Here is a 52395-nt window from a genome sequence, read left to right as displayed (position 1 = left end):
AAAAATATTATACTTGGTTATTTATTTATTGAAGAAAATGATCCAATATTACATATCTGTAAGTGGCAAAAGTATGTGAACCTTTGCTTTCAGTATCTGGTGTGACCCCCTTGTGCAGCAATAACTGCAACTAAATGTTTGCGGTAACTGTTGATCAGTCCTGCACACCGGCTTGGAGGAATTTTAGCCCGTTCCTCCGTACAGAACAGCTTCAACTCTGGGGTGTTGGTGGGTTTCCTCACATGAACTGCTCGCTTCGGGTCCTTCCACAACATTTCCATTGGATTAAGGTCAGGACTTTGACTTGGCCATTCCAAAACATTAACTTTATTCTTCTTTAACCATTCTCTGGTAGAACAACTTGTGTGCTTAGGGTCGTTGTCTTGCTGCATGACCTACCTTCTCTTGAGATTCAGTTCATGGACAGATGTCCTGACATTTTCCTTTAGAATTCGCTGGTATAATTCAGAATTCATGGTTCCATCAATGATGGCAAGCTGTCCTGGCCCAGATGCAGCAAAACAGGCCCAAACCATGATACTACCACCACCATGTTTCACAGATGGGATAAGGTTCTTATGCTGGAATGCAGTGTTTTCCTTTCTCCAAATATAATGCTTCTCATTTAAATCAAAAAGTTCTATTTTGGTCTCATCCGTCCACAAAATATTTTTCCGATAGCCTTCTGGCTTTTCCATGTGATCTTTAGCAAACTGCAGACAAACAGCAATGTTCTTTTTGGAGAGCAGTGGATTTCTCCTTGCAACCCTGCCATGTACACCATTGTTGTTCAGTGTTCTCCTGATGGTGGACTCATGAACATTCACATTAGCCAATGTGAGAGAGGCCTTCAGTTGCTTAAAATTTACCCTGGGGTCCTTTGTGACCTCACCGACTATTACACGCCTTGCTCTTGAAGTGATCTTTTTTGGTCGACCACTCCTGGGGAGGGTAACAATGGTCTCGAAGTTCCTCCATTTGTATACAGTCTGCCTGACTGCCCTGGATTGGTGGAGTCCAAACTCTTTAGATATGGTTTTGTAACCTTTTCCAGCCTGATGAGCATCAACAACGCTTTTTCTGAGGTCCTCAGAAATCTCCTTTGTTCGTGCCATGATACACTTCCACAAACATGTGCTGTGAAGATCAGACTTTGATAAATCCCTGTTCTTTCAATAAAACAGGGTGCCTACTCACACCTGATTGTCATCCCATTGATTAAAAACACCTAAGTCTAATTTCACCTTCTAATTTTAACTGCTAATCCTAGAGGTTCACATACTTTTGCCACTCACAAATATGTAATATTGGATCATTTTCCTCAATAAATAAATGACCAATTATAATATTTTTGTCTCATTTGTTTAACTGGGTTCTCTTTATCTACTTTTAGGACTTGTGTGAAAATCTGATGATGTTTTAGGTTATATTTATGCAGAAATATAGCAAATTCTAAAGGGTTCACAAACTTTCAAGCACCACTGTAGCATATATATTTTTGTAATTATATATTTATATAGATATTTATGAAGTGTATATATGGTATATAGTATATGTACATTTTTGTAATTATATATTTATATAGATATTTATGAAGTGTATATACGGAATGTAGTATATATTTAATTTTGTAAATAAATATTTATATGGATATTTATGAAGTGTATGTATATGTATGTATAAATGTGTATATGTATCTACAGTGGAGCAAAAAAGTATTTAGTCAGCCACCAATTGTGCAAGTTCTCCCACTTAAAAAGATGAGAGTGGCCTGTAATTTTCATCATAGGCACACTTCAACTATGAGAGACAGAATGGGGGGGAAAGAATCCAGGAAATCACATTGTAGGATTTTTAATGAATTAATTGGTAAATTCCTCGGTAAAATAAGTATTTGGTCACCTACAAACAAGCAAGATTTCTGGCTCTCACAGACCTGTAACTTCTTCTTTAAGAGGCTCCTCTGTCCTCCACTCGTTACCTGTATTAATGGCACCTGTTTGAACTTGTTATCGGTATAAAAGACACCTGTCCACAACCTCAAACAGTCACACTCCAAACTCCACTATGGCCAAGACCAAAGAGCTGTCAAAGGACACCAGAAACAAAATTGTAGACCTGCACCAGGCTGGGAAGACTGAATCTGCAATAGGTAACCCCGATAGCAGAGGGTCGTTGAAACGACGTAGAGTTTTGGTCAGAATGGTCGGTTTCCGTCGTACGTCAGAAAATCAACGTTGAAACGGCGCCGTGAAACGTCGATTTCTCCGCCGTCTGAGAGGGTCGATTTATCACCGTTGAATCAACGTGGGTAAAGGTTGATCTGTCGACCGTCAGAGAAGGTTGAATATATGACGTTGAACCATCGTCACTTTTGCCGGCCAGTTTTCAACATTGGTAGGATGAGCAAATTCTGGCCCGTAGCCAGGGGGGATCGGAGGGTTCGTTCGATCCCCCCCCCCCCCCCGCGACACCGCGCCCCGGACACACACGCCTCAAGATTACTCAAGATTTATTCATTTGTTCATGTCCGATGAATATACATTGATTCACATTTAAATTTACAATATCAAATCCAGACTAATCAAAAAAGAAATGTAGACTAAGTGAGGACGAGTTAGAAAAACGGGTTCATTTCTCCTATGTTTATGTTTACACGTTTTGTTCAGACTGCTTTACACCCCAATCCAGTGGGTGGCGGTAATGCCCCCATTAGACCCCTTTCACTGACGTCACCCGAAACCGGAAGTAAACAAACCCTGCGCCATATTGGAAGACCAACAAACTCGTGATTAGGGGGAAATAACGGCAGCGTGCGGTATGTGAACCCACGAGGCACTTGGTTCATCAAAAACCTACAATGGTAAACTTTTGTGCTGTGTTAGGGTTCTAACAAAGCTGATGGGAAAGGTGAAAAGAAGTCTTTCTACAGAATACCAGCTGTGATTGAGACAACAAGCAAACCAAGGAGCTTTCTGCCGGGAGACAGAGAGAGGATTTAGCTGCTTTATGCAGAGCGGATCTGAATACTTCAAGTCTATTTTGTTACTGGTAAGTCACTAGGCTAGAGTGTTGTAGAACATTTTTTTAAATGTTTACTGAATAAAAACATCCTTAATTTTATCAAATATTCTCTACTCTATATTTCATTTCTTTCTTTTGTTTTAATTTTCCTCCCTCCATCCCTCTTTGGATTTTAAATATAGTTTTTCCCCCATGTCCAAATAATGAGGTAGGGTGGCATTTAGAAACCCATAGCCTACTGCTGACTTTCTTTATCAATGCTGCATCAAATTAATTTTGGTTATGTTTTTCTGTTTCCATGTACAGGTCTGCGCCGCAGGAGGAATAGGCCACAATTATAAATAAATCATAAAATGTTTCTAAGAACTTGTTCAAGTGTGTTCTGTTCCTTATAAATGTTAAAAGTTATGCCTCATTAGATAGCTTGACAAACATTAGGAGAGGTGCATTGTTGCATGCATTTTTATATCCTGTTGTACATTAAACAGGACGTAGCCTACGCACATTGATATAAATTAAGTTTCACTTTCATGGTTGAAGTATGCATGTGTGTGTTCATCCTAGGCAAGAGCCCCGATGCTTTATTGTTAGCTAGTTTAATTTAGCCTGTTTTGCTTAATTTGTAGCCTTCCTGTTGTACATAAAACAGGAAGTAAAGTTCGATGAATCATCGCCGAAAATTCAACTATAAATCGACCGAAATCCGTAGTTGAATAAAGGGTGAAAGGGGGTCTATTCTCTGTCGACCACCAGCCACTTTTCAACGTCGTTTCAACGGAAACTCGTATGAGCAAAGCGGTGTTGAATCAACGTCGGTGATCGACGGTGATTCGACGGCGTACAGGTCGAAGAACATGCCGATGATTCCACGTCGAATCAACGACCCTCTGCTATCTGGGTAAGCAGCTTGGTGTGAAGAAATCAAGTGTGGGAGCAATTATTAGAAAATGGAAGACATACAAGACCACTGATAATCTCCCTCGATCTGGGGCTCCACGCAAGATCTCACCCCGTGGGGTCAAAATGATCACAAGAACGGTGAACAAAAATCCCAGAACCACACGGGGGGACCTAGTGAATGACCTGCAGAGAGCTGGGACCAAAGTAACAAAGGCTACCATCAGTAACACACTACGCCACCAGGGACTCAAATCCTGCAGTGCCAGACGTGTCCCCCTGCTTAAGCCAGTACATGTCCAGGCCCGTCTGAAGTTTGCTAGAGAGCATTTGGATGATCCAGAAGAGGATTGGGAGAATGTCATATGGTCAGATGAAACCAAAATAGAAATTTTTGGTAAAAACTCAACTTGTCGTGTTTGGAGGAGAAAGAACGCTGAGTTGCATCCAAAGAACACCATACCTACTGTGAAGCATGGGGGTGGAAACATCATGCTTTGGGGCTGTTTTTCTGCAAAGGGACCAGGACGACTGATCCGTGTAAAGGAAAGAATGAATGGGGCCATGTATCGTGAGATTTTGAGTGAAAACCTTCCATCAGCAAGGGCATTGAAGATGAAACGTGGCTGGGTCTTTCAGCATGACAATGATCCCAAACACACCGCCCGGGCAACGAAGGAGTGGCTTCGTAAGAAGCATTTCAAGGTCCTGGAGTGGCCTAGCCAGTCTCCAGATCTCAACCCCATAGAAAATCTCTGGAGGGAGTTGAAAGTCCGTGTTGCCCAGCGACAGCCCCAAAACATCACTGCTCTAGAGGAGATCTGCATGGAGGAATGGGCCAAAATACCAGCAACAGTGTGTGAAAACCTTGTGAAGACTTACAGAAAACGTTTGACCTCTGTCATTGCCAACAAAGGGTATATAACAAAGTATTGAGATGAACTTTTGTTATTGACCAAATACTTATTTTCCACCATAATTTGCAAATAAATTCTTTAAAAATCAGACAATGTGATTTTCTGGATTTTTTTTCTCATTTTGTCTCTCATAGTTGAGGTATACCTATGATGAAAATTACAGGCCTCTCTCATCTTTTTAAGTGGGAGAACTTGCACAATTGGTGACTGACTAAATACTTTTTTTCCCCACTGTATATATATATATATATATATATATCATCTCATTATCTCTAGCCGCTTTATCCTTCTACAGGGTCGCAGGCAAGCTGGATCCTATCCCAGCTGACTACGGGCGAAAGGCGGGGTTCACCCTGGACAAGTCGCCAGGTCATCACAGGGCTGACACATAGACACAGACAACCATTCACACTCACATTCACACCTACGCTCAATTTAGAGTCACCAGTTAACCTAACCTGCATGTCTTTGGACTGTGGGGGAAACCGGAGCACCCGGAGGAAACCCACGTGGACACGGGGAGAACATGCAAACTCCACACAGAAAGGCCCTCGCCGGCCCCGGGGCTCGAACCCGGACCTTCTTGCTGTGAGGCGACAGTGCTAACCACTACACTACTGTGCCGCCCTATATGGTATGTTATATATTTTTGTAATTATATATTTATATAGATATTCATGAAGTGTATATATGGTATATATTTTTATAGGTGTATTGATGTAGTTTGGATTTCAGGGTAGTTAAAAAGGGGTGGGAAATTAAAAAAAGTGTTGTACTTCTTCCCACTCCTTTTTCGAACAATGTGTGGTGTATTGTAATGTCTTAGCTCATTGTTATTTTATTTATTCTTTTTTTGTCACTTTTTCATTTTCTTTCTTTTGTATGTACAAATAGTTACATACATTTTTATACATGTTCGAAATGTTCGAAATAAATAAATAAATTCAAATTAAAAAAAAAATAAATTCAAATAAATTCATTCATAAATAAATTCATAAAATTCAAATTCACATCACCAGAACACAAGCGTTGAACATAAATCCTCTCTCCATCAGGGTTTGTACCTGTGCACATCTCATTTTCATTAGTTTTTTATTCATGGTGTGTGTTTGTGTTGCATGTGTGTTGTATCAGTGTATTACTTGATGTGTGGGAGTGAGTGAAACTACAACCCCGATTCCAAAAAAGTTGGGACAAAGTACAAATTGTAAATAAAAACGGAATGCAATGATGTGGAAGTTTCAAAATTCCATATTTTATTCAGAATAGAACATAGATGACATATCAAATGTTTAAACTGATAAAATGTATCATTTAAAGAGAAAAATTAGGTGATTTTAAATTTCATGACAACAACACATCTCAAAAAAGTTGGGACAAGGCCATGTTTCCCACTGTGAGACATCCCCTTTTCTCTTTACAACAGTCTGTAAACGTCTGGGGACTGAGGAGACAAGTTGCTCAAGTTTAGGGATAGGAATGTTAACCCATTCTTGTCTAATGTAGGATTCTAGTTGCTCAACTGTCTTAGGTCTTTTTTGTCGTATCTTCCATTTTGTGACACGCCAAATGTTTTCTATGGGTGAAAGATCTGGACTACAGGCTGGCCAGTTCAGTACCCGGACCCTTCTTCTACACAGCCATGATGCTGTAATTGATGCAGTATGTGGTTTGGCATTGTCATGTTGGAAAATGCAAAGTCTTCCCTGAAAGAGACGTCGTCTGCAGGGGTTAAATTGGGATTGGTTATGTGGGGGGGCTCTGCCTCGTACCCGCCCCTGCCCCCGCCGCCCTGCCCCAATATACTTTTTGGAAAATAACCCTCTAATTTGATAACCATATCATATTGCACAGAGATATACACCTTATCTGTGTGTTGTAGGCCTATGTGTGTCTTGTAGTGCCCCCCTACACATTATGGCAGTTTGAATGTAGATTGGTTGGCCAATGTAACAGATTGTACATTGGTTTGAAGGAAATGATTAGTGGGGGGTCTGGGGGTCCTCCCCCAGAAGTTTTTTATTATCATACATGTTATTTGCTGAATTCTGGTGCATTTTAATAAGTTGTTAGCTGACTTTACAGAGGTAGGTTGAGCAATATCATGTTAAATCTTGTCACATGCCTACAGGTGAAAAATGTGAAGGAGAAATGTTCAGTGAGAAAATTTGAAGGCTTGCACAATCTTAAACCAAAACAGTTGATTTATTTTGGAGGATAAATGTTAAATATGCCAAAACACTGTCAGTCAAATTGTCAATCAAATATATTCATGCAGTGAATGCAACCAAATACAAACAACACTATAACATTGGAAGCATTTATTATTATTGTTATTATTATGTATTCAATTATTTATTTGGCATGTGGTGCTTTTTGTATTGTCTAGAACATACATAAGATGAGCATATTATAGCAGCAAAATAGAAGCACAATCATTTGAATGCAGCAAAAGTTTTGCTAAACACATACTGTCTAAAAATAAAAACACAACATATTTAGATCAGTATTATTTTTTCCCCTCTTCAGTATTATTTGATATTTTGTTTTTAATAATAAAAAATATGATAATGACCTCTGATGGATTAGGATCGTATGCAGGTAAAAGGGGAGACGGTGTACGGAGAAAATTATAAACAAGTCACAACGCTGAAACACAAGCCCAAAAACCCGCAAACCACGACTTCTGATTTTTTTTTAAAGCGAGCTCACAAAAAAAGAAACCCCAAAGTCGCTTATAAAAAGCGGAATTGGCAACCCACGCAGTGTTCCAGAAACCAGAATCTCTGATCTCAAGTTCTGTTCTAAATAGCTTTGACAGATCGTCTTGTTATCAGGAAAACTATGATCTATCTCATAAAAGTCATGGGTTTATTGATTAATAAAACGATATTTAATTATTCAGAACTGAATATCATGAAAAGGGTTTGTTGCTTTTGATGTGTGCGTGATCATATGCCATCCACTCCGAGCTTATGTGCCGGGGCTCAGCCCCGGACAGCCCCGGCCCAATTTAACCCCTGGTCATCTGGATGGGAGCATATGTTGCTCTAGAACCTGGATATACCTTTCAGCATTGATGGTGTCTTTCCAGATGTGTAAGCTGCCCATGCCACACGCACTAATGCAACCCCATACCATCAGAGATGCAGGCTTCTGAACTGAGCGCTGATAACAACTCGGGTCGTCCTTCTCCTCTTTAGTCCGAATGACACGGCGTCCCTGATTTCCATAAAGAACTTCAAATTTTGATTCGTCTGACCACAGAACAGTTTTCCACTTTGCCACAGTCCATTTTAAATGAGCCTTGGCCCAGAGAAGACGTCTGCGCTTCTGGATCATGTTTAGATACGGCTTCTTCTTTGAACTATAGAGTTTTAGCTGGCAACGGCGGATGGCACGGTGAATTGTGTTCACAGATAATGTTCTCTGGAAATATTCCTGAGCCCATTTTGTGATTTCCAATACAGAAGCATGCCTGTATGTGATGCAGTGCCGTCTAAGGGCCCGAAGATCACGGGCACCCAGTATGGTTTTCCGGCCTTGACCCTTACGCACAGAGATTCTTCCAGATTCTCTGAATCTTTTGATGATATTATGCACTGTAGATGATGATATGTTCAAACTCTTTGCAATTTTACACTGTCGAACTCCTTTCTGATATTGCTCAGTTCAGAAGCCTGCATCTCTGATGGTATGGGGTTGCATTAGTGTGTGTGGCATGGGCAGCTTACACATCTGGAAAGACACCATCAATGCTGAAAGGTATATCCAGGTTCTAGAGCAACATATGCTCCCATCCAGACGACGTCTCTTTCAGGGAAGACCTTGCATTTTCCAACATGACAATGCCAAACCACATACTGCATCAATTACAGCATCATGGCTGCGTAGAAGAAGGGTCCGGGTACTGAACTGGCCAGCCGGCAGTCCAGATCTTTCACCCATAGAAAACATTTGGCGCATCATAAAATGGAAGATACGACAAAATAGACCTAAGACAGTTGAACAACTAGAATCTTACATTAGACAAGAATGGGTTGGGGACGTTGTGGCTCAGGTGGATAAGGCACCATACCATAAATCCAGGGACCCGGGTTCGATTCCGGCCTGAGGTCATTTCCCAATCCCTTCCTGCTCATTTCCTGTCTCTACACTGTCCTATCCAATAATAAAGGTGAAAAAAGCCCAAAAAAAATCTTTAAAAAAAAAGAATGGGTTAACATTCCTATCCCTAAACTTGAGCAACTTGTCTCCTCAGTCCCCAGACGTTTACAGACTGTTGTAAAGAGAAAAGGGGATGTCTCACAGTGGGAAACATGGCCTTGTCCCAACTTTTTTGAGATGTGGTGTTGTCATGAAATTTAAAATCACCTAATTTTTCTCTTTAAATGATACATTTTATCAGTTTAAACATTTGATATGTCATCTATGTTCTATTCTGAATAAAATATGGAATTTTGAAACTTCCACATCATTGCATTCCGTTTTTATTTACAATTTGTACTTTGTCCCAACTTTTTTGGAATCGGGGTTGTAGCTGGAGGATGGACCTACACAGAGGTCTGAAAAGAGGAGAAGAGAAGCTGAGGTTAGCTGCTGAAAAGGAGTGAACTCGCTGGAGGAACAGCATTAGAGCAACATAGGAGGACCGCGCTTTCAAGTGTGGTCGCTGCGACAAGTGACTATTACTCCCACATAGGCCTCTTTATTCACAGGAGGGTCTGAAACATGACTCTCCAGGCGCAGGTCCATGGACTCACGAGACTAACAGATGCCACCACCGTTCAGTTGTAGAAGAGTAAAGACACACAGTACTGAGTGTGTTTACAGGATGTTCAGTGTGAGCAGATTGTGAATAAGAGTAATGTATTGAGAAGAATCCATTGACGGACAGGTGAGATTTGGACTGGCTTTGGGAAGTATAACTCTTCAGTGTGTCCGTATGAGAGACGAGTGCAGAACCTTGGGGCAGAAGAAAAAAGAGGATAAGTCAAGCAGGAACACAGGGTGAGGCACCGAAGACAAACAGTTCAACACTGACCCCAAACATACTGCCACAATAACTCAAGAAGGCCCCGCATTGCGGAGCCGATCTCCTGACCTGAGTGCCATTCCCAGTGGAGATCTATGGACACTGTTGAAATTGTGACTCCATCAAAGGAACCCTCATAATGTTGGGGAACTGAAGACAGTTTACTGAGATGAATGGATCAATATTTAACTACAGTGCTGTAGAAATTAGGTGAATTACTTCTCACTGTACACACCCCGAAGCTTTAATCGACAATGGCTCTGCAGCAGAAGATCGTTTTTGGTATCTGAATATCTTTTACATATCAAATTTTGTTCTTAAACATCCATGTTTATACATACGTTTATGTTCATATTCAGTATGAAGTACCAAGTCAAAACACATTATGTGTGTATATTTGGTGTGTATATGCACTGTAAGTATATTAAATAACAAAAACGGCAGTGTCTGAAGATGTATTTCCCTTCACTGTATTCTGGATATTAATGATAAGCCTGAACCTTCAGATGGAAGCAGGTGTGCAGGTGTGGTGGGTTTATAGAGTTCACTCAGGTAGTGCAGTGCGAGACCATTCAGCACTTTATAGGTCATTACTGGAATTTTATAATCAATGTGGAATTTTACTGGGAACCAATGCAGTGTGGGTAAGATGGGGTGCTGTGGTTGTATCTTCTGGTTCTGGTCAGGACTCTCACTGCTGCATTTGGGGCCAACTGGAGCTTGTTTATGCTCCTACTGGAACAACCAGACAGAACATAAACTAACAACAGGGCAAGTTAAAGAAGTGCAATTATAATTTAGATTTTTAAAATCACTGTAGCAATATACAGCAGATGTTCCAGATGTTATACAGTGTTAATGTTCCAGGTGTGAACACAACTGCAGAGTTCAGGAGTGATGAAGAAAAACATCTTCCACCAGCTGCCTGTATTATATTTCTGTTTCCCTGAGCTGGGGTAATGCTCTGTGTGTGTGTGTGTGTGTGTGTGTGTGTGTTAATAATTGACAGTGATGGTGATATGAGTGATGCACTCACTCACCCCTCTATCATAGCGCTGGATCAAACACTACTGTGTTACAGTGTGTGTGTGTGTGTGTGTGTGTGTGTGTGTGTGTATGTGTGTGTGGGCAGTAAGCATGGTTTATGGAGTGTGGTGTCATGGTTTATAGTGTGGTGATAACACAACAGTAGTTCATGCAGATCAAGACACACACCCCTACACACACACACACACACACACCCCAGCGTAAACCAATGTGTACAACATTCCTCAGTGTGTATGTGTGTAAGAAGACAAGATGAAAGACACGGTGCAGGTTTGTGGGCTGTGTGCAGGGTTTTTGGGGTGTGTGACTGCCGCCGCCTCGCTGCAGGTCCAAGCCTGGAAAGAGTCGAGCAATGATGGCAGCGCCATCATCACCTCTGATGTATACGAGAACCTGTGGATGTCCTGCGCTGGGGACTCGACTGGCATCTACAACTGCTGGTATTTTCCATCCTTATTCGCCTTACCAGGTGTGACACACACACACACGCACATAATGGTTGTAGAACAATTAGACAATCATGCGAATTTTTTTAAGAAAGCTTTATTATCTTTGAAATCCCAGAAGTTATCTGTTTATCCTAATGCTCAGGAGGTTGTGTGTTCGAATCCCAGCACTGCCTCTCAGCTTTTTCACTTTAAACATGATGTGATGAAGAGAGAAAATGCAGGTCAACAACAAACAAATAGACCCTGAAGCCCTGAGGTTAGGGGACAAGCTGAAGGAGACACTGACGTGTGTTTTAGAAAAGTGAAAGAATAAAGAGTGTTAAAGATCCTCAAAAAGTGAGAAAGGGAAAGTTCTCAAGTTGGGGAACTGACACACACACATTCCCCAAACTCCAGAACAGATTAATTCAAATAACTCACTGTGAGAATTAAAGGTACAGAAGAAATCTCCAGGTACAGCAGAGATCCTCGAGGTGTGATCATGGATTATGGAATTCTGTTCTAATAAAAATAAATACACCTATGATATAAATAATAAAATGCTTAATGCAGGAATAAATATATACTTGAGAGAATAAATAAATAATACTGATATATTATAAATTGTTATTGCGTCCTCATCTTTTTCACAATATCATGGTCATTTCAGGTTGTTTTATAATAACATGTTTGTATTTCAAAATGGCGGCACAGTAGTGTAGTAGTTATCACTGTCGCCTCACAGCAAGAAGGTTCGGGGTTCAAGCCCCGTGGCTGGCGAGGGCCTTTCTGTGTGGAGTTTGCATGTTCTCCGCGTGGGTTTCCTCCGGGTGCTCCGGTTTCCCCCACAGTCCAAAGACATGCAGGTTAGGTTAATTGGTGGCTCTAAATTGACTGTGAGTGTGAATGGTTGTTTGTGTCTCTATGTGTGTGTCAGCCCTGCGATGAGCTGGCAACTTGTCGAGGGTGCACCCTGCCTCTCGCCCATGGTCAGCTGGGATAGGCTCCAGCTTGCCCCCCGCGACCCCGCATGGGATAAGCAGTTACAGATACAGGGTGTCTGCAGGCTTGAACAAGTTCAATTTAAGACTTTTTAAGACCTTTTTAAGACCATAGCAGGTTAAAATTTAAGACTTATGCCGCACAAAAAAATAAAGAAAATTGGGAGAGCCTGAATTACTTTCGAAATAACAAAATTTATTATCATTCACCAATGAACTCATTACATCCCGAGGGTGCGCGCTTGCATTAATGAGGAACTAAGTTGCAGTGGAGCCAAAGACATCCCGCAAATCACTTGAGGATGAGGCATTCGATTCCATACGGTTTGCGTGTTGTAATGTTACAGTTTGCACGGAGTTAGCTGATACACCGTCTCGAGATGTGCTTGGAACTGACAATGGTGAACAAAATTGAGTGATGGCATGCGATTGTTGCAGACTTTTATGGGCAGCCTGGTGCTTCTCCGCTTTCGCGTGCGATTCCGGTGCCTTTACACCCAGGGTGCTGAGTTTGAGTGTTCTTTTGCACAATGTGCAGTACGCCTCAAACGGATTGTTTGGTACACGTTTTAACCAGTCTACGAAATCATTGCGTTCAAGCCAGCAGTCGTTAAACTTGCATTTGCCCATTTTGCTACAAACCATGACAATCGGGCTGTGCGATATGGGAAAAAATGAATATCCCGATACATTTTCTCCATTTCACGATATACGATATATATCTCGATATATTTAAATCTCCTCTAAAGGACCCCATGAAATCTAACTTTTACTCTTTACTGTTTTCACTACAATCCCTACAGATTAAATAACATTCTTGGTTAACTTTACAGGTGGTTTTCAACAAATTTTAAATTTTCATGTTAGTGATTAATCACAATTGAATTGAAATAAGACTATTTTTATTCAACAAAGATGTGGCACAAACTGCAAAAACAATCTTGAAAATTGCAACAAAAGGGGAATACAATACAGAGCTGCTCAGAGCTCAAACCAATAAAGTGCAGCTCGACACTGAGAAAGACATTTAGCCTAAATAAGAAAAGTGCTCTTTCATTAAATTATTTAAAAAATAGATCTCCAAGCTCTTAACCTGACTACTGAGAACCACTGGAACATTCACAAGAGAGAGAGAGAGATTGAGGGAGAGAAGAGAGAGATCTGCAAAACATCATTTCTCTCTTTGCACACTTTTGAACTGAATGTTTTCTGGCTCTGCCTCTCAGATGTGTAGAATTCCGGTATTGCCTTCTCTGTAAAATGTCTGCGACCAGGCAACTCATATTTGGGATCGAGTGTGTTTAGTAATTTTTGGAAGCCTGGTTTTTCCACTATACTAACTGGGATCATGTCTTCGGCAATGACGTTAGTGATTGCATCCGTTATAGCTCTCCATCTCTGACTCGGTTTCTCATATGGGGGGCTTTGGAGAACGAGGCCGCTGGGGTCATTTGTTTAGCTTGTGGGGGGTTTTAGCTCGTGGGCAAGTAGTTCGGAGTTTAAGAGACTCTTCATACTGTACCAGGTGAGTTTTCAGGTGATGGAACATATTTGTCGTGCTGCTGCCTTTTGTGATGACAGGATTTTTTTTGCACACTTTACAAACTGGCATTTGCTGTTCCACGTCCTCCTCGCAATATCCAAAAAAATGCCAGATGACTGACCCCTTACTAGTTCTTTTAGGAACCAATTCGTCCGCTTCCATTTTTAATTTGTCGCTGAAATTGACAGAGCTTACACGGTAGCCTACGCAACACCAGCAATTGCACGAACTGAGTCAGCACTGTAAACTGGAACTAGAAAATCTTCCCGCCGGCAGTGTTGCCAGATACTGCTGATGTTTTCCAGCCCAAAATATGTTCAAAACCCGCTAAAACGCACTTTAAACCGCCCAATCTGGCAACACAACCGAAACTAGAAAATCTTCCCGGAAGTTCCTTTCAGCACCGAGATGCTAACCAATCCCGGGTGACATCTAGGTGCTGAAAGGAACTTCCGGGAAGATTTTCTACGTGCAGAATAATTCTGCACGTAACCTAGGTCTTAAATTACCCAAATGAGATTTTAGACCAACAGTGCAAAATATCTCTGTATTTTAGACTTTTTTAGGCCTAAAATTGAAAATGTGTAATTTTAGACTTTTTTAGACTTTTTTAGACTCCGCGGACACCCTGCAGATAAAAGAACAACAACAACAACAACAACATTTATTTCATGACACATTCACTTCATTATTACACATATATTGTATTTCATAATGATGTATTTATTTCAAAACTACATTTATTTCATAATGACACATTTACTTCAGAAGGTTACATTTACTTAATTACTTTATATTTATTTCATAATGCCACATTCCTTGATTGATCTTTTGCTCTTGATCACTTTGCTGGTCACTCAGTGGGTTTCTACGACCTGCGAATAAATTGTGAGGTGAAGCTCTGCTTGCTTCCAGAGAGATGGAACAACATGGTGGACCTCAGTGAACTTTGAAATTTGATCCCTTCCTTCTTTAGTTGATCAAATAACTAGACAAAATTTATCAGCTGATGCTATTTTCAAGATTTGTAAAACTTGTAGTTTTGTGAGAACGCTCAGGTGCAGCAGCAGCTGGTATAAACTTCCTGCCTTGCAAAGAAAAAAAAAATCACAATTTCATTTTTATCTCCACATCAGATTATCTGTTGTAATAAAAATACACAGAATGTTGTGAAGTGTCAGTCAGCAGTCATGTTACACACTCTGCCTCAGTCTGAGGGACAACAAACACGGCGCGTTTCCCTAAAATGTGTTTGGAGGAGAAACTGAAGCTAATAGAGTTCACACATTTTATGTACTTTATTTGATCCCACATTACAAGTTAAATTTCATTTAGGAATCAAATTTTCTGAATGATCCGACAGATTAAGACAATACAGCACATTGCTATGGATTTTACAACTTCAAGGATATAGAAAACATCTTTTCCAAATAAACATACTCCCTATAATTGCTGAGATTGAACAGTACTTTGCCAACTGTTTGGCCCTTATTTTAGATAGCCCCCCAATACAGAGTCCACGGACCACCAGTCTATGTACATGACATAGACTACCAAACACTAGCACAATGATCTGGCATTTGTACCCAAGGTTCTCAATTGCAAATATCAATGACTGGTATTTTAGAATCTTAGAGCAGTAAGAATCCTCCATAAACAAGTCAAATGAACATGATACCTCAAATATTTTAACTAATTTGCTATTCTTAGAGATAATAACCATATCTGGTGTGTTAGCAATTCCTGAAAAAGTGTTTACAGGTGAGTTAAACCATTCAGACTGTACAGTAGTATGTTTAAAAATCTGCTCATCAGCCACACAGGGGATCTGAGCAGCAATGAGGTCCACAAGTCTGTCGTGTCTGGCAGTATATAATCCTTTAAATGATGGACAGCTGTTCATGATATGGGCTATTGACTCCAGGTGTTGAGGGGGGTCATGCAGCATGCAGAGGGGTGAATAGAAGGAGGGAAACCAGAGTGATAAGTTGTACTTTGTGGGGAGAACCTGCAGATGTGCTTTTACACAGAAAATAAGAATCTCCTCACTGATGGTGGCAGTACTATAGATGGTATGTGACACAGAGTGGTCCGCACAGGGCAGTTTCGCCAACTTTCCTTGGAGTTTTAAATTAGACCAATACTCCATATTTTGGGCTCTTTGAATAGTCTGGAGAGTCTGCCTTGATGTTGTAGGTTGGAGCAGGTGAACAATGTTGTTATGATACAGCTTCCACGGTAACAAGTGCGTCCTCCACCACTGCATCAGAGACCTCTACAGGTTGGAAGTGGGAGGTCCACTTTAGTTCAGTACCTGTCCTCCTGCATAGGTCATTTAAATCTGGCCAGTCTGATGACACACCAAATCCCTGTGCCCGTCCATCCAGCTTCTCGTTGGCTTTCCTTTTAAAGCCCAGGAAGCTGTCCTCCCCACCACATGTGTGTAGCACCCTCTGTTTTTTAAAGTCCAGCAATAAGGATGCTCTAGCCATCTGCCTCATGCTGGTATCATCACAATTCAACATGTTGGTGAGGTGAGACTGTCTTGTGGCTGTGTACTCCCACATGCAGTTTGGAACTCCAAGCCCCCCGTCCTGTCTTTTCTGAAAAATAAAACATCTTGTGGAGTGTGTATTGAGACAAAACCATTTCCTAATCACCTGGATGGTTTTATTGTCCATTTCACACAACACATTTTGTGGGATATGAACATTCGCAAAAAGATGTTGGATTTTAGAAAAAGCTGTCTCATATTGCTTGCAGTTTAAAAATCACATGAAGACATGCTGCATCAATGAGGTCCAGTCTGGTCATAAACTGATGTGCCATGTCATTCACTTGTTGATTCCATTCTCCAGCAATGTTAAATTTATGGCCCAGATAATTATAGGTCTCATGTCTGGCATACACTCTGAGTGGCTGGTCTAAGATGTTAAAAGAGGGGGGCTGGTCAGCCTTTGATCTATACCAGCGATTGCCACCACTCCTCCTCTCATAGAAAACTGCACATTTACTGTGCTTTACTTGTAGGCCAGACCATGCCAGGAATTTATCAGTGCATGACAACATGGAGGGGTGTGGTTGGGAGGAACGGCCTCCCCGATCTGAACCCAAGTGGTGTTTTGTTATTGGATGTCTGTGAAGATTCTCAGTCATCCAGGTCATAGTAAACTGTGGGTGGTAAAAGAGAGCAACTGGACTTGCTTGAAGATTCTTGAAGACGTTTCACCTCTCATCCGAAAGACTTCCTCAGTTCTGTCTGACTGGTAGGGAGCATCAGGTATTTATCCTCTCATGGATGAAAAGCTCATCTAAGGTGTCATTGAGTCATCCTGTTGGTGTGGGTCACTGGGGGCTGTTGTGAACAGCCTCGAGAGTCATTAGGATGATCAATGGATTGCCCGTTAGGGTGGTCAATGGAATGCTGATTCTCTCTGTCCTCCTGTGAGTCACTGAAAACAGCTGGGTTTTGGTGTGCATTCAGTTGTCTGGGAAGTGTGCCAAGGACTGCATTGTAGGTGGCTGATAAATCAAATCAAATCAAATCAAGTTTATTTGTACAGCGCTTTTAACAATAAACATTGTCGCAAAGCAGCTTTACAGAATTTGAACGACTTAAAACATGAGCTAATTTTATCCCTAATCTATCCCCAATGAGCAAGCCTGTGGCGACGGTGGCAAGGAAAAACTCCCTCAGACGACATGAGGAAGAAACCTCGAGAGGAACCAGACTCAAAAGGGAACCCATCCTCATTTGGGCAACAACAGACAGCCTGACTATAATATTAACAGTTTTAACAGGTATAACCCTCAACTGTCCTCATGGGGCCGTCCTTCACAGGAGCGGTGCGATAAAACTCCGACCAGACACAGGGCACCAGGATGGATCAAGCAGGTCCGAGGGGCAGAAGAGGCCAGCATCTCAATCCCAGGATCAACATGTAACTCAGAGGGACAGATGGGGGGGGGGGGGGAGAGAGAGAGAGAGAAAGAAAACACGTTGTTAGGTATGCCCTAAAAATGACAAGTATTAAATCTGTGTGGTAGGCTCGCAGAGACGAGAGTCTTTACATCAGGCATGACGCACAATGGCATGTTAATATGGTAAAAAATATATCATGACCTGCTCTGGCTGGATGCTTGATTGGGTGATGGGAGCACACTCCTCAGCAATGATGAGATGCAGATGGGACCCTTAGGCCTGGCCAAGACAATTCAGTTACATTTCACCGGGTCTGGGACATGCGACAGAATGTCTGACGGCCGATTCCCTGCAGGCTACGATAGCCAGTCGAGGTCCCCACTGTCTCCACCAAAAGATTTCCTGTTGACTCCATGTAACTCAGAGGGACAGATTTGGGGGGGGGGGGGGAGAGAAAGAAAACACAGGTGGTTAGGTATGCCCAATGTCACCTGAATAAGTAGGAACAGATAAATGATGATAAATGATGTCTTAGACCCCCACCTCTGTTCAGTGATGGCCATTCCAGGTTGACAAAAATGGCTTCTTTAACTCCTCGCTCATACCAACGATCCTCTCTGGCTAAAATGCATATGTTGCAATCCTGAAATGAGTGTCCTTTGTTGTTAAGATGAAGGTAGACAGCAGAGTCCTGGCCTGAGGAACTGGCTCTCCTGTGTTGAGCCATGCGCCTGTGAAGCGGTTGCTTTGTTTCACCAATATACGAGTCTGTACATTCCTCACTGCACTGAATTGCATACACTACGTTGTCCTGTTTGTGTCTGGGTATTCTGTCCTTAGGGTGGACCAGTTTCTGCTTCAAGGTGTTACTGGGTCTGAAATGTACCGGAATGTTGTGTTTGTAGAAGATCCTCCTGAGTTTCTCAGATAGACCAGAAATGTAGGGAATGACAATGTTCTTGCGTTTGTTCCTGTTATCCTCCTTGTCCGTTCTGTTCCTTTTTCTGCTCTTGAGGAAAGACCAGTTGGTATACCCGCAGGTCTGAAGTGCTTTCTTGATGTGATTCTGCTCCTTCTCTTTTCCCTCTATTGTTGTAGGGATGTTCTGATCCCTGTGTTGCAAGGTCCTAATGACCCCCAATTTGTGTTCGAGTGGGTGGTGAGAGTCAAAGAGTAGGTACTGGTCTGTGTGTGTGGGTTTCCGGTAGACCTCGATGCTCAGGCTTCTGTCTTGTCTAATGTGTACATCACAATCCAAGAAGGCTAGGTGTTTGGCAGTTGATGTTAATATCCACTGCATTGATGTGCTTAGAGAAGGCTTCCACCTCATGGGTTTTGATTTTAACCCAGGTGTCATCCACATATCTAAACCAGAGAAAGATGTTCTATCCAAGGGACTTAACTTTGCAATTTCACCAGAGCGGATACCAGTGGTAGACCTCATCACAGCCACAGAGTCAGCCATCAGAAACAACAATCTGACCAACACAGAGGCAGAACAATTTAGGCTGAAGATATCAGCTGCTCTGTCCAGTGCGAAAGCACCCCCCTCCAACCTCACCATCCAAGAAAGGAGGGCTCTTATGGCCCTTTTCCACTACCCTTTTTCAGCTCACTTCAGCTTGCTTCAGCTCACTTCAGCCCAACACGGCTCGCATTTCTACTACCTTAGAGCAGCACGACTCAGCTCGCTTCAGCCCTGCTTAGCACCCAAAACTCGCATGGTTTTGGAGTAGGGCTGAAGCAAGCCAAACCGAGCCGAGTGGGGCTAGGGGCATGAGCAGACACTCCCCTGTGCACTGATTGGTGAGGATGAGTGTCCTCACATGCCCACACATGCCCCGCGAGCACGCTGGGATCTGTAAACACCATAAACCCAGAAGAAGAAGAATTACGAATTACGAGAATTTCTGAAGCCTTATGTGCCTCACCTCATCTATACGCTCTTGCCAGTATCTGTTGGCGTTGTCGGTGACAACAAGCCACAGCACCAAGACCAGCAACACTAACGACTCCATGTTTATTGTTTACTATCCAGGTCGTGAGACTACCGCTTAAAAGATCACTGATGTCACTGTTTGCGCCGCCTAATGACATAACGTGATGTCCACCCACTTTCGCTAACTCCACCCAATGTGTCCACCCACTTCCAGCCAGCACGGTTCAGCGCGGTTGTAGTCAAAATGCAACTCCAACAGCCCCACTCAGCTTGACTCAGCCCAACTCAGCACGGCACGGCTCAGCCCAACTCAGCCGCATTGGTAGTGGAAAAGCAGCATTACATTGCTTCAAAGAGACCGGAACATCACCTTCCTTCCTGCTGACAAAGGGAGATGCACAGTGTTGCTAAACACAGCAGACTACCACTCCAGGATGACCAGTCTCCTCAGCGACACTACCACCTATGAAACTTCAAAGAGGGACCCCACAAGTTGTTACAAAAAGAAAGTTGTTAGCTGCCTGCAACAACTAGAAAAGGACCAAGCCATCAACCGATCTCTGTACTACAGATTGTACCCGGGGAAGCCGTTCCTCTCATATATGGACTCCCCAAGATTCACAAGGAAGGAGCTCCACTCAGACCTATCATCAGCAGTATAAACTCTGTTACTTACAACATTGCCAAACACCTAGCCACCATCCAAGCTCCTCTCATTGGGAATACACCACATCACGTCAAAAACTCCCAAGATTTTGCTACTAAAGTTGCAGACCTCAAACTAGACTCAGATGAAACCATGGTTTCCTACGATGTCACTTCTCTGTTCACCTGCATTCCCACCACAGAAGCTGTTGAATCTGTTAGAAAATGACTCCTTCAAGACAGCACCTTATTGGATAGAACAAACCTCACCGCGGACCAGATTTGCACCCTGCTTGACCTCTGCCTGACTACCACTTATTTCCAGTTTAATGAAATTTTCTACAGACAGAAACATGGATGCGCCATGGGCTCACCGGTATCCCCTATTGTGGCCAATCTTTACATGGAGGAAGTAGAACATAAAGCTTTGACCACTTTTTCAGGAGTTGCTCCCAGCCACATGTTCAGATATGTGGATGACACCTGGGTTAACCCTTTGGTGACTGACCCCTTGAAAATCGTTCCTCCAGGAACGATGACGTTTCAGTTGTCAAGACAACGGAAAAACTAAAATACAAGAGCATTTTGTTTTGTGCACAAGAGCATTGTGACGTATCTTTCTGTTTTGTATTTTAGTTTTTCCATTGTCTTGACAACTGAAACATCATCGTTCCTGGAGGAACGATTTTCAAGGGGTCAGTCACCAAAGGGTTAAAATCAAAACCCATGAGGTGGAAGCCTTCTCTAAGCACATCAATGCAGTGAATATTAACATCAACTTCACTTGGGAGGACATCAGTGGGAATAATCTAGCCTTCTTGGATTGTGATGTACACATTAGACAAGACAGAAGCCTGAGCATCAAGGTCTACCGGAAACCCACACACACAGACCAGTACCTACTCTTTGACTCTCACCACCCACTCGAACACAAATTGGGGGTCATTAGGACCTTGCAACACAGGGCTCAGAACATCCCTACAACGATAGAGGGAAAAGAGAAGGAGCAGAATCACATCAAGAAAGCACTTCAGAACTGCGGGTATACCAACTGGTCTTTCCTCAAGAGCAGAAAAAGGAACAGAATGGACAAGGAGGATAACAGGAACAAACGCAAGAACATTGTCATTCCCTACGTTTCTGGTCTATCTGAGAAACTCAGGAGGATCTTCTACAAACACAACATTCCGGTACATTTCAGACCCAGTAACACCCTGAAGCAGAAACTGGTCCACCCTAAGGACAGAATACCCAGACACAAACAGGACAACGTTGTGTATGCCATTCAGTGCAGTGAGGAATGCACGGACTCGTATATTGGTGAAACAAAGCAACCGCTTCACAGGTGCATGGCTCAACACAGGAGAGCCAGTTCCTCAGGCCAGGACTCTGCTGTCTACCTTCATCTTAACAACAAAGGACACTCATTTCAGGATTGCAACATACGCATTTTAGCCAGAGAGGATCGTTGGTATGAGCGAGGAGTTAAAGAAGCCATTTTTGTCAACCTGGAATGGCCATCACTGAACAGAGGTGGGGGTCTAAGACATCATTTATCAGCCACCTACAATGCAGTCCTTGGCACACTTCCCAGACAACTGAATGCACACCAAAACCCAGCTGTTTTCAGTGACTCACAGGAGGACAGAGAGAATCAGCATTCCACTGACCACCCTAACGGGCAATCCATTGATCATCCTAACGGCTCTCGAGGCCGTTCACAACCAGCCCCCAATGACCCACACCAACAGGATGACTCAATGACACCTTAGATGAGCTTTTCATCCATGAGAGGATAAATACCTGATACTCCCTACCAGTCAGACAGAACTGAAGAAGCCTTTCGAATGAGAGGTGAAACGTCTTCAAGAATCTTCAAGCAAGTCCAGTTGCTCTCTTTTACCGCCCACAGTTTTGTTATTGGACTTCTGTGCTAGTCATGGTTTGTCCATAACAAACACCATGTTCGAGCATAGGGGTAACATGTTTTTAATCATCCCGTCATCTTGAGATGCGACAACCACATCATCAGCATAGCCCTGGACTGGGTTAGGTGACAGGACTTGGGGTGGAGCATGTGCACAGAGCCATTTTAGCCATTGATTTATTGCAGTGATGAAATTTAGAGCACTCCATGGACAGCCAGTTTTGATTCCTATTTCAAGTGATATTGGTCTGGTGAGATCTTTTCCACAAATTACTTGTAAGAAGGAATCACTATATACAGGGGTTAAATTGGGATTGGTTATGTGGGGGGGCTCTGCCTCGTTCCCGCCCCTGCCCCCGCCGCCCTGCCCCAATATACTTTTTGGAAAATAACCCTCTAATTTGATAACCATATCATATTGCACAGAGATATACACCTTATCTGTGTGTTGTAGGCCTATGTGTGTCTTGTAGTGCCCCCCTACACATTATGGCAGTTTGAATGTAGATTGGTTGGCCAATGTAACAGATTGTACAGGTTGTTGTACATTGGTTTGAAGGAAATGATTAGTGGGGGGTCTGGGGGTCCTCCCCCAGAAGTTTTTTATTATCATACATGTTATTTGCTGAATTCTGGTGCATTTTAATAAGTTGTTAGCTGACTTTACAGAGGTAGGTTGAGCAATATCATGTTAAATCTTGTCACATGCCTACAGGTGAAAAATGTGAAGGAGAAATGTTCAGTGAGAAAATTTGAAGGCTTGCACAATCTTAAACCAAAACAGTTGATTTATTTTGGAGGATAAATGTTAAATATGCCAAAACACTGTCAGTCAAATTGTCAATCAAATATATTCATGCAGTGAATGCAACCAAATACAAACAACACTATAACATTGGAAGCATTTATTATTATTGTTATTATTATGTATTCAATTATTTATTTGGCATGTGGTGCTTTTTGTATTGTCTAGAACATACATAAGATGAGCATATTATAGCAGCAAAATAGAAGCACAATCATTTGAATGCAGCAAAAGTTTTGCTAAACACATACTGTCTAAAAATAAAAACACAACATATTTAGATCAGTATTATTTTTTCCCCTCTTCAGTATTATTTGATATTTTGTTTTTAATAATAAAAAATATGATAATGACCTCTGATGGATTAGGATCGTATGCAGGTAAAAGGGGAGACGGTGTACGGAGAAAATTATAAACAAGTCACAACGCTGAAACACAAGCCCAAAAACCCGCAAACCACGACTTCTGATTTTTTTTTAAAGCGAGCTCACAAAAAAAGAAACCCCAAAGTCGCTTATAAAAAGCGGAATTGGCAACCCACGCAGTGTTCCAGAAACCAGAATCTCTGATCGCAAGTTCTGTTCTAAATAGCTTTGACAGGTCATCTTGTTATCAGGAAAACTATGATCTATCTCATAAAAGTCATGGGTTTATTGATTAATAAAATGATATTTAATTATTCAGAACTGAAAATCGTGAAAAGGGTTTGTTGCTTTTGATGTGTGCATGATCATATGCCATCCGCTCCGAGCTTATGTGCCGGGGCTCAGCCCCGGACAGCCCCGGCCCAATTTAACCCCTGACTATATACATCTTTTATTATTTCCACATAGAGAAACTGAAGCTGATAGATTTCACACACACACACACACACACACACACACACACACACACACACAAAATTCAAAATACAAACTACACAAAAGGTCAGATAACAGAACCATATGTCAAGTGTGTGTGTGTGTGTGTGTGTGTGTGTGTGTGTGTTTTAATGAAAAGGATAGAGCTGTTTCCTGTGTTTGGAATTTGGAGTAAACTGGCATGAAGCCAGATTAGCATTCTGAACCTGAAACACTAAAAAAACTGAAACAAACAAACAAACAAAAACACAAAAAATTTATATTATATTGATCATAACTTCCTATCTGCATTTAAGAGAGAGAAATTTTGTTTGTGTGTGTGTGTGTGTGTGTGTGTAATACATTGCCCCAATAATTATATTTATCATTTAAATTAATTTTACTCCGTTTTGATTGGCTGAGTTAACTGTAAATATCTGTCTACAAATAACGCTCTGCTCATGCGCAGTGACTTCACACTTTTGTCAACATGGATCAATTTCTTTGTTATCATTTGACTTGTCATGCAAACTTTATAATCAGTATTTAAAAAAAGGAATTTGAATGATAAAAATGATTGAACTCGGTTTTCACAAAATATCGTGATTTGTTCGTATCTGCCTTCAGCATCGACAAATAATTGCTGCTCGCCACCAAGAAATCATGCTATTTTGTTCAGCCTCGTCCAATAATTTATAATTATTATTATTATTATTATTACATCAAACAGACCTAGTGATGTAATGAATTGTGTGGTTCAGTTCATGTATCAGTTCCTTCAGAAGGACTTCGGCAGTCTCAGGCTGGTGTTACCACAGTCTTTGGGTCGTGGTGATGGAGTTCAGAAATATTCTCTCAGTCCTGCAATAAAGCAGGTTAAAGCTTCAACCTGAAAAGAACGTGGTTTATACATATAACAATTGCATTTGTTGCTGTAGCTTTGGCCTGAATGTGTGAACAGCCAGTGATCTTCTCTAACTCTGCCTACTGGTGTTGACTGACAGATTACAACAGAATGAAATAAATGGTCATTATTCAATAAAAGTAGTCTTTTAAAAAATAATAAAATCAGTTTAGTAATGAAACCTGTAATTAGGAAATAAAAATAAACAGAAATATGATGGTGATATTTGTGAAAATGAGAATAATGAAACAATTTTTAATTGTAATGATCTCAGTATTACTACTACTACTACTACTACTACTAAGTTAAATTTATATAGCGCCTTTCAAAAAACCCAAGGACGCTTTACAATTATAGACAAGGAAAGAAAAATAAATAAATAAAAAGATGATCAATAAATAAATAAATAAATAAATAGTAAAAAGTCCACCAAGTAGGGGTCAGGATGTAATTCCCGTGGTGTAGTAGCCACAGTCCCACCAAAAGGCGCACGAAAACAAGTCCCACATCTCCAGCACCGCCGCCGTGACGCCGTCAGCAACATCAGTCGAACACCACGCCGTGGATCCACAAAGCGAGCAGAGAAGCTCCGCCACACAGAGCGCTGGTGTGTCCCAAACCGTCTGCACAGCCGCCACGACACCACCGAACAACATCGCTCGGAACATCACGCCAAGCGTTAAAGCGCAGAGCGCTGGACAACCATGATGTAAAATGAGCAATGAGCTCACTGCAGTCCACAGCTGGGAGTGCAGGCATCACCCACTGCGAACCAAGGCCTGGAGGGAACCAACGCCCAAAACTGGGTCCGGAGCTACACCACAACCGGCGGACAAAACACTCAAACATCAAACTACACAAACACACAGAAAAAAAAATAGAAAAAGAAATAAAAATAAAATAAAAAAGCTCTGGTGAGAAGCGGCAGCCAGAACGCGCACGACGTACTCTCAACTGGAAACGGAAACAACTTGTTACTGACTCATTTATATATTTATTGCTGCATTTCTTATTTTATTATAAATACCATAAGCATATTTGTTTATTTTAATTTTGACTGCAATAGTATTCCATGTTTCTCTGTCAGAGTTCACACTGATAAAGGTTTAGTTTTGCAGCTTCTCCTCAGTGTGGTGAAGAATGTGAGTGAGATCTTTCAGAGTGCTGTGAGCTCTGAGGTGAAGATGATGATGATGAAGGTTGATGAAGGTACAATGTTCTTAGTGACTCTTGGACACATCAGCAGGGTTTAGTGATCACTTCTGAACACTGTACAAATACTGAACTTTAAATAAAATGAGATGTTGTAGTGGAGTGTTCCTGTTCCTGCAGAATGATCACCTTTCACCTCACTGCGCTGGTCCTGACTCTGACAGAACCAAACACTGCAGGAAACAGAAGCATTAATTACAGCACAGTTATAAACACCATTTTATGTTCATCATCATCTGTTCACTGAAGCATTTATTTTTGTTTTGTGACTCATCAGCCCCTCCTTGAATTGCCACCTTAACGTGGTGGAGGGGTTTGAGTGCCTCAGGGATTCTAGGAGCTATGTTGTCAGGGCATTTGCCCCTGGTAGGGTCTCCCAAGGCAAACAGGTCCTAGATGAGAGATCAGACAATGACCCTTATGAAAGGAAAAACAGGTATCTGAGTACCCTCGCCTGGACCAGGGATACCGGGGCCCCACCCTGGAACCAGGCCTGGGGGAGGGGCTTGTCGGTGAACGCCTGGTGGCCGGGCCTATGTCCGTGGGTCCCGGCCGGGCCCAGCCTGAATGAGCAACACAGAACCACTTTCCTGTGGACCCACCACCTGCAGGAAGTGCCGTAAGGGTTTGGTGCACTGTGGATCGGGTGGCAGCCAAAGGCAGAGGCCCTGGCATACTGATCCCCGGCTGACAAAACTGGCTTTTGAGACATGGAATGTCACCTCTCTGGTGGGAAAGGAGCCTGAGCTTGTGCATGAGGTTGAGCGGTACTGACTAGATATAGTTGGGCTCACCTCTACACATAGCTTGGGCTCTGGAACCAATTTCCTGGAGGGTGGTTGGACTCTCTTCTATGCTGGAGTTGCCAAGGGTGAGCGGCACCTGGCAGGGTTGGGGCTATTGGTAGCCCCCCAGTTTGGCGTGCTAACATCGGAGTTCTCCCCAGTGAATGAGAGGGTCATTTCCCTGTGCCTTCGGGTCGGGGAACAGTCTCTGACTGTCATTTGTACTTATGTGCCAAATGGCAGTTCAGAGTAGCCAGCCTTCTTGGAGTCCTTGAGTGGGGTGCTAGACAGTGCACCACAAGGGAACTCCATTGTTTTACTGGGGGACTTCAATGCTCATGTGGGCAATGATGGTGAGATCTGGAGGGGTGTGATTGGGAGGAACGGCCTGCCCGATCTGAACCAAGTGATGTTCAGTTGTTGGACTTCTGTGCCATGCACGGTTTGGCCATCACAAACACCATGTTTGAGCATAAGGGTGTCCATAAGTGCACGTGGCACAAGGACACCCTAGGCCATAGATCGATGATTGACTTTGTAGTCATTTCATCTGATCTACGACCGTATGTCTTGGACACTTGGGTGAAGAGAGGAGCAGAGCTGTCAACTGATCACTACCTGGTGGCGAGCTGGATCAGATGGTGGGGGAGAAGGCTGGACAGACCTGGTAGGCCCAAACGTGTAGTGAGGATATGCTGGGAATGTCTGGCGGAGGCTCCCGTCTGTTAGATCTTCAACTGCCACATCCAGCAGAGCTTCAACTGCATACCAGGGGAGGCTGGGGACATTGAGTCTGAGTGGACCATGTTCTGCTCATCCATTGCTGAGACGGCTGTGCAGAGCTGTGGCTGCAAAGTTGTTGGTGCCTGTTGTGGCAGTAATCCCTGAACCCGGTGGTGGACACCTGTGGTGAGGGGAGCCGTCAAGCTGAAGAAGGAGTCCTATCGGGCTTGCTTAGCCTGTGGGTCTCCAGAGGCAGCTGACAGATACCAATGGGCCAAGCGGAACGTGGCTCTGGCAGTCACTGAAGCAAAAACTTGGGTGTGGGAGGAGTTTGGTGAGGCCATGGAAAGTGACTTTCAGTCGGCCTCAAAGAGGTTCTGGCAAACCATCCGGCGGCTCAGGAAGGGGAAGCAGTGCTCTGTCCCTACTGTTTACAGCGAGGATGGAGTGCTGTTGACCTCAACTGGGGACATTGTCCGACGATGGAATGAATACTTTCAGGATCTCCTCAATCCCACCTTCATGTTGTCCGAGGAGGACGCAGAGTCTGAGGGTGCTTGGGAGGACTTGCCCATCACAGGGGCTGAGGTTGCCAAGGTGGTTAAAAAGCTCCTCGGTGGCCGGGCTCTGGGGGTGGATGAGGTTCGTCCTGAGTTCCTGAAGGCACTGGATGTTGTTGGGCCGTCTTGGCTAACACGCCTCTTCAACATTGCATGGAAGTTGGGGACAGTGCCTCTGGATTGGCAGACTGGGGTGGTGGTCCCCCTTTTTAAAACGGGGGACTGGAGAGTGTGTTACAACTATGTGATCACACTTCTCAACCTCCCTGGGAAAGCCTATGCTGGGGTGCTGGAGAGGAGAGTCTGGTCGATAGTCAAACCTCAGATTCAGGAGGAACAATGTGGTTTTCATCCTGGTCGTGGAACACTGGACCAGCTCTTTACCCTTGCAAGGGTACTGGAGGGTGCATGGGAGTTTGCCCAACTGGTCTACATGTGTTTTGTGGACCTGGAGAAGGCTTACGACCATGTCCCTCATGGTGCCCTGTGGAGGGTGCTTCGGGAGTATGGGGTTCAGGGCCCACTACTGCGGGCCATTCAGACCCTGTATGACTGGAGCAGGAGTTTGGTTCACATTGCTGGCAGTAAGCTGGACTCGTTCCCAGTGCATGTGGGACTCCGCCAGGGCTGCCCTTTGTCACCGGTTCTGTTCATAACTTTTATGGACAGAATTTCTAGGCACAGCCCAGGGGCGGAGGGTGTCCAGTTTGGTGGCAGCAGGATCACGTCTCGGATGATATGGTCCTGTTGGCTTCATCAACCTGCGACTTACAGCATGTGCTGGAATGGTTTGCAGCCGAGTGCGAAGCGGCTGGGATGATGATCTGCACCTCCAAGTCCATGGCCATGGCGCTCAGCCAGAAACGAGTGGAGTGCCTACTCCGGGTCAAGGGGGAGTTGCTACCTAAAGTGGAGGAGTTTAAGTATCTCGGGGTTTTATTCACGAGTGAGGGTAAGGGGGAGCGGGAGTTGGACAGACGGATCGGGGCAGCGTCAGCAGTGATGCGGATGCTAAACCAGTCTGTTGTGGTGAAGAGAGAGCTGAGCCAAAAGGCAAAGCGTTCAATTTACTGGTCCATCTACATTCCCACTCTCACCTATGGTCATGAGCTATGGGTAGTGACCAAAAGAATGAGATCGCAGATACAGGCAGTATAAATGAGTTTTCTCCACAGGGTGGCTGGGCTCTCCTTTAGAGACAGGGTGAGAAGCTTGGTCATTCGGGAGAGACTCAGAGTAGAACCGCTACTCCTCCACATCGAAAGGAGTCAGTTGAGGCGGTTTGGGCACCTTGTAAGGATGTCCCCTAGATGCCTCCCACGGGAGGTTTTTGGGGCATGCCTTACCGGGAGGAGACCCTGGGGCAGACCCAGGACACGCTGGAGAGATTACATCTCTCAGCTGGCCTGGGAACGCCTCGGTATTCCCCCAGAAGAGCTGGTGGAGGTGGCCGGGGAGAAGGAAGTCTGGGCTCCTCTGCTTAGGCTGCTACCCCTGTGACCCGGATCCAGATAAGCGGTAGAAGATGGATGGATGGATGGATGGATGGATTGTGACTCATCAACTTCATTAACCTAATTACTCAATCAGAATCTCATCCATGGCAGTCACACACTTCCTGTTGATATTTTTACTGGAGATTTTCCCATCATGATTATCAGCCCACAGCTGAAAACACTCTGCTGCAGTGAACATAGACGAACTGAGAAACCAAACACAGCATGAGGCTGAAAAAAGTGGAATACTGGCAAAAAACCAAGACGACACAGAGACATCACATGGTACAGCTGGGATCCCCCCCCACACACACACACACCCAGCCACACACCCCACCCCCACTCTTGAACCTTTCCATGTTTTGTCATGGAACTGTAAAGGACTGAACCGGGATTTTAGATCATGAATTTAGAACATAATAATCCATAATAGTGAAGTGGTGAAAAATTAATATGGTCTGCTAAAGTATTTACAAAAAAAAATGTAGAAGTTGTGATATGTCACACCTTCTATGTTTGCCCAAATGAGGATGGGTTCCCTTTTGAGTCTGGTTCCTCTCGAGGTTTCTTCCTCATGTCATCTGAGGGAGTTTTTCCTTGCCACCGTCGCCACAGGCTTCATCATTGGGGATAGATTAGGGATAAAATTAGCTCATGTTTTAAGTCGTTCAAATTCTGTAAAGCTGCTTTGCGACAATGTTTATTGTTAAAAGCGCTGTACAAATAAACTTGAAACTTGATATGTGTTCACTCCCATGACTCACCATGTATTAATAATGTATTTAATGTTGGTTTGTGGGATGTTCGAGTTCAAGTTTGAGATTTTTTTAACCAAATCCTGATTAGTTTTCCAGAATTTTGTCACAGACTTGTTTTGATCGCTCCTTGATCTTCATGGTTCTGTGTGTTTAAGTTCTCGAACACACCCTGGGTTCTTCCAGAAACAGGTGTGTTTATACTAACATCTTGTGACACTTTAATTACACACAGATGGACACCATTCGACTTTATCAGGTGACTTCTGATGGAAACTGAACCAGAACTAAGTTACAGGTTTCACAGTAACGGGGTGAATACTTATGCAATCACAACTTTTATTCATAAATAAATTTCCAGACTATATTAATTTCCCAACACTGAAATACAACAACATCATAAAACACAAACTGTGAAACAAACAGACATTAAAAATGGATGAACACTTCAAAAGACTTCACCAGGACAGGAAGTACTGACCATATAAGGATAATGGGAAGCCAACAGTTCGCTAATAGGCAGGACTCATTTACCACAGAAGACTTTTCATTTACATTCTAAAACCCCTGATCAAATGGTGTGTGTGTGTGTGTGTGTGTGTGTGTGTGTGGTGAGCTTGGTGCTGTCCAGTGTCTCTTTCACTCATTAACTCTCAGTCAGAGACAAACATTAGATGGACAGTGTGTGTGGTGTGGGACATGTCTACAGTGGACCGATGATGGTGTTTAGGTGGCCTTTATAGTGAATAGTGTGTGTGGTTTGGTGTTTGTTCTGACTCATTTACCACAGAAGACTTTTCATTTACATTCTAAAACCCCTGATCAAATGGTGTGTGTGTGTGTGTGTGTGAGAACTCATTAAAACATACCGCCCTATTTGATGACATCACTTGTTTACTGATCTTTAGATTCTGTAAAGTTCAAGTGATAACGTAAGGAGGAAGTCCTCACAAACACCACTGTAGCTGGGTCACACAAGGATTTTGTGTGTGTGTGTGTGTGTGTGTGTGTGTGGTGAGCTTGGTGCTGTCCAGTGTCTCTTTCACTCATTAACTCTCAGTCAGAGACAAACATTAGATGGACAGTGTGTGTGGTGTGGGACATGTGGACCGATGATGGTGTTTAGGTGGCCTTTATAGTGAATAGTGTGTGTGGTTTGGTGTTTGTTCTGGTGTTTAGAGCACGACAGTGCTGTGTGTGTGTGTGTGTGTGTGTGTGTGTGTGCGTGTGTGTGTTCAGGGTGTTGTGTCACCCACATCTCCATCTGAGAAACTCACAGTATTTTATCAAGTTGTTTGGACCAAAGTCTCTTGATCACACTTTAACTTTTTATTACGCTGAAACTCTATAGTGTTGCTGAGGTAAATAATCTGTCCTGCTGAGTCAGGAAAGCGTGTTCAGGGTTCATGTTAATGTTCGAGGTTAGTGTTATTGTTCAAGCACATCGACATGCTGTAGTCACAGCTCAGTGTGATGTTCAGCTTGTGGTTCTTACTCAGGCTTTATGAGCTCCACTCAGTTTCTCTGAAGAAAAAAACAAACATTCAGCTTCATTCTAAAGGCGTTTTCCTGGACTGTGTCCCAAATCTTTCCCCAATACCTGCTCTCTACACTGGACCATCACATACATGGTTCTGCCTTCACTCCTTCCCCTGTGCAGCAACTCACACAGCTAACCCTTCCATCAGTTAAAAAAACCCCAAAACCTATAACTTGGCACATATCTTGAGCTCAGCCCTGTGATGACCTGGCGACTTGTCCAGGGTGAACCCCGCCTTTCGCCCGTAGTCAGCTGGGATAGGATCCGGCTCGCCTGCGACCCTGTAGAACAGGATAAAGCGGCTACAGATAATGAGATGAGATGAGATGAGATGAGATATCTCGAGCTCTTTGCCTTTACTGAATGAACTGAGTGAAAACTGAAAGACACATAAAAATAAAGTGTTCCATGAATTTTCATGAACCTTCACATATTTCCAGTCAATGAGTGACACAATTCAAACACATGAGCCTCGTATTATCCATTTACGAGTTCAGGGTAAGTTAATGCTAATTCTGCTTACAAAAGGCGGTAAGTTTTACAGCGCTAGAAGACCATATTGTTAAGCCTTGAAACTCTTAATGACAGTAAACATTAAACAACTCATACATTTAAACTTTGTATAGAAGAACTTACAGGCTCCGCCCCCAGGTTAGGGAACGAAGAAGATAACAGTTGTAATTGGTGGCAACGTGTAAACGTGATGAACTCATATTACAAAACTTTCTACTTCCTTCAGAGGTCAAAAGTTGTATAGTGTTGCCATGGAAACAATACAAATTTCTTCGTTACCATTTTTAACTGCACAATAAAAATCTGTCACCAGGAAGCATAAAATACACTATGTTGTGCACTAACAGAGTACACTAGCCCAGAGGGACGTTCAGGTGTCACACACACACACATGCACACACAGCACCTGGGGTGCAGTTGGGGGTTAGGTGCCTTGTTCAAGGGCACTTCAGTCATAGATTTTCCTGCCAGTCCTGGGAATCGAACCAACATCCTGTATATACTGTAATGGAAGATAACAAAAATAGGCTTGTTTCTGTGAACTAAAGGAAACATTGGGGTGCATCATGGCTCCTGTTTGGGTCTGGCCACAGCACCTCATCCACATCACAATCAATATTCTCTCTGGCCAGACAGCAGAGGAAGTACCATCTGGAGTGACGTGTCCAGTCCTGGCATGCTCCTGCATCAGCATCACCACAGGCATCCTCCATCACCTGGAGAAGGGGTGTGTGTTAGTGGGGTCACCGATCGTAGACTTTCCATCACCATATCAAAAATAACTCTTCAGTTGGATTGGGCAATGGAGAGTATAGCGGGTGAAGTATCAAAAAGTGCGGATGGTCAATGAACCATTTGTGTACCAGAGCAGCCCAGTGGAAACTTATGTTGTCCAAGACCACAACAAACCTGGACTGCTCTGGTCCATTCCCCTGGTCATTGGGAATGTGTAGTATGTTGTGGAGGGTGTTGAAGGTGATGTGGCCAGTGTTGAAGGGACCAAGAGTGGCATGATGATGAAGGACACTCCTCTGGCTAATGACTAAACACGTTGTGATGTTGCCACCATGCTGCCCAGGAACATTGATGATGGCATGGTGTCCGATGATGTTCCCTCTCCTGCACCTTGTTTTGGCAAAGTTAAAGCCAGCTTCATCAACATGAAGGAACACGTGGTCCACTGTACTTCACTACACATGAAGTAGACAGTGTCATGTTGCACAGTACACTGGAATACAGTACCAATGAGAGCACAGCATGTCAGAGTTGCGCTAAAACGGCTCTCTGTGCAGCTACTTCATGCACTGGTGAGGCCTTTTCAGGAGATGGATCAGTGTAGATCAGCTAACTGAATGGACCTTTCTGAGCGTTATGCTGTCAGTATGATGTGCTGTTGCAGTTGTTGTTGTAGTATCCTACTGTCTGCTCTGACCATGTTTACGAGGCGCTCGTCCTGCTCTGGGATGAACAGCCATCTTCTTGCTTCAGGAGGGGATTGTTTAGTAAATCTGTAACACTTGTGGTTGAGGGGAAATGAGGAAATGGGAGGCAGGCTTGTGACAACTCAAAGGTACATTTTATTTTGGCTTCCTTTCACTTTTCAGCAATTTTACTGCACTCTTGACACACACATGCACACACTGTGCCAAGTTGCTTGGCTCTCTCTCTGGTTACTGGCTTCTCTATGCAAAGACATACAAATTGCCAAGAATCCAACATGGGTGAGACTCATCGTGTCACCTGCTAGTTCCACCTGCCTCCTCTCCATCCACAGCTGATGCTCAACCTGCTGCTGCCACCATCTGCAAAAACATGGGAATGATTTTTCAGTATGAAATGACATGTTACTGTAATGACTGATATACTAGGATACTGTCCTCAGGAGCAGAGGCGTTGCCAGGATGTCATGCTTGGGTGGGCATTTGGTTTATTTGGGGGGGCAACAAATTACATTTCTTATTGTAGTGTATGTATGTGTGTATAAGTCCCCCATTTTCGTGATCAGACGTGTTTCCCATGATTAATAGCGCATTCAGACGGGTATGAGCAAATTAATAGGACAAAGATTTCCTAAATGATAGTTGCTGGTGATTGGTTGAAGCAAAGTGGATAAAATAACATAATGGTGGGAAATCTGCACTGCTTGGAAGAGGTTTTGTTTATTGCTCTTGTGACATTTGCTACTTTTTATCATCATCGTCCTCACCATCATCATCTGCTTGACCCCAGGGAGTTGGGTAGCCCCACTGGGCTCTGAATCTGCTACAAATCCAGTAATGCAATTTGAACTATAAGATGTTTTGATTGAAATAGGTTTTGATTCCAGTAATTATCACCTACTAATGCTTCCAATTTCACAAATGGCCATTTTTAGTTCTTATAAGAACAAAAATCTTTTGAAACTCTATTTTGCGTAATAATTTGGAAGAGTCCATTTTTAGTTTTTTTTTAATTTAAAAAAATACAGTTAGCATTGGAAGGTTCGTTCAAAAACAGTTGATTTGTACACTGACGGTTGATGACTTGAAAATTAGGACGATTGTCATTTCTATTGACTCTTCAGGAAAATCAGTGAAAAAAGTCATTTGCATAATAATTTGGAATGTAGTGTAAGTTGAGATCCATACTTACACATAAACATTCAGAGGGTCAAACATGAAAAAACCAGACACATGAAAAAAAGGTTGGGCTTCATTATGCACCATATCTGCATCTAGTGATAAAAGGAAAGGACCTGTCATTACATGGATTTGTGTGATTAATAGAAGCAATGGAACATTTTTATATCAATATTTTTTCCCTTTTTTATGAATACAAACAGAACTTATAGGCTGCAATATAGGTGTATTAAAGAACTATACCTACTAGAGAACAAGAATAGTGGAAAATTGCTCTCAGTCTAGTTAGATAAGTGATCAGTTTCTAGTGTATAACCTGGAATATCTACAGTATTAGTCTGCGGTTAGATTTGGAAAATTCTAAAACAAATTCATTCATATCCAAATTCTTTGTTATTTGTTTTTCATGTGCCAGAATGACTAAATGTGTCTTCCTTGAATGCGGCATTGTTCTTCGGAGAGGTGTGAGAATGCGAGTCAGAGTAGAAAAAGAGCTTTCACATGCAGCTGATGACACACCAATGATGAGTGCGGTGACATACAGTTTATGCAGCATGGGGAAGGCCTCTTTGTACTGCTGGATGCATTTGCACACTTCAGAGAGGTTAGCATCTGTGCTTAGATTATTGACTAACAGTGTTTTTGCCACAGCAATTTCATTTTGTAAGCCCACATCATTAAGTTCCTGGCCTGCAAGCACTTGAAGTGGCTGTAGGAGAGAGAGGTCAAGAAAAGACACAGATTTGGGCAGGAGGAATAATGTCGCCTTCATTAAGTCAACATTTTTTTTGACAGAACCTTGTCTCCATTTCCACAATAGCTCTGTCAAGAATGTTGTACATAGCCCTTTTAAATGCCTGATTAGGAGCACTTGCTAGGTTGTTGGAGTCAAAATAATGCTACCATCAAGCTGGGAGTTAACTGTCCGTCTCCTTTTAGGTGGATTAGGAGTGCTTCCACAGTGAGAGAAATGCTCCTCCCAGAAGGAGTCGCAACGTAACTCCTTCAGTGTACTCAGTGAGGCTGCCACCACCTCTCCTGCAGTGCATAAATCTACTGTTTGTGACTGGAGAATTGAATTGGCTGGCTTTAGTGCACCAAGCACACGAAGGAGAAATCTACCAGTGTCAAAGAAGTTCAGGCAGTTCAGCTGGGTCAGAAGACCACACGCTTCTGTACAGAGGTCAAAAGGAGCAGTGTTATCGTCTGCTACCTCAGACAGAAGCTGCCTGATGGCATCCTCATTGTCACCAATTGATTTTGTGACATCATGATGACTGGTCCATCGGATTTCAAGGAGTCTTTTCAGTGTGGGGGTGTCATATCTATGTACAGCATAATGTCTGTGACAAAATGTGTTCATTGCACCAGACCAGTCAAAGAACTTCTTTGCTAGATGCTCAGACTGCATTGCATGTACCACTGCCAGATGTAGTTGGTGATTGTAACAGTGGACATAAGGGATGTCTTTGCCAACTTTGCTCTGTAGCAAGGCCTGGACACCACCCCTCACTCCTGACATAACAGAAGCACCATCATAGCATTGGGAGACCAAATTATTTGCACTGTAACCCAGATCAGACAAATGTGAAAGGATTTGATTGCACATATATTCAGCATTAAGCTGGTCCAATTCAACTAAGCCAATTAAATGTTCCTCTGGAATGGAATTCCGGACAAATCGAATTATTATTGACAGGTTCTCAATGTTACAGCGGTCCCTGGTGCCATCACACTTGATGCTCATGCCAGGGGTGTCAGCCTCATCATATTTCCTTTTGATTTCTTTTAGAACCATTTTTGCCAGAGTTTCAATTATCTCGTTTTGGATGGTGTTAGACGTGTATTTAGCATTTTCGGGGATGCATTTTGCGATATCCTTCAGTTTTTTATCTTTGAGGAGTGTATACTCGAACAGACGGATTAAAAGCCCTTCCTCATTCTCAGCCCCGTGAGTGTGCCCCCGAAAAGCCAGTTCATTTACTGCGAGGAATTGTATGACTTCACCTACACTTTTCACATAGTATCTGTTCTTTTCAATCTGAGTTTGACCGAGAAGGTGAACGATACTTTCTCCTGTCTCTCCACGGCGTTGACACTCCTGCCAGGCGGACATCGCCCTAATGTGCACAAGGCTGGAAGCGTGCTTGTTAAAGCCACCGTCTTTTTCCAGAGCCTTTTTCCAATTAGTGTACCCACGTTTGGTGAATATGTTGTCCGAATTTAAACTAAATTTGCGACAGGCAAAGCAAAAGCTGGCATCTTGTAAGACTGAATATTCCAACCATGGCCGTGACTGAAACCAGCCTGCACTAAATGACCGGTAGGTTTGGCCAAAAAGGCGTTTTGGATAAATTTTTAGAATGGGCTGAGATGGGCTATCCGTGTTTAAATCAAGGGGAATGGAAGACTGTATGCCTGTAACGTTTGTGCAGAGCAATGCATCTTTATCGGTAATATCTGTTGTAGCAGAGGTGCTAGCGTCAACGGGAACAGAGACATGTACGATGTTAGCATCCACCGACAAAGATGCAGCGCTTAGTACGGTGTTGAGGCAACTTTGGTTGAGGGCAGAGGTGCTGGGCTGAGAAACGTCCTCAGTATCGGAGGAAGTGCTGGGCACGGGGGGTGAGGGTGTCTGCTTTTTAATGAGAAACCTATGCATGACTATCAGAAGGGAAAGTAAGCAATGTATTACTGTTAACTATTAACTCGGAATCTACAGTACTGCCGTACACACTGACTTTGCTACTACCGCATGTGCGTAGAGCGAGCACGCACGCAGCTTTTTTATATATAGGGTGGGCAGGGCACTCCCCCTCCCCTTCCCTTTCGAAATGGCCAATGAGAAAGCAGTAGAGTGCAAAATGGATTTAAAGGAGAACACAAGACGCCACCTCCGAGCAAAATCGCGCGTATTGTGATGATATTCACAGGCGTTTTTTATAGGATGGGCAACCAATTTATCAGGGTGGGCAAGGCTTATCTCAGGGTGGGCACTGCCCCCCCCCCCGTAGACACGCCCCCGGTTAGTGAGCGTGAGAACAGTGTAGTTTCTGTTAGGGAAAGTCTGGACGCCCTAGGTGGAGTTAGCAATCCCCCAACTCCGGCATTAGAGCCCTTACAGCGGGGCGAATGGGTGACGGCTCGGTGGCATAAGTGTAGAGCCAAAGCTACCGCTGAGGCTCGCCCACGGGAGCACCACTCCTCTCCGCGTCACGTGTCGAACAGGTTTGCTCTCCTTAGTGATGCACCCACTGAGAAACCTGAAAGAGCTCTGGTTATAGGGGACTCTATCATACGGCACGTGAAATTAGCTCAGCCTTTAGGGGCACCAGCAGCTTTAGTCAGGTGTATACCGGGAGCCAGGGCGCCAGACATAGCAGGTAATCTTAGGGTCCTAGGCAAGCACAGGTTCTCAAAGATAGTTATCCATGTAGGAGCTAATGATATACACCTTCGTCAGTCTGAGGTTACTAAGAGTAACTTTGTAGAGGTGTTTAAATTAGCGAAGGTGATGTCCAATGCTGTAGTATGCTCTGGCCCCATCCCAATGTGGCGTGGCGATGTAGCTTACAGCAGGTTATGGTCGCTGAACTGCTGGCTGTCCAGGTGGTGCTCTGAAAACAGTGTGGGCTTTATAGATAATTGGGCTAATTTTGAGGGCACTGCTGGCCTGTTAGGGCGGGACGGTATCCATCCCACTCGGGAAGGTGCTGCTCTCATTTCCTGCAGCATAGGTCATAGTCTCAGAACAGGCCTAGTTAATTCCTGACAATCCAGAGCCAAGGCCAGGGAGCAGACGAACAGGCTAAACCGACTGTCTGCGAGCTGCACAGAGTCGTCACTCAGGGTCCACTACATCGAGACTGTGTCTGTTCCCCGAGCTCAACAAAAAGGTAGAAATTTTCAGAGAGTTTGTTCCAGTAACCTAATCAATATAAAATTAGATCATACTGGCTGTACAGCTGCTGCCAGCACCTTTGATCTAAAGGTGGGGCTATTAAATATTAGATCTCTTACATCTAAAGCGCTAATGGTTAATGAACTCATTACTGATCAGGAGTTTAATGTACTGTGTTTAACAGAAACATGGATTAAGCCAAATGAATATATAGCATTAAATGAAGCGAGTCCTCCTGGATACAGTTATATACACCAGCCTTGTCTAACTGGCAGAGGAGGAGGCGTCGCGGTTATTTATAACGATTATCTAGGTGTAACACAAAAACCTGGTTATAAATTTAATACATTTGAAGTTCTTCATACTCATATAATGTATGTAGCCTCGAAAAATAAGTCTACCCAGTTAATTCCGTTACTTATTATTTACAGGCCCCCGGGGCCATATTCTGAGTTTCTTTCTGAATTTGCAGATTTTATCTCAGATCTGGTTATTTCCTTAGACAAAGCTTTAGTTGTCAGAGATTTTAATATTCACTTCGATAACCCAGAAGACCCTTTAAAAACAGTGTTTGTGTCCATCTTAGATTCAGTCGGGATTAAGCAGAATGTCATAGGACCGACCCATAATGGTGGTCACACCCTCGATCTAATACGAACGTTCAGGTTAAACGTAGACAATATAGTCACACTTCCACAGTCTGAAGTTATCTCAGATCATTGTCTTATCTCATTCAAAATATGTCTGAGTAATAATATATGCACCTCACCACGCTACTGTATTAAACGTACTTTCACGTCAACTACTGCACAGAGCTTTATAAATGATCTCCCAGAGCTGTCAACTTTGATTGGGTCACTGTCAGCCCCTGCAGAACTTGATCAGGCAACCGAATGCTTAGAGTCAACATTCCGCCATACTTTAGATAATGTAGCTCCTCTAAAAAGGAAAATGGTCAGAGACAAAAAATTAGCACCCTGGTATAATGATGACACTCACACATTAAAACAGACCACTTGAAAATTGGAAGGTAAATGGCGTCAAACAAAATTGGTAGTGTTTAAATTAGCTTGGAAGGAGAGCTTCCTGAAGTATAGAAAAGCTCTTAGTGCTGCGAGATCAACATATCTCTCCTCCCTAATAGAAGATAACAAAAATAATCCTAGATTCCTATTTAATACTGTAGCAAAATTAACCAGGAATAAGTCCACTATCAACACATGCACACCTGCAGTATGTAGTAGCAACGACTTCATGAATTTTTTTAATGACAAAATTGAGAATATCCGACAAAAAATTCAAACTACTAATTTAAGGTTAGACAATGAAAGTGACCTTGTAGTTAACAATATAACTGTATCAGATCATCAGTTAGAATGTTTTACTCCCCTAAAAGAAACTGAATTACTTTCATTAATCTCTACATCAAAAGCCTCAACTTGCGTACTAGATCCCTTACCGACACGTCTATTCAAACAGATAATGCCTGGAGTAATTGAACCGCTTCTAAAAATAATAAATTCTTCTCTTATGATTGGCTATGTACCCAAATCCTTTAAACTAGCAGTTATCAAACCCCTGATTAAAAAACCTGACCTTGATCCCTGTCAGCTGTCCAATTATCGGCCAATATCAAACCTCCCCTTTATCTCCAAGATCCTTGAAAAAGCTGTGGCACAGCAGTTATGCTCATATTTACATAGGAATAACATCCATGAAATGTATCAGTCAGGATTTAGACCTCATCATAGCACAGAGACAGCACTGGTTAAAGTAGTAAACGACCTACTGTTGGCGTCTGATCAGGGCTGTGTCTCGCTACTTGTGTTGCTTGACCTTAGTGCAGCATTTGATACCATTGATCATTCCATTCTTCTGGATAGACTAGAAAATGTTGTGGGAGTTAAGGGAATGGCCCTCTCCTGGCTCAGGTCTTATCTAACTGATCGCTATCAGTATGTTGATATAAATGGTGATATTTCTAGACGTACCGAGGTAAAGTTTGGTGTTCCACAAGGTTCTGTCTTGGGTCCACTGCTTTTTTCTCTATATATGTTCCCTCTGGGTGATATTATTCGTAAACATTGTATTAGTTTCCACTGTTATGCTGATGACACACAGTTGTATGTCTCTGCAAAACCTGATGAGAGACACCAGCTTAATAGAATTGAGGAATGTGTGAAGGACATTAGACACTGGATGCTTATTAATTTCCTTCTGCTTAACTCTGACAAGACTGAAGTACTTGTGCTAGGACCACATACAGCTAGAAGCAAGTTTTCTGATTCCACAGTAACTCTGGATGGCCTTTCTGTTTCTTCACGTGTAGCAGTAAAAGACCTCGGAGTGATTATTGACCCCAGTCTTTCATTCGAAACTCACATTGATAACATCACCCGGATAGCTTTATTTCAACTCAGAAATATTGCAAAGATAAGAAATTTAATGTTATTGCATGATGCAGAAAAACTAGTCCATGCTTTCGTTACCTCCAGGTTGGATTATTGTAATGCCTTACTGTCTGGATGTTCCAATAAGTGCATAAACAAGCTCCAGTTAGTTCAAAATGCAGCAGCAAGAGTCCTTACTAGAACTAGAAAATATGACCCCATCACCCCTGTCTTATCCACACTGCATTGGCTCCCAATCACATTTTGTATTGATTATAAAATACTACTATTGACCTTTAAAGCACTGAATGGTCTCGCACCACAGTACCTGAGTGAACTTCTGCTCCTCTATGACCCGCCACGCCTACTTAGATCAAAAGGTGCAGGCTATCTGCTGGTACCTCGTATAGTGAAGGCTACATCAGGGGGCAGAGCCTTTTCTTACAAAGCCCCACAGTTATGGAACAGCCTTCCAAGTAATATTCGGGAATCAGACACAGTCTCAGCATTTAAGTCTAGGCTGAAAACAGATCTGTTTAGTCAAGCCTTGTGTTAATGGTGTTTATGAGGTAAAGGAGTAGATCTGGAGGGTCCTCAGACAGAGTGTTTTGGTAAACTGGGATGTATGGATGCTGTCAGTCCCCACTCGCTTGCTCACTCGAGTTTGTTGACGGTGTAGTGGCTGCTGCTTTATGTCCCGGGGCCCCTCATGCCTGTGTTACCTTCTGGCTCTCCCCTTTTAGTTATGCTGTCATAGTTAGTTGCCGGAGTCCCTGCTTGTACTCGGTGCAATATGTATACTGCTCCTACGTATTCAGGTGACATTGGGCATACCTAACAACCTGTGTTTTCTTTCCCTCCCCCCCACCCCAAATCTGTCACCCTGAGTTACATGGAGTCAACAGGAAATCTTTTGGTGGAGGGTGGAGACCTCGACTGGCTATCATAGCCTGCAGGGAATTGGCCGTCAGACATTCTGTCGCATGTCCCAGACCCGGTGAAATGTAACTGAATTGTCTTGGCCAGCCCTAAGGGTCCCATCTGCATCTCATCATTGCTGAGGAGTGTGCTCCCATCACCCAATCAAGCATCCAGCCAGAGCAGGTCATGATATTTTTTACCATATTAACATGTCATTGTTGTGTCTTATGCCTGATGTAAAGACTCTCGTCTCTGCGAGCCTACCACACAGATTTAATACTTGTCATTTTTAGGGCATACCTAACAACCTGTGTTTTCTTTCTCTCTCTCTCCCCCCCCCCCAATCTGTCCCTCTGAGTTACATGTTGATCCTGGGATTGAGATGCTGGCCTCTTCTGCCCCTCGGACCTGCTTGATCCATCCTGGTGCCCTGTGTCTGGTCGGAGTTTTATCGCACCGCTCCTGTGAAGGACGGCCCCATGAGGACAGTTGAGGGTTATACCTGTTAAAACTGTTAATATTATAGTCAGGCTGTCTGTTGTTGCCCAAATGAGGATGGGTTCCCTTCTGAGTCTGGTTCCTCTCGAGGTTTCTTCCTCATGTCGTCTGAGGGAGTTTTTCCTTGCCACCGTCGCCACAGGCTTGCTCATTGGGGATAGATTAGGGATAAAATTAGCTCATGTTTTAAGTCGTTCAAATTCTGTAAAGCTGCTTTGCGACAATGGTTATTATTAAAAGCGTGATACAAATAAACTTGATTTGATTTGATATAGGTTCTATAGTATAGGGATGGGTGTACAATATAATATAGGTTCTACAGTGTAAGGGATGGATGTACGATATAATATAGGTTCTATAGTATAGGGATTGGTGTACGATATAATATAGGTTCTATAGTATAGGGATTGGTGTACGATATAAGTTCTATAGTATAGGGGATGGGTGTACGATATAGTATAGGTTCTATAGTATAGGGGATGGGTGTATGATATAGGTTCTATAGTATAGGGATGGGTGTACGATATAATATAAGTTCTACAATGTAAGGGATGGATGTACGATATAATATAGGTTCTATAGTATAGGGGATGGGTGTACGATATAGTATAGGTTCTATAGTATAGGGATGGGTGTATGATATAATATAGGTTCTACAGTGTAAGGGATGGATGTATAATATAATATAGGTTCTATAGTATAGGGGATGGGTGTACAATATAATATAGATTCTATAGTATAGGGGATGGGTGTGTGATAAAGTATAGGTTCTATTGTATAGGGGATGGGTGTATGATATAGTATAGGTTCTATAGTATAAGGGATGAATGTACGATATAGTATAGGTTCTATAGTATAGGGGATGGGTGTACATACTGATTCTCATTTCAAAATGTCTGGATTATACTTACCACAGTGTAGCAGCTCAGATTGGGCTGGACCCTCTGCCCAGCCTCCCTGAAAGACAACCCATGGTCAACGAAAGTCGCCCAGATCTCACCCACAATTGTTGTTCTTACTTGCCCTCTTCCTCTTCTCCTCTCTCCAATATTATCATGCTCAGACTCTGATGTCTAAGTGAACAAATTGGCCATAAGTGTTTTCACCTGTGATTACTGGGTTTGGGTCATTGGGAAATGGGTGTGGCATCTGCATGGCAGTGTCTTCCAAAAGAAACACAGGGAATAACATTTTGAATGATGTGTCTAATATCTTTAGAGAACAGTGTTTAGTGTTTTGCAAAAAGTGTGTTTTAGAATTACTTGATGCAAAGAATGTGCTGATGGTTTAGCGTACAGGTCAATAGATAAGTGACATGAGTTAGTGGTTTAAATAATTGTGCCACAAGTACCAGTTTTTGTCTTAGCAATTGAAAAAAACCTGTAATCACAAATTTCTCATACTGACACATATGTTGTTGTCACAGTGACACAAAATCACATCACATTACGAGTTCTAACAAACAGACTGCTGATTTCAACAAAGACATCTTTTACAATGTAAGACTTTTTGTGTGCAACAACAACATCAGACAGCGTAAAGCCAGCGTTGTGAAGAGCAGTGTGTGTGTTGAGGTGTGTTAATGAATGTTGTGTGTGTGTGTGTGTTTTCAGGTTATATTCAGGCGTGCCGTGCACTCATGATCACCTCCATCGTCTTGGGGACGTTTGGTGTCTTCTTTACGCTGGTCGGCATGCAGTGTTCCAAAATTGGAGGAGAGAACTACGTAGTGAAGGAACGAATCGCTGCCCTTGGAGGAGTATTCTTCATTCTGCAGGGTACTGAACACATGGACTTAACACACTAACACAGTAAATAAAGTGTTAATGAAGGGTACTAGGAGAGAAGTGAACTGTGTATGCAGTGTTAGAGTATCACCTGCAACATAGATCTCATCTATAAGTGTTTATACTGTTACTGTACATGTGTTCTTGGTGTGTGAGGGAGTGTGTGTGACGTGATGATGTATTTCTGCAGGTTTGTGTACGATGATTGCCGTATCGTGGTACGCTTCCAACATCACACAGGAGTTCTTCGACCAACTTTATGATGGAATCAAGTGAGTGAGTGTGTGTTGATGTGGATGATGATAATGATGATGATGTGTGTGTGTGTGTTGTTGATGGTTGTGTGTGTGTGTTGTTGATGGTTGTGTGTGTGTGTTGCAGGTTTGAGCTTGGAGATGGTTTGTATATCGGCTGGTGTTCTGGGACACTCGCTCTGATCGGTGGCTGCTGCTTACTGTGTGTGTGTAGAAACGACAGCAAAGAGAAAATGTGAGTTTATCTCTCTTTCACACACACTTATCTATCTATCTATTTATTTATTGCCTCACTATCTCTTGTAAATGTCCCAGGAGAGTGGCAGCACACACTCCCTCGACTGTGTCCCGAATCTCTCACACGCTCTCCACACAGCAAAGAATCAACTCATATGTCTGAGGGCGGGGTCTGAGATCTATCAATATCATCATCATCATTAAAATCTTGAGTTCAAGTGAGCTGCTGTGCTGAAGACGAGGGAGTAAAGTGATGAAGTGTGCAGTGCTGTGAATTGGGACGGAGCCACACTGTCTCTGCTCTGTAACACACACTACACTGTAAACTGTGTGAATGACCTCATGTAACCGTGTTTGTGTTTATTAATATTTCACACTGATTGTTATAAATCTGCAAACCGAGTATTTTGTGAATATTTTGAGTCTCTGTTTCAGCTAAATGACATTTGTAATAAATATGGAACAAAATTTAAGATTTTGGTGAATTCTGGTGACTGACTGACCTCAAGGCCCAAGCCTCTCATGTCTCACCCTCCCTGCCATCTGTCTCGCCCTCCCTGCCATCTGTCTTGCTCTCACTGCTGTCTGTCTCGCTCTCCCTGCCATCTGTCTCGCCCTCACTGCCATCTGTCTCACCCTCCCTCCCTGCCATCTGTCTCACTCTCACTGCTGTTTGTCTCACTCTCACTGCTATCTGTCTGGATCATACACATTATTGGATGTTTTCTCACTGTTTTAACCTCCTCATTGGATTTTGTGTAAATATAGAAGAATTTTCACACTTTGGGTTAGGGGTTAGTGTTGGGGTAAAGGGTTAAGCTTAGGGGTTAAAGTTAGGGGTGAGGAGCTAAGGTTAAAGTTATGGGGTTAGGAGTTAAGGTTAGGGGTTAAGGTTAGGGGTTAGTGTTAGAGGTTAGGGTTAGGAGTTAAGGTTAGGGGTTAGGGTTAAGGTTACGGGGTTAGGGGTTAAGGTTAGGAGTTAAGGTTAGGGGTTAAGGTTAGGGGTGAGGAGTTAAAGTTATGGGGTTAGGAGTTAAGCTTAGGGGTTAAGCTTAGGGGTTAAGGTTAGGGGTAAGGAGTTAAGGTTAGGGTTAAGGTTATGGGGTTAGGAGTTAAGGTTAGGGGTTAAGGTCAGGGGTTGGGGTAGGGGTTAGGAGTTAAGGGTTAAGGTTGGGGTTAGGGGTTAAGGTGAGGGGTTAGGTGTTAAGGTTAGAGGTTGGGGTTAGGGGTTGAGGTTAGGGGTTAAGGATAGGGGTTAGGTGTTAAGGTTAAGTGTTAAGATTAGGGGTTAAGGTTATGGGTTATGCTTAAGCTTAGCAGTTAAAGTTAGGGGTTAGGAGTTAAGATTAGGGGTTAGGGTTAGGGGTTAAGGTTAGGGGTGAGGAGTTAAGGTTGGGGTTAGGGTTAAGGTTATGGGGTTAGGAGTTAAGGTTAGGGGTCAAGGTTAGGGGTTAAGGTTATGGGGTTAGGGGTTAAGGTTATGGGTTAAGGATAGGGGTTAGGTGTTACGGTTAGGGGTTGGGGTTAGGCGTTGAGGTTAGGGGTTAGGGTTAAGGTTAGGGGTTAGGGTTAAGGTTAGGGGTTAGGTGTGAGCAAACTCAGGGTTTTTATTTGTTTGTGTGTGTCACTAATGACAAATGTATTTCACTCTTTATCATAAACACACACTAACAGGAAGTGAGTCACAATTACACCTTCAACAAAAATGTGTCAAAGTTTACAAGAAGAATAATACAATTTAATAAAAGCAAAAGGAATAAATAATAAAAGAGGAACAAAAGCAAAATAAAAAATATGTACTTAAATTTAACATTTACAATTAATAACTGAAATTAGAAATAAAAATAAAATATTAATAAAATTGAATTGAATTATAGAATTATAATTAAAATAATTTCTCTAAATATAGAAGACTAACAAAACAGTAACATTAAATCTGCAGTCTGGAGCACTGATCACAGTTAGAGTTCTAATACCACCACTAATACTAATCATACTAATACCACTAATACTACTCATACCACTACTACTACTACTACTAATAATAATAATAATAATAATACCACAACTAATACTATTACTACTTCTAATAATACATTTTTATTTTTATTTTGTTTATTAATTCTTCACTGTTTCTGATTCTGTTTGTTCTTTATGCTCCGAACTCTTATTAATATTGAAATAAATATTATTTTCTGTTGTATCTATATTTTATCAAGACTCTAAGAGTAAATATAATATTTTTAGCTAAAGCTCCTGTTCATTTGTGTTTTTGTCTGTTATCTTGAGTTTCAGCTTGTCTCCTTCTGGTTTCATTCACAAAAACATGTGTCTCTGGGTTTTAACACAAACCATGTTCACGCGTGAGCTGAAGGTGAGGGAGAGCAGGTGAGAGTTTCCAACAACTCACTCAGCTCAGATCACAGACTCGTACATGTCAACCTTTAGTTCCCCATGCCCTGACAAAATCTGTACTTTTCCCTTACATACAGCCAGGAGCCCTTATACATGAGAAAAAATTCCAATATATAATCCAAAGCACCAATTGTTTTATTCCACATTATACACTCCTATTGTAATCGGCATATTTATCACACTGCATCAAGTTAAAGGGATCAAATAAGCATGTACTGAATATAAAGAAATTTTAGATCCCAGAGAAAACAACTGAATTAAAAAGGACTATATGTACAGTCAAGTAAACAATTATCTACTAAAGAGAATGACTGAACTATAAACTTAATTATTTAATATACATTGAATCAGTAATACCAGAATTATTTATGTAAATTTTGCAAATAAAATGCATTAATATTAAATAGTTCATAAAAATTACATAAAGTTCTATTTGACAAGTGTTGACATCACCTACACTATTACATTCCACCAAAGAAAATTACTGGAAATATAACACCAGTACTAAGTCAGTATGTTAATTAAAATAGTAGGTTACATGTAATAATTTATATATAATCATGTCAAACAGTAAATGAAAGTTAGTAAAAGTTCCATTTGAGAAAAAAAGTGTTGATACCACAAGCGGTGTTCGATTTAACTAAAGATGACTGAACCACATGAAGTATATTATGTAAACAAGGATAAGTGAAAATGTTAATAAATTATAGAATAGAATAGAATAGAGGGTGGCATGGTGGTGTAGTGGTTAGCGCTGTCGCCTCACAGCAAGAAGGTCCGGGTTCGAGCCCCGGGGCCGGCGAGGGCCTTTCTGTGTGGAGTTTGCATGTTCTCCCCGTGTCCGCGTGGGTTTCCTCCGGGTGCTCCGGTTTCCCCCACAGTCCAAAGACATGCAGGTTAGGTTAACTGGTGACTCTAAATTGAGCGTAGGTGTGAATGTGAGTGTGAATGGTTGTCTGTGTCTATGTGTCAGCCCTGTGATGACCTGGCGACTTGTCCAGGGTGAACCCCGCCTTTCACCCGTAGTCAGCTGGGATAGGATCCAGCTCGCCTGCGACCCTGTAGAACAGGATAAAGCGGCTAGAGATAATGAGATGAGATGAGAATAGAATAGAATGCCTTTATTTTCACTATACACATGTACAATGAGATTAAAGCATCTCCAATAACAGTGCAAACAGCATGTAGCAACATAGTTACTGGGAGACCAAATGGTCTCCCAGTGGCCAGATTTGGTCTCCTAGTCAGTGCCAAACCAGCTTCACTAGGAGACCAAATTTTAAACCAAGTTATGTTAGATTGATGCTGAAAGGTAAAACTGAAATGGGATTATGGGAGATGCTTGAATTGCTGGTCCAAATTCATAAGACTGTTTTCTTTGGATTGGAATGTTTAAGAAATATTGAAGTTGGGTTGTCAAGAATGTTCCAATTTCCAAATTATAGACTAAATATACAGTTATTTGATACTATGTTTCACATTGAGCAATAAAATTGAAGATTTTCTTATTTTTCACTATTTCTTAAAATACATAATATTATGAAAGTTGATAAAACAATAATTTAAACTCATAGTGTAATTTTAGTATTTTACCATACTTATGATGAAGTTATGGTAACTTGGCACTGCATTAACTATGTTGATATTATGCTGGCTGAAATGAGGATTCATAATGCGGCAATTTGCATCACAGAATATGCCGCAGCGGTGCAGCCGCATGGACTCTGGGGCCTGTGATTGTATTGCCCAGATCAGTTGGTCTCCTAGTGGAAAATCCTTAAAAAATGCTCTGGCATGTAGAGAGAGAGAGAAAGGAAGGGGGAAAAAAGGGGGGGGGGGGGTAAGGTGCACAGTCCTGAGGTGTATGTGTTGTGTTACACATTATGGAGTGAGGTATTGCTCATTGCACATATAAAGTATTGCACAGAGAGAGTCACATTATAAATTATTGCACGAGAGATTCACATTATAAAATAAAATAAAATATTACACATTTATGAAATATTGCAAGCTAAGGTAAGGTGCACAGTTCTGAGGTGCATGTGTTGTATGTATGATGCACAGTCCTGAGGTGAGGTGAATGTGTTGTGTTTCACATTATGGAGTGAGGTATTGCACATTATAAAAGTATTGCACATAGAGAGTCCCTTATAAAGTACTGCACATTATAAATTATTGCACGAGGAGAGTCACATAGTAAAATAAATAGACTATAAAGTCAGAGCATATCCGAGTTCAGGGTGGTTATGGCTTTCGGAAAGAAGCTGTTTTTGAAATGGTTTGTCTTTGTCCTGATGCACCTGTAGCGCTTCCCTGAGGGCAACAGATCGAATAGATCAAAGCCAGGGTGGGAGCTGTCCTTGATAATGTTCTTAGCTCTGCTAAGGCAGCGGGAGGTGTAAATGTCCATCAGGGAGGGGAGAGGGCAGCCAATGATCTTCTGTGCTGCCTTAACTACCCTCTGGAGCCTCTCCCTGTCTACAGCAGTGCAGCTGCCATACCATACTGTAATACAGTACGTCAGCAGGCTCTCGATGGATGAGCGGTAGAAGGTCAGCAGCAGGTTGGAGTTTAGGTTGTACTTCCTGAGGACTCTCAGGAAGTGTAGCCGCTGCTGAGCCTTCTTAATGACTGCTGTAATATTTACTGACCAGGAAATGTCGGCGGAGATGAGGACGCTGAGAAACCGGAAGGTGTGGACCCTCTCCACATACACATTGTTGATGTAGAGGGGGGCTAGGTCGGTGCTGTGCTCCCTGAAGTCAACAATGAGCTCTTTGGTTTTCTTGGTGTTCAGAGCGAGGTTATTTTCTGAACGCCAGGCTGCCAACTTCAGGACCTGCTCTCTGTAGGCTGCCTCGTCTCCCTTTGAGATGAGTCCGACCACTGTGGTGTCGTCAGCAAACTTGATGATGAGGTTGTTGTTGTGGGTCAAACTACAGTCGTGGGTGTAGAGGCAGTACAGGAGGGGGCTCAGCACACAGCCCTGTGGAGAGCCAGTGCTCAACGTGCAGGTGGAGGAGAAGTGGGGGCCAAGTCTCACAGTCTGGGTCCGGTTAGTAAGAAAGTCCTTTATCCAGGCACATGTGAGAGGGGGGAGGCTGAGAGTGTCCAGTTTTCTAATAAGGATGTCCGGGATTATTGTATTAAAAGCTGAACTGTAATCCACAAAGAGTATGCGGACGTAGCTCTGCTGCTGCTCCAGGTGGTTTAGCGCAGAGTGGAGAGCTACGGTGATGGCGTCCTCTGTGGATCTGTTTGTGCGATATGCGAACTGGTAGGGGTCGAAGTCTGGGGGGAGGTGGTCCTTGATGTGCTGAAGAACTAGTCTCTCAAAGCACTTCATGATTACCGGGGTGAGGGCCACAGGACGGTAATCATTCAGGCTGGTGACGGGAGACTTCTTCGGCACTGGGATTATTGTTGCAGATTTTAGGCAGGGCGGGATGACTGCCTGAGCCAGGGAGAGGTTAAAGATCCTGGTGAAGGTAGGGGCGAGCTGGTGGGCGCACACTGTGAGCACCTTACCAGGTACACCATCTGGGCTGGGAGCTTTCTTGGGGTTCACTGCCAGGAGCACCCGTCTGACATCGTGCTCCTGTACAGTGAAAGGAGTGATGTAGGAACTGTGTGGTGGTGGGGGCAGGGCAGGAGCAGATGAGTGCTGCTGAGATGTTTCAAAGCGAGCAAAGAAGCGATTTAGCTCCTCTGCTAGCGGCGCACTCCAGTCTCCTGTTGGCGCATCACAGTCTCTGAAGTTTGTGATGTCCTGAATGCCCTGCCACACCTCCCGTGTGTTGTTGCTGGACAGGTGGGACTCTATGTGCAGCCTGTGGTCCACCTTGGCTTTATTTATTCCTCTTTTCAGATCAGCTTGAGTGGCTCTGTACAGAGCTCTATCACCTGACCTGAAGGCAGCATCGTGAGCACTGAGGAGTGAGCGGACCTGGCTGGTCATCCAGGGTTTCTGGTTTGGGAAGACCCGGATGTTTTTATCCACTGTCACATTCCCGATGCAGAACTTGATATAGTCCAGCACCGTTCCTGTGAATGTCTCCAGCTCCTGGTGTTCAAATAAGTCCCAGTCTGTCTGTTTAAAGCAGTCCTGTAGTTTGGAGAGTGCATTGTCAGGTCAGGTTGTGATAGTCCTTGTAGTGGGCGTGGCTCTGCGTCTGAGGGGGGTGTAGGCTGGGGAGAGCAGGAGGGAAAGATGGCCTGACTGGCCAAGGTGGGGGAGGGGTATGGCTCTGTACACATGCTTGATGTTGGAGTAAACATGATCCAGAGTGTTCTCCCCTCTAGTAGAACACTTAACATATTGGTAAAACTTCGGCAGTACAGTCTTTAAGTTGGCCTTATTAAAGTCTCCCGCGATTATGTGAACACCGTCGGGGTGGGCCCGCTGCTGTTTGTTTACGGTGTTCAGCAGGAGAGAGAGCGCTGTGTTCACACTGGCGTCAGGTGGAATGTACACAGCTGTGACAATCACTACAGTTAGCTCTCTCGGTAGAAAAAAAGGCCGGCATCTTACAGACATGTACTCGAGGTCTGGGGAACAGTGTTTATCTATAATTGTTCTGTTGTTACACCAATTATCATGCACATAAATACAGAGCCCCCCTCCTCTGCTCTTACCGGAGTCTTCAGTTCTATCCCAGCGGAGCAGAGTGCGGCCTGCTAGTTGCAAGCTAGCTTCAGGTATTTCCGGATGAAGCCAGGTTTCTGTGATAATTAAAACACAGCAGTCCCAAACATAGCGATTTCCAGCGAGTTGTAATTCCAGATCATCCGTTTTATGCACCAGGGATCTGGCATTGGAGAGATACAGGCTCGGTAGAGGTGGCTTGTGTGGTTGTTTTCTTAGCCTTAGCATAGCACCGGACCTGCAGCCCCGCTTCTGCTTCCTCTCCCTCC

The 52395-nt window shown here is 43.0% G+C and overlaps 1 protein-coding gene across 1 annotated transcript; it reads left to right on the top strand.

Annotated features, from left to right (window-relative positions):
• The first annotated feature begins 11172 nt into the window (after window positions 1-11172).
• cldn15b (claudin 15b) lies at window positions 11173-45229 on the top strand. Its single transcript, XM_060913132.1, has 5 exons — window positions 11173-11389; window positions 44402-44566; window positions 44766-44847; window positions 44957-45064; window positions 45145-45229. The coding sequence occupies exons 1-5, from the start codon at window positions 11173-11175 to the stop codon at window positions 45227-45229; spliced, it is 657 nt and encodes a 218-aa protein (XP_060769115.1).
• Window positions 45230-52395: the final 7166 nt, after the last annotated feature.

The sequence above is a fragment of the Neoarius graeffei genome, chromosome 28 (assembly GCF_027579695.1).
Source record: "Neoarius graeffei isolate fNeoGra1 chromosome 28, fNeoGra1.pri, whole genome shotgun sequence".
In the NCBI taxonomy this organism is placed as follows: domain Eukaryota; kingdom Metazoa; phylum Chordata; class Actinopteri; order Siluriformes; family Ariidae; genus Neoarius; species Neoarius graeffei.
This window is presented reverse-complemented; position numbering and strand designations above follow the sequence as displayed.

Excerpts from the sequence above, each read along its gene's own strand:
- cldn15b (XM_060913132.1), top strand. The coding sequence starts at position 11,173 with ATGAAAGACACGGTGCAGGTTTGTGGGCTGTGTGCAGGGTTTTTGGGG. Across the intron at positions 44,848-44,956 it reads CAACTTTATGATGGAATCAA|GTTTGAGCTTGGAGATGGTT; the intron begins GTGAGTGAGTGT and ends TGTGTGTTGCAG. Across the intron at positions 45,065-45,144 it reads AACGACAGCAAAGAGAAAAT|GAGAGTGGCAGCACACACTC; the intron begins GTGAGTTTATCT and ends TAAATGTCCCAG.